At 37.3% G+C, this 72,089-nt stretch overlaps 2 protein-coding genes and 1 pseudogene across 2 annotated transcripts; 1 reads left to right on the plus strand and 2 right to left on the minus strand.

Annotated features, from left to right (window-relative positions):
• The first annotated feature begins 35,031 nt into the window (after window positions 1–35,031).
• Window positions 35,032–38,324, plus strand: LOC104223902 (receptor-like protein 7; annotated as a pseudogene).
• LOC138873811 (uncharacterized) lies at window positions 38,295–39,356 on the minus strand. Its single transcript, XM_070152289.1, has 2 exons — window positions 38,880–39,356; window positions 38,295–38,345 (listed from the first exon to the last, which is right to left on the minus strand). The coding sequence occupies exons 1-2, from the start codon at window positions 39,354–39,356 to the stop codon at window positions 38,295–38,297; spliced, it is 528 nt and encodes a 175-aa protein (XP_070008390.1).
• A 993-nt stretch (window positions 39,357–40,349) lies between these two features.
• On the minus strand, window positions 40,350–41,471 carry LOC138873812 (uncharacterized). Its single transcript, XM_070152290.1, has one exon. The coding sequence runs from the start codon at window positions 41,469–41,471 to the stop codon at window positions 40,350–40,352; it is 1,122 nt and encodes a 373-aa protein (XP_070008391.1).
• Window positions 41,472–72,089: the final 30,618 nt, after the last annotated feature.

Below are 72,089 nucleotides of genomic sequence, written 5' to 3' on the forward strand. Positions count from 1 at the left end.
TGTCCACGTTCTATATCCTGGAGACCATACAAAATATTCCGGAAATTCCTTATACAATAATTGCGTAGCTATAGCATGTTCATCAGTTGCATTCATAGCAAAAAATTCAGTTAACATTGTTTTTCTAATCATCGGATTATTTAGAATTCTATTAACAGTTTCACTACTTTTAAAAGAAACAAATTGTTGCCCTTCTAAATGTAATTAAAGATGATAAATAGTCGGAGCCATTTCACTAATAGAAAAACCAAATAACCGCCATGCCGCTTCAGGGGGTGTTACCCATCTAGCAGATCGATATTCTTTTATTTCATCTATTTCTTTATTGTTATGTATAGAAAAAATAATTTTATCATGTCCTTTGCAAATGTATTTGTAAATATATTTTACAACTTTAATATCAGAACAAACTTCAATATTCATATGACAATCAAACTTATGAAGTAAGTAAGGGTTGTATGGGACAACCTATGAATTGTCCAAATATTGTTCCCTTATATGTATAAGTTCGCCTGTATTTCGTCTTCTATAAATTGGATACGAATTCTTTCCTTTTGATGTTTGCTCAGCAAAATCTTTTGGATAATCAAATTTACAAAACCCTCTTTTTCCCATACATGAATTTGTGGGATTTAAATCACCACACGGACCGTGCATCATATGCTGAAGCACGCGTGAATAAAGGTGCTCATTGGTGTTATGATCAGGCAACTCAGCGCAAACAAACTTATCATAAGATTCAGGTGTTAATAATTTGTATTCATCACTAAGTATGATAAGAAAATGAGCATGCGGAAGACCACGTTTTTGAAATTCTATAGTATACATAAAAGCAACAACTTTTCCAAAGATTTTTCTTTTCAAGATATCTGCTTTTAATTCTTCTACTTTTGCTCTGAATACCCGTGATACTAAATCAGGTATATTTTGAGTTTCATCTGTTGGTAACACGTGTTGTTTTATTTCTGGCCAAGACGGATTGCATGTCATAGTTAAAAAGATATCAAGTTTTCCAAAACGTTGCACTAATACAATGGCATCCATATATCATCGACGCATATCTCTTGGCCCTCCTATAAAAGTAACAGGGAGGAATGTTTTCTTGCCAATCTTGGAAGCTTCCGTTTCACCAAGTCTTAAAAAATCAATAAGTCTTTGTAGCACATCTATCCGAAACAAATCTTGATTAAAAAAATAAAAATCTAATCTTTGTGTTTTTAGCTTTATGAACACATCTACTATGAATTGTTGAAATAATCTTCCACAATGTAAGACTTCATTTTTTCATCCTCTCTTATCTGGAATTTGTAACAATAATACTCACGGCAAGAAACTGTCTCTCTTTTTCGTTTTCCTTTTTCCATAGTCTGAGCTTCCATATCAAGAAATCTATCAATGGAACACAATTCTTTACACTCGGTAATTCTTCATGTTTACAATAACGTTGATCTCTTCGTGCGATTTTTTTAATACCACAATGTCATCTGTTTTGACCGTATGGAAATAATAACGGGTATCGTAATGGGTCATAACATCCATAATAATACTTTACTGACTGAGTCTTGTCACTATGTGTGTATATACGAATATGAGGTGTAGAAATAGTATCGGTAGTTCTATCATGTACCCATATTCCAGCCACCTCTGTTGTAGTTGGTAGATTATATACACGTTGATCTGACTTTGGTTCACATTTAAGCGCGATATAATAATCAGATAGTTTCGGAACGTTTAGCAAAGATTTAAAAAAAATGGAATATGGATTAATTGAGAGCACATGCATAAGTTTCTTTACAATTGATTCGTCGATATTACTGGAACAAGCCATTCTATTAGCTAGTTCATTTTCGTTATCGTAAAAGTATAACTGCATATTCTTTCTTTTTTTATCAGAAGGAAGTAAATCAGGTATAAAGTGATACATTTGTCCCCGAACTCGAAACGTATATATACCATGATATCTCCTCACCAAATCTTTATCATTGATTACACCAAGTAAAGTAAAGGCAAACATATTATTGTATATTCTAATGTAGGTTCGAAAGTGCTTAGCTTCTTCAGTGTTGCCTTTATACAAATCTGATAATTTATTAGGCAGCTCATATGAAACTAACTTAACTGACCCGCTGCCACAACAAAATCCAGAAGGTTCATATTGAAACCTTTTTGCATTGCAAAATTTACAGTTCGGAACATGTTTTAATTGCATAATCCGCATCTTGGTCATTATTTTTCTTATGGATTACATTGGTCAAGGTATGACCTGTATGTTATAAGTATTGTTAAAAAAAAGACGTGGAAAATATTCTACTAATGAATAGTGTTACTTTAGCGTAAAAGAAATACTAACCTTTACTTGTGGTAGTAGGGAACACATTTTGTTGTCCCTTAGATGTACACGATGTTGATCCTGGGGCACACATTGTCCCAATTTAGATGTACACCTAAGTCGTGACGTACTAACAAAGATGTTCATAGTGTTCTAGCTTTACCTCTTTCAAATACAGAAAACGCATGAGCGACATTTTTTCCTTTATCAAAAGAACTTGAGGAAGTATTAACAGCATGGATGCTGCCAACTGCGACAAATATGAAAGACATTTTATATTTAATATATTCAAGCAAATGCTCGTAAAATAATTACTTAGTAAAATATGAATATTCATATGTCTGCTGCTACATTAACATAACGTAAATAAAAAGTAATAATTCAGTCTAACCTTCGTCGTCAGCAGAAGAAGTCTCTCTTATGATAAGAGCACTATGTTTTCGAATCATAGGGTGATGTTGATACATTACTCTTTTATTTGGATCAACTGCCGATTTTATGGAACTATTCTTTTTTTGCCGCTCAAGTTCTTTGGTGCGGCGTTGTAGTAACATTGCCACTTTTTTATCAGGCAATATTTGCCCATAGATATCACGTCTTCTGACATTCTTGTCAGAGTTTATATGATCTGCATATGGATGCTTGTTTCTTTGGCCGGAAGATATTTTTTTCACAATTTTATTACCACAGGATGACTGCATTTATAGCATTCAAATCAGAAAAGGCATCAGTGGACCCTAAGTAACAAATTTTGTTGTTCATTGGTAAATAATAGAAAGATAACAATCCGTTGGGGTCCAATCTTTTAAAAACCAATTCTTTTAAAGAAAGTAGATAGCAGCAAAATAATAAAAAAAAAACTGAAGAGAACTTAAAATTCACATAAGAAATCCAACATAAACAAATTAATAAAAACAGAGAACAAATCAGAACCCAACCTCAGTTTGTTTTCACCTTTGAATATTAAGACTAAACTGAAGAAAAGATTGCTAATCAAGCCAAAACCCCAAAGATCTAATCTTTTTGCAGAAGAACAAAAAGTAGAACAGAAAAGCATAAATAAAAGAAAAAACCTGCTCTAAGTTGATCGTTTGAAGATATGATCTATTTGCAACTTCTTCTCTTATGCTACTGAGGAAATAGGAAGCAAAGTAAATAAAAAGAATAGTCGGTACAATGATGGAGTGAGTTTCACCTGAAGTGTTGATATTGACAAAAAACAAAACCATCGAGAGAAATCGAGAAGCAAAGGAGAAGATACAGAAGTCAATAGAAGTATTGATATTATCAGAAGTACTGATACTCATAGAGCAGAATAAAAGGCAGATGAAATTCCATGAAAAGCAATGAGAAATATCTGTAGGTGGATTGTTATATCACAGCTAGCCTACTTAGCAAAGTTTAGCGTACTTACGTACTTGTATACGAAAAGGCAAGAGGTAGTAAAATGCTTTTAATTGACATTCCTTGGTAACAAAAGATTATGCAAATTAATATACTTATGCTTATAGTCATTCAACAAACAAAGATAACTTGGTGTTGCACTCTCTTAACTTTCTTTGTGCAACTCTGCATTCTAAATATAACTATTTCTTACAAAGACATAAAAAGAAAACCTACCTGCTGTAGACTATACTTTGAAAATAACATAAATAGCGCTTGCACTATACTAAGATGGTGTTGTGTTTAATCATGTTGAGAATGTATTTTCGCCCAAATAAAGCTTCATTATTCAAAACTTAGATATAAAGGTTTGCCCGAGGCAGTGCATTACCACTAAAGATGGAAATATTGTACCAAAAATTAGAGATTCAAACACACTATTTCGATGCAAATACCAGAAAATCTTCAACACACAGAATCTTTAGAACGTAACTAACACCCCCCCCTCCTGCCACAAAGAATAATAAAAACAATTTCTACAAACCAATTTCCAGAAAAAAGTTCCGTAAAAATTCTTAATTCCACACCAATTTCACAATAAATTCCCGTAAAAAAAACCCTAAAATTCAAAGTAAGCACAGTTGTAAATTTCTCCCCTTTCTTCTCTAACGAAGCGGCAAAAACCCATTCATTCAGAGCTTCGACAACTATGTAAATTCGAAATAGGGAAAGTCAAACAGATTTTTTCTAAGAGCGGAGATGAAGCCTCGTAGTACACAGATCAAGAAATTAGCAAAATAAAAAAAAAACTGAAGAGAACTTAGAATTCACATAAGAAATCCAAAATAAACAAATTAATAAAAACAGAGAACAAATCATAACCCAACCTCAGTTTATTTTGCACCTTTCTGAAACGAATCTTAAAACTAAACTGAAGAAAAGATTGCTAATCAATCCAAAACCCTAAAGATCTGATCTTTTTGCGGAAGGATAAAAAGTAGAACAGAGAAGCATAAATAAAATGGAAAAACCTACTCTTTGTGGTATGCGTGAATCGAAAAGGGCTGATTGCTCAAATTGCGTTGAATTATTAGGTGAGATATGCTAGATCTTTCCTTTGTTCGTTATTTCTGTTTTGGCAGTGATGCTTCTACCAAGTTCTGAATTGAGTTTTTAGCTTTAAGAAATTGGGACTCCACGTGTTGGCCAACGGCAGAAAAGGTCAGCAATAAGGTTGAGCTGTAAATTACTGAATTTACGAAAATACCCCAAGACAAATTAGAAAATTTAAAGAAACAGACACGTTAACGGAGAGGTGCTTGTGTTCCCTCTTCTAATAAGTAGGGAAATCTCACCTATCAACCGGAAAACGCCGAAATTTCAATTTCGCCAATTCTAGCCTAAACCTTCCACAGACTTCCAAAATGCATTCTGATCACGCTCCTAAGTCCCAAATCACCCAACAGAGCTAACCAAATCATAAAAATTCTGATCTAAGATCATATACAAACAAGTCAAATCTTGGTCAAACCTTTCAAATTTCAAGTTTCAACTGAGAACTGTTCTTCCAAATTCATTCCGATTACCCTGAAAACCAAAACCAACGATTTACATAAGTCATAATCCCTCACATGGGGCAAGTCATGCCCGAGAACTGACGAACAAAGTGTAAAAACTTAAAATGACCGGTCGGGTCATTACATCCTCCCCCACTTAAACATACGTTTGTCCTTGAACATGCCCAGAGTTGTTCTAAAAGCTAACCAGTCGCTGAATAACCTTACCATATTTATACCCGAGGGTGATCCCACGTCACCCTATCTCATATAGGTCTGATAACACATTGTAACTGAAATTTCATAACCCAATCTAGCCCATAAACCATAGAACCAGATTTCCACTTCTAAAATCATCTACAATATCAGAATCTCACATCTATACTCTAAATGAACCCGAACTAGTTGTAATACCCCATACCTGCAACCTCAGGTGCAATTACATGATATACCACATAACTCAAACGCTTGTAGCGATAACTTCTATACATAGCAGCTGCACACAACAACCAAATACCGGTAGAAAACCTCTTATCAACTAAAGTCTCATCCCAACACTTTCATATACTGCCAATGATAACTAAAACACGCAGTAAGCCATAACCATTTCCCAGATCAAGCATTCATGAAGCCACTTCTCCTTTGGCAAATACCATAGCAAATTTCTGAGTCGAACCTCGATATTATCCTTCCCGCATGCTGAAATCGAATCCGTTCGTATTCATTAGTGATCCCAACGATCTCACCTAATCCAACACACTACGCTGGTGATATGACGCATCAATACAGGCTAAGGTCACAACTTGTGCAATACGCGCACCAATAAGCAATAGTCCAAACATACTCATATCATGAAAATGACTCAAATGAAAGAGTTGTACCTCAAGCTAACCAGTACCACCACAACACAAGGCTGAGAACCCGTCTCACATCATAGGAACAGAACACACAAATCTAACCCGCAAGGTCATACCCCCACATAACTTCACTACGATGCGCGATCCTATCCAAACACTGCTCCACATGAAACACCTCAAGTCACTATGCTCGAAATTGACAACCATGCGCAATTTGATGTCTGGAACCAAAGCAAATCATCATACCCACGGTGAAGCAAATAACATATACCACACAAACCCGAAAGGACATAACCAATACGCCATTCACCGAGCAACACCCAATTACTCTTCCCACTCGACTTCCACTATGAAACCCCAATAGAACCGCACCATATGTGCCTATAACCAACAAATCATAACACCTCGCAACACATAAAGATACTCATAGATCTCCCTAGATTACTAATAAGCTCAATAACAATCGAATCCACACATCCCTCAACAATACAATTCGGAGCCAACCAAGCCGACTCAAGTTAGAACACGCATCCACATTGGCCTGCCAATGAACTCCTTATCAAGGAAATCCTGAAGCTTCTCCTTCAACTCCTTTAACTCTGCCGGTGCCATATGATACGGTGCCCGGCATCAAATCAATACCGAAATCAACAACTTCGCCTGGCGACATGCCCGGCCACAAGAAACACATCCGAAAAGTTCCTCACCACCGGAACTGAATCAATGGTAGAAGCCTTTGCACTGTCATCTATCACGAAAGCCCAAATAAGAAAGACAATCCTTCCCAACCGTCCGCTGGGTTTTCGAAATATAAAACCACTCCACTAGGACATAATCGATCGAACCTCGCCACTCAACCTGTGGCATTTCCGGCATATCTAACAGCACCACCTTAGTGCAATAGTCCAGAATAACACAGCATGGAGACAACTAGTCTGCACCCAATATCACATCCAAAATCTGACCTACCAAGCAACAAAAGATCCACTCGGGTCTATAAACCCCGATAGCCACTATACCATGCTGATACACACGACCCACTACCACAACATAGCCTGAATATGAGAACTTCCTGTCTCCAAATCCATATGGCACATGAATCACCATATCCGATCCCAATTCCGCCGCCCAAATACATACCACACCTCTAATACCCAATCATTCCACGAGAGATAATCTAAAATTCCTCTATGCAACCAAGCAAACTCGAATATCAGCAGTCGATCTAACGATAAAGTGCCCCAATACTACCGAAGTACCATCAACTTAATCACATAGTCGTTTTCTGAAGCATATACCCTCGTCAAATCACCCCAATTAGCAATACCATTTCTTTAAACATCTGAAGATCATTTCCCTAATCATCTGAAGCTATTTCTCTAATTATCTAAAGCTGCCTGCTGCCTAAGAGTTTTATGACCATCCTTTTAGAACTGAACCGTAGCCTTACACACGCAATCTCAATCTTCCACAACATACCGCATATACCATACCATCCTAGGATAACATGAGGACTTCATATCCCTTCCGAACCACAAGCAATTATGTACTCAACCAACCAAGACTTTCCATCAAACCCATCTGGAAGAAAATCACTATACATCCCACGCTTCTCATGCCAGTAGAAAATATACACCTCCAAACCGCGGTGGAAATCATCAAGAACTCTCCGGCTCCCTTTTGCACAAAACCAAATTTGACATGACTGAATCCTTCTAACTCAACCAAGCTACGCAGGCCACTAACACCTAAGAGCATTGCCGGGAAACACCTGTAAGAACTCATTACCTCGTAAGAATCCAAAGAACTAACCATATCCTTACCATGATGATCCGGCCTACTATCAAGCTATCTCATCTATCCAAGTTTCCTTCTGATTTACCTTCAACTTGATACTATTCCTTGCTGTAACACCACAATTCCTCAACCCAAACTCATCGCACGAGACCCAAGCATAAGACCACACCGACTAAGGCTCATAAGTCGCCGGACACTCTCTTAACGCCTCAAAGTACCACATTCGAAATACTTTACTCTGAAGAAACTTCCCGTGAATCTAAATCTGTTACCATCACCTTCCTGATACTGATATAAAGAAGCCCATAATTGATATAGAAATACCACAAATCTTGACACCCTCCAAATGCAAACCTCAGCTTCTAGCCAATTACACAACTTGAAAATCTCCAACTATTACATGTAGAATCTTGAACCCATTAGAACCATTCTCGAGAGTCATCCCCTCTACTCAAACTGCAATCAAACTGATCAAATGAACCGAGAAACCGATGCCTCACTAGCACTCCGACACCGCAGAATGTAACCTCATCCCAATACAACCAAGCAACTTCCTGCTCCATGCACCGAGCATCCTTCACCAACAATAACTCAAGACATTCCGTGATTCTCATGCACATATGAAGCATAATATAACCTTTGTCAAAATTTTCCTTTACTCAAGCCATCCTCGGTTTCAATCTCCGTAAGCCATAACTGACTCACCAGCATGCCTCAAACTGGAATCGAGATAGCACCTAGCCGTGCAATCGCCTAACCAATAGCAGACTCCCCCACTTGGCTCGAAGTCGTAGACCAAAACACACACAATAACTCGTAACGCATATACTCTATTGCTGCCATAATACCATAGTGAGATTAAACTCAAATCCCTTATAAGCTTGGGAAAACACAGATCATCAGGTACTTTAAATCTTCTGTAAATCTCGCATTCACTCTCGCAATAATTAAATCCACTCTCTTAAGCGACCCAATTTAAATTACAGCACATATCTTTCACTTGCAAATGAGATCTTCTAACAGACAACATAAAGATCGCACAAACTTCCAAACACTCTGCAGGAGATAGCCCACCTGCTTCGCCTCGACCTAACCTTTCCGCATACCTTCCACCGTCATAAACTATACGCAGTCACTTAGTCTTCCTGATTCTGAACTCATACCGCAACATAAAATTTACTTCACTCCCAACTGGGAAACATGAAAAGATTCTTCACACGCCCATAACTCGGGGCTATACCTCGAATCAAGATGGAATTCAAGCACCTAATAGTTCTTCTATCCTCCAACAAACCCTTCTCGTCGCTTCCAAATCATATAGATACATCTCGCAGTACTAACATACTTATCACATAGTCATCCAACCATCGCTTCCACTAATAGGGACACTACCGAACATATAAGTTCAAAAACACTTGCTCACATAATCAGCACCTCGGTGCTCAAGCTATAGACAAAAATCCGGCCTCAAGTCTTCCAGACTGGCCCAACATCAATACACAGAGATTGCATCTCGCCCCTCAATCAGGGAATCACAAACCATTGATGCACATCTGATACTGATCACTCATGCGCGCATACGAACGCGTGGAAGGAATTCAAAGAGTTACATTTCAAGCTGAATCAAGGATGCACGATAAGAATTCAAGAATGTGAAGTTTTTCCTAAAGGTTCTGCAGCCTCTCGAGGATAAATACAGACGTCTCCGTACCGATCCGTGAGACTCTACTAAACCTGCTCATGACTCGTGAGACCTATGTAACCTAGGCTCTAATACCAACTTGTCACGACCCCAAATTGAACCCGATCGTGATGGCGTCTCTCGTGAAGACAAGGCCAGCCGACACAATTCCCAAATTTAGTTTTAATAATTTAATAAATCAATTTAAGTCATTTATATGTGTAAATCCCCAACAAGTACAGATTTAGCGAAAATAAAACAAATGCGGAAATGAATACAACCCGACATCGGGGTGTCACAAGTCACGAGCATCTACTAGGGTCTAAATACAACTGAAAAGTCTGAAATGTACTAAATACAGACTAATGATATAAAGAGGTAGGAAAGCAGTGCTGTGAACGCCGGCAGCTACCTTGCTAAACTCCGATGACTCTGCCTCCGATCAACCAATACCCACTACCGGGTTCAGAGATACCTGAATCTGCACACAAGGTGCATGGAGTAAAGTGAGTACTCCAACTCAGTGAGTAATAATCATAACTAAAGTTTGAATAGTAATAAATCATGAAAAGTGCATCAACATGATGTATAGAAGCAGTACAAAACCAGTAAGAAAGCAATGAAGCTATGAAATCTCTTAAAACATCTTAGCTCAGTTTAAACTTCTTTGAAAAATGACTTTTTCAATAGTTACTCAAAAGTGCAGGTAAGCACAGAAAATCCGCTCCTCGGGAACAAATACACAATTAAACAGGCAGATGACATGCAAATAAGAAAGATAAGCACATAAGGTTCGCCCCTCGGGCACAGTGTCCACAAATCCGCCCCTCGGGCAAAATTTCAAAACAATACCAGCCCCTCGGGCAATCACATAGAACAATACCAGCCCCTCGGGCTATATCTCACATCACAATGGGTACCCATGCTCACTGGGGTGTACAAACTCCGGGAGGGGCCCCTTACGGCTCAAGCGCAATGTCAAGCCATCTCATGGCATCATAAACAGGCTCTCGGCCTCATATCAATATCAAGCCATCTCGTGGCGCAATCTCAGGCCCTCGGCCTCATTATCATAATCAGTATCTCACTGTTGCAGCGTGCAGCCCGACCCAAAAGTATCCTCACAATATAGGCCCTCGGCCTTACTCAGTCAAAATCACATAAGCCACTCGGGTAACAGTAAAACATGATGCTCAGCCTAAAAATATTATTTAAAATATTATTTCAAGTGCTAAAGCAAAGTAAACATGGTTGAGTTTTGAAAACAGTGGAAAATAATATGACTGAGTTCAAGTATAAAGTCAAAATAGTGAGAAAATATCAATAAAAATCCCCGAAGGGTTCAAATAGTTGGCACGAATCCCAAATATGGCATTCAACTCAAATAATGATGATAGCAAATAGATTTCAGTCAAATACGCGGTAAAATCATCAATCAGGACGGACCAAGCCACAATCCCCAATAGTTTATGACCCCACACTCGTCATCAAGCGTGTGTCTCACCTCAATATAGCTCTATGATGTGAAAATTCGGGGTTTCAAACTCTCAAAACATTATTTACAATCATTACTCATCTCGATCCGGTCCAAACTCTAGCCCATGATGCCTCGCCCGCACGAATCGACCTCCAGATGCTCCAAATCTAGCCACAATCAGTACATAATCATTAAAATATTCTAAGGGAACGAAGCCCACTCGAAAATATACAATTTAACATCAAAATCCCGAAATTTCTCAAACTCGGCCCCCGGGCCCACATCTCGGAATCCGATAAAATTAACATAAATGGAATCCTCATCCTCTCACGAGTTCATACATATCAAGAACATCAAAATCGGTCCTCAAATGGCCCCTCATCCCCACTCAAAGGTCCCTTAATCTCAAGCCCTAATTACCCATTTTTGCTACTGATTTTTCATGGATTTCAAGCTTACAATGTTAAAATTCATCACAGAAATAAGTTTAGGGTCCAAAAATCTTACCTCCATGAAATCCTCTTGAATTTCCTCTTCAATTAGCTCTCTCAAGCTTTCTCCCGGATGAAATATGGTGAAAACCCTCTCAAAATCGCGAAGGGTGAAATATATACATTCTGACCCAGTCATTTCCGCATATGTGGTCAATCTACCGCATCTACGGTTCCGCTTTTGTGGTCAATGAACCGCTTCTGCGGTTTTCATTAAAGCAATCCAAAATCGCATATGCGATGAAATAGCCACACCTGCACCTTCGGTGATGCGGTCCCACAACTGCTTTTGGGGTTCCTGCAACCTCACCAACTTTCACTTCTGCGACCAGTTCTCCGCATATGCGGCATCGCACCTGCGGTCCCCAATCCGCAGTTGCGTAAATACCAGAAGTAGAAAATCTGCAGCTTCTTCAAAAATTCCAAAAATCTCCGTCAACCATCAGAAATCACCCCGAGGCCCCCAGGACCTCAACCAAAAGCACAAACATAACCCATAACCTTATTCAAACTTATACCAAACTTCGAAACACCTCAAACAACATCGAATCAACCAAAACACATCGGATTCAAGCCTAAGATTCCAAAATCTTTCAAATTCCGCTTTTGATATAAAAAAAAAACCAACCAAACCACGTCCGCATGACCTGAAATTTTGCACACATCCCAAATGACATAACGGTACTACTGCAACTTCCAAAATTCCATTCCGACCTCTATATAAAAATCTCACCTATCAACCGGAAAACGCCGAAATCTCAATTTCGCTAATTCAAGCCTAAACCTTTCGCGGACTTCCAAAATGCATTCTGATCACGCTCCTAAGTCCCAAATCACCCAACGGAGCTAACCAAATCATAAAAATTCCGATTCGAGATCATATACAAACAAGTCAAATCTTGGTCAAACCTTTCAAATTTCAAGCTTCAACTTAGAACTGTTCTTCCAAATTCATTCTGATTACCCTGAAAACCAAAACCAACAATTTACATAAGTCATAATCCCTCACATGGGACAAGTCATGCCCGAGAACTGACGAACAAAGTGCAAATGCTCAAAACGGCCGGTCGGGTCGTTGCAACCCGAGGCCTCCGGGACCTCAACAAAATGTATCAATAAGTCCTAAAAATTGATACAAACTTAGTCGAGCCTTCAAATCAGATCAAACAACGCTAAAATCACAAATCGTGCATTGATTCAGACCTTATGAACTTTTGAACTTCTAACTTGTACATTCGATGTTGAAACCTATCAAATCACGTCCAATTGACCTCAAATTTTGCGCACAAGTCACAAATGACATAAGGACCTAGTCCAACTCCCGAAACCCCAATTCGAGCCCGGTAACCATAAAGTCCACTCTCGATCAAACTTCTAAATTTTCAACTTTTGTCATTTCAAGCCTAATTCAACTACAGACCTCTAAATCACTGTTTGGACACGCTCCTAAGTCCAAAATTACCCAACGGAGCTAGCGGAACCATCAAAACTCCATTTCGAAGTCGTTTACATATAAGTCAATATCCTATCAACCATTTCAATTTAAGATTCCAACCTTGAGACTAAGTGTCTCAACTCATTCTGAAACCTCTCCGGAACTGAACCAACTACCTCGACAAGTCACATAGCATCTATAAAGCATAAAATGAGCAGTAAATGGGGAAACGAGGCTACAACTCTCAAAACGACTGGCCGGATCGTTACATTCTCTTATTTACAGCTTTATTTAGGGAGACAAGATCCCCAAATCAAGCTTTTCTTGAATCAGAATAAAATCGACATTGAAGGCTACATAACAGTTGGCTATACATATAGAGATTCTTTGTAACGACTGCTCATTGAATGTTTTCTTTCCCAACCGACGTCTTCCTTTCAAATATTTGTTCTCGATTTTAATGCCTTCGAAATTTACTCAGCACCGGTCACATGCTTGTATCCGGTGCCAACTATTTGCTGATTCACATCTTACATGTCTTCAGTTCCACGTGTCATCTCGTCATTCGTCTAACTGTCGCTAACCAATTTCCAGTTTTCTCATTTTATAGTTTATATATATTACTTGGATCTTTCGTCGAATGTGATTATTTCCAGGATGATCATTTCGAATAGTTTGGATCGCTGAAACTTAACGGAATAAAACTTACAGGCAAGTGGTGACAAAATTTAGATGTTATAAGCCTCTCGCTCTGTGGTTAGTGGTTACAATCTATAAGGCTGTATACAATTTCAGATAAAAAGTACGGAAAAGTATCCATCGTCGCATAAGCACGCCTTAATCTACCATTAATGATGTAATAAGTGTTATTATCAATTTCATTCTAGGAGTAAAATAATAGTTTATTCCCTACGAGTGTCATCACCCTTTCAATCTTTCAAATTATGTTTATTAAGGAAACAACTTAGTGAATAAAATATCTCAATTCCAACCGTAACATTACGAATTTTTATATTATCGGCCATGTGAAATGGAAGTTTAATTTTTTTTTTCTTCTTTAGTACAATTAATTGGCATCTCGTACTCACTAGCTTGATTAATCAAGATCGGCATTGCATCGGGCTATTTAAGGGGAAATATTCTTTACCAATAAAATCTTCATTTCTGGGATTCGAATAGGAGACTTATTATTAAAAATGGAGGGACTCCATCAATAGTGAATGCATAATATTTTGTACATAGTGACGGCATTAAGAAGAAAATATATAAACAAATTATTTTAACGTCATTTTTTATTTTCAAAAAAAAAAAACAAATCATGTTAATAAAACTTAATTCGAGTATGTTGGTACGACTCGCCTAAACGAATTTTCATTTTGTGAACATATTTATATTTAATGGCTAGCTTAAATTAGACTTTTCCGCATGCCAACAAATATTAGCACTTGCATAATTCAAAATAGCATGTGCCTATTTATGTGGCTAGCTTGAATTCATCTTCTTTGCACTACTATATCCAATTTATTTTGCCTTTATTTGAGTTATTCTTTTTATTTCTTGTTCCAAGCTACAGAGATAACGTGTTTCATATCTTTTCCTCTTATTTGAAAGTATATATCCTCGTACAAAATAGGTGACTTAGCTATGATTAATTCTTGTCCTAACTTCATCATGTTTATCAATTTCTGTGCGTAGATGCCAGGAAGGGAAGAACCATCTATAATTAATTCTTGACGTGTAACTCGTGACACTAATTATTGTGTATGGTAATCACTAATCAGTCCTTTCTAACTTTGTTCTCTCTTTTTTTAATGTCTATAATAATATAATTATGATTTCACGAAAATATTAGGTTTATATGGTTGCTTCTATTCCACCCATAAAATTAAATAATATAGAATAAGGAAAGCAATATATCAATTTTTTTCAATATAATCCCTTTTTTATTTATTGATTGAATTTGGAAAAAAAATATATGATATTGCATAAGCAAAAATATCCATTATATATAACGAGAATGACAGTGATGTATACATTGTATAAGCAATACATACATTATACATTTGTATAATATATATATATATATATATATATATATATACTTTTTATATATTATAAAATAATTTATATTTTTTATACATCGTAGAATAGTCTATACACTTTGGGTACACAAAAGCGCTCGTGATACTGATAAGTTGGTATTTTACCAACTTATTTCTTCTTAATACTTAGGCTTTTGTATGATTTTGATGAGAAATTAAGGCATTTTCTGAGGTTTATTAGCATATATCAGGTATCATATGATTTGGAGAAGATATGGAAGAAAACAAGTTAAAAGGTGCTAAAAAGGGAAAAATGGAGCTGATTGACAGAAATGCCGGCCGGAATTTGAGAACGGTCCATCCCACCATAATGAATTTCTCCTACCGCTACCTACTAGTGGATCGATTTAGGGAAGGAAATAAATGCCGATGTTGCAATTCTTCCCATCCCGATAAAGCGAGTCACCCGTGATTCAATAGTTCCATTTTCTGTTGATGCAGGCCGATTGGGATCCCAGCAGTCAAACCACAGTGTTCGTTCCTCACCCTCCTTCCAATCAAATCTATTCTAAGGTTCTCGAAAACCGAGGAAATATCCTACCCAATTCCGATATTGGGTAGGATTCACCAGCCGTTAGACATAGATTACCCTATGCGATCGCAAGAATCTGTACGCGATCGCAGAAGTCAATGATGGCAAAGTTATGCGAACGCGTGTGAATCAGTTTGAACGCAAAGAAGAAAGGCTGGTTAGCGGCTGGTCAACTAATCTATGCGAACATGGGACACTGTACGCGATCACGTACCTTAGAGAAGTTATTCTCTGCGAACGCAGGGGTACTTACGCGAACGCATAGCACATTTTCTGGGCAGTTCTGGGCAGAAATGGAATTTTGCGTTTTTGATCCCCAAACTATTTAATACACGACCTAGCCTATTGGGAACATATCTTTGGCATATATTTTGGCTTATTTTCTGTCTTAGGACTAGAGAGAACATGGTTGGAAGCTAGGGTTTGCACACACACTTTGGTCTTGAAGATTTGAAGCTTTTGATTGAGAATTTCTTACCCATTTATGTTCATTTCTTCATTTCCTTGCTTTGTATTGTATATCTAAGAGTGTAGTATTTTATTCAACACTTGAATCTTGTTTATGGAAATAGTCATATTTAAAGTGTGAACTAAATACCTTGTTGCTTATGTATTGAATGATTTTTTATCTTTTATGAAGTGAGTTATTGTTTCTTTAATTATTCTTGTTCTTTAATATTTTTCAAAGGGATTAGCTAACCCTAGGACTCGCCCATTAACTCCGAATTAATTTGGAAAAGGATTATTTAGGGTTGGGAAAGATTAATTAATAAGAACTTGAGGTTTTAACCCTCATTTTATAGATTCTACCTAGGGATAGGATTGAGCTACTTGTATCCATATCCGGGTGTGCTTAATCTCTTAATTATCTTAGGGATACTTCAATTAGGAAGTCTTGTTAGTCTTTGGAAGAAGCTAATATAGAATTATTACACGTGGCTAATTAACATAAACTCGCTCATATTTGTAAAATCGTGAAATACATTGGATCGTTACTTGAGTGTAATTCCCGATGCATCCATACTTGTAGACATTGATCATTTTACTTGCTTTCTAGGTTAGTTTACATTTCCGCATTTAGGTATAAATCATTTCTCAAATCTATTCTTAGTGTTTGGCATTGCATAACAAGTGATAATTCTCTTACATTCCTAATCGCCTACATATTGTTCTTTGTGGGATTCGACTCCGACTCATAGTTGGGTAAATTTTATTGCATGCGACCGTATCCATTTACTTTTTTGTAGTAGATTTGGACATCATCAAAATTGATGCTGTTGCCGGGGAACAATTTGGCGTAATTTAGGTTGTTTGAGAAATAAGTGTAAATGCTTTGGTCCAAACTTGTGAATATTTGTGTAATTATTGTTATTACCTTGGTCTATTTTTCTTGTTTATTTTCTTAAGTTTTGAAAAATGGCATCATATAATGAAAATGGGTCCGATTGTAGTTGTTCATACTTTGATGACCCATGTCCTTATTGTGTAAGACCACACTCATGGCAAAATTATTTAAATTCTCCTGGGGGTGGATTGTGCGCACAATCTCAAACCCATGAATGGAGTATTTGTGATAAGTGTGATTGTCAAAATGGTCATTGGGAGTATTGTGCTTATTTGTCCTTCCCTTCCCCATGCTCCCGCTATGATGATTCTACTTTTTGTGATGAAAATGATAGGGCTATGAAAGTGGAAGAAGTTGGGCACGGTCACAATAGAGAGCTCAAGATCATGTTAGAATACCTAGTTGAAGGATGAAACAAAGAACAAAGTGCCTTGGAGGAGCTTTTGGATAATAGTCTCCAAAATGACTTGGCACTTGAAAGGTTGCACTCACAAATGGGAGAAATGCTTGAAGCTTTAGAGGTCCAAAAAGACTCGGAAGTTAATGATAGCCAAAAATCTTCCTTGGAGGTTGAAACCGAAAATCCTTTCTTGGCACTTGATCAAAACCAAGAAGAACTTCAAATGCTCAAAATGAGAAAATAATGCTCATGTTGGATGCCATTCTTGAAAATGAGAAGAAGCAAAACTTGGCACTCGAGACTTGAAACAAGGTTTGACTCACAATGATAAACATATCCGCACTTTGGAAGATCAAATAAAAATATTGGTTGAAGCTCACTATGCCCACCAACTTGAGAGTGTGGAAAGAAGTCAAGAAGAGTCCGACTACGAGGAAGAAAGTGAGCTATACTTTGAGGAATCAAGAATTGAACATCCGCCAACCAACTCCATGAGTGTTAATGATGCTAATAAAAATATGGAATTAGAGTCAGCCGGTGTAAATGAAATATGGTTGAGATTGACTCTAGTTCGGGGGGGAAAGAGGATGTCAAAATCGGGGAAGAATTGAAATTTGAAGGTTTGATATCACATTCCAAGCACTTTCCAACATTGAAATTGTGTGGTGACATGGGAATTGAACTACACGAGTCAATGAGGGATTGCGAGGAGCAAATACAAAGACCATACATTTTACAATTTGAGGGAAAAAGAAGGCAAAATGACATTCCTCACATGAAAGCGAAGAAGTGAAAAATAAAGAAATTAAGGCTTGGCTTGATCATCTACTTACCACCCCCGGCCGCCCATAGTCACAAGCTTGATTCCAAATTAGGTTCCCAGTTCATATCGTCCAAGTGGCGAGAAAAGTGGTAAAGTGATTTGTGTCGTGCCACGACGTTAAATACGGCGCTTGGTGGGAGGCAACCCATCGTTTTCAAAATTTGTAGTCGTTTTTGAAATTTTCTTTTTTAGAATAACTTAGTATATTATTTTTGACTAATCTGCCAAGTTTTAAAACTTTTCGAGTTGATTTGAGCAGGTCGGGTTGACCGGGCAGCCAAAAGCAGTAGCTGGTGAAAATTGCAGAACAGAAAATTGTTGCACTATGCGATCGCACAAAGGCCACGCATTCGCACAACATTAGGGTTCCGCTAACTCTATGCGGTCGCGTAACAAGTCAGGCAATCGCGGAAAATTGGGAGTTGTTGCTCTATGCGATCGCATCATCTTATTTGTGATCGCGGGGTCCAGGTAAGTCACATGAATTTTAAACACTAGATATGAATATAGCCAACACTTCTGCCCAAACAATAGAAACCAAGCTTTCTCACTCCCCTGGCCCTCAAAATCATCTCAAAGCTTTACTCTCTTCAATTCCATATCAATAATCAAGGTTTAATCTTAGAGGTACTTTGAGCATAAAATGGCCTCGGAAAATGTTGAAATTGCACAAAATCCTGCTCCCCAAGCTGTGGAAGAAGAATATTTTGACCAGGCCAGATTCATAGCTGCTGAATGTGAAAGAAATTATGACAAACTCATGTCAAAGAGCATTGTCAAAGAAAGGGGCATCCGTTTGGACAAACTTGAGGCTAAGATGCCGGATTTTTTCTGAAGATTGACTGATAGTGGATGGATGTATTTTACTCCTGAGCTAATTAAAACGAACTATACAGTAGTTCGTGAGTTTTATGCCAATGCCTTGAAGACAGATTTCCAAGGGGAAATATTCACCTTTGTTAGGGGCAAGCGTGTCAACTTTGGCCCCGAGGTAATAAATGCACACTACATGCTTCCCAATGTTGACAATGAGGTATACAGATCTAGAGCAAGAGAGAGAGGAAGCCAATGGTTGGTGGAGAAGCTTCATGGGGATAACACCGAATTGGGAAAGATTGCACAAAGGGGTTGATTTTTATGAATTCACAACTGAAGCCAAAATGTGGCTGTCTATTATTTGTGCCAAAATCATATCGGTTAGACATGAGACTGAGGTGACACCTGAGAAGGCAGTGATGATTGTTGCTATTATGGATGACTTTCCAGTGAACGTGCGCCAGCATATAGTGGGTGAAATTGAGGAAGCATGCAACGTGAGGTCTAAAAGTCTATTCTTTCCCTCATTGATCACTCAGTTATGCTATGATGTTGGGGTGCTAAAGGACCCGCATGATTCTGAGAAGGACCCAGACACGGCTATTTATCCATTTCTTAGAAAATGGCCAACTGGCGGGAAGAAGAAGAGAAGAGTTGATGTACTATCCCCTTCATTTGGGCAGTTCACTAAGGTTGCCAATGGGTCTGGTGGTTCTTCCACAGCTGTAGCAGGACCACATGACCCCATTGCTCCATTACCCTATGGATATCCCACTATGCGCCACATTTTCAGTCAAATCTATGGCGTAGATGCTCACATTCGACAACTTGTAGCTGGCCTTCCTTCTGGTCTATCTGGGGAGAGCACTTCGACTGGTAAGAATCCATCTTTGGATGATATAGTTCAGGAACAAAAAGCAATCAAAAACAAGTTAGAAGACATGAGCCAAAGACAAGGAAAGGTTGAGAGGCGACAATTGAAGTTCAAGAAGCATGAGAAGAAGAAAAGAAAATTTCTGTCCAAAATGATGCACAAGCTGAGTTCATTCTATTGCTCACATGAATCAAAAGACGATAATGATGAGGATTTGGAGCTCAAATTTTCCACCACCTCCAACTTCGAGTGATGCAGTTTCAGGGAGCACCTCCATCATTTTATCTTGTGTTGTTTAGTTGCATTGAGGACAGTGCATCATTTTTTGTTGGGGATGACTCATTTACATGTGATGATGTAATTAGAGCATGATTGGAGCATGATTATATTTTTTTGTGATAACTTGCGTAGATTGGTTGACTTTGTAATTTATTAGTGATAATTTGAAGTTTAATTCTAGCATATTAGCATTAGTTCTTATATGATTATTTTTTTGTTATTTATTTCTTCTTTTGCTACTTTTATTTACTTATAGTAGTATTAATAAAAATCATTGATTTTTCTTTATTCCGCGGTTCTTTTCCAAGGAAATAATTTGTATCGAACCGGGTAACTTTTTCCTATGATGGATGGCGTGACAACTTTCTTAAGGGATTAGTCTTGTTTAAGTAAATATTTTTTTTAGTTAGTTTAGTAGCTACTAGTGAATAAAGTGGTTATTGGGTGTAATCTTTTGTCCATAAATCAATGTGTGGCTTGTTTGGTACCAACATAATTTAAACTTTGGCATATGAACTTTTTATCTTTAAAATGAAAAATAATTGAAGTGATAATTCTTATGTGACTTTTAGGTTCTATTTTTGGCTCTTTGATTCATTAAATAGTCTTTTAGGCTATAGGTGATTTTCTTTGGGTTCATTGGTTTTAATGGGGTTTTAGATTTATATGTCACTCGAGTTTGTATGTGCCATGTGTGGTGAGATTTGTTGTGAATTCTTTTGCATCATTTGTACTCCAGAACTTGCCCGGAATGTGCTTCAAGGCGAAATCTTAGGCTAACTTGGTTTGAAAAATGATATTAGGCCTTCCTTGGACCATCATTGTGCCTTAAATTTTCTACCCTTGCATATTTTCCCTAATCAACCTCTTTTGAGTCTTTAAACTTTTTCTTTGACAACTATGTTACAAGCTTTAACCCTTGATTATTTATTGATCTAGCTTTTGGCACCTTACCTCCCTAAGTAGTTTTAAAGTGTAAATATAGGCTAAAAGCCTAAGTTTGGGGGTGAAGGTTGGAAAAGTTGTGATGTGGAAGTTGCTTAAAAGGTGAAAGGTAAATAAAAAAAAGTGGAACCTTCCTTGATTTTGAAAAAGAAAAGTAAAAAAAAGAAAAGAAAAAAGAAAAAAAATGGTGCATAAAGGGAAGATTAGGTATGGAATAAAAAGTGAAGAAAGGATGGTAAATATTTTTGAAGGAAGTGTGTTTTAATTGTTGCAAAGTGTAGTGCTTAGGGAGGTTTTGAGTCACTCTTATCCAAATTGTGTCTTACCTTAACCAAAAACCTACGTTACAATCCTTTAAGTCCTACTTGATTTTGAACCAAGTGTGTCTATATTAGTGGAGAAATACATGAAGGGCAAGCCTATGACACTACTTTTGTGCATTTGAATATCTTTGAGAGAGTGAGAGTTAATTCTTTCCATTTGATATCCCATGTGTGTTTAAATTGCAATTTATAAGTTGGGATTCTCTCTCAAGTGTGAGGGCACATGAAAATTTTGAGTTGTGAACTTAATCCAATCTCCAATTGGGAGGAATAAACAAAAGAAAATTGTTCGTGATAATGAGGCAAATTTTGAAGCTTTAGTGTCATGACTTGGTTGCCACTTTGATTAATGTAGTGCTTGAGCACTTGAATTGAAATAAAATTTGTGAGAAGTTGGTGATTCATATGCTTTGGATTAATTATTGGTACCAACCAAAGTCATTAGATTGCGTTTAATTTGTACATTTTTTACTTGAAATGATGCTTGGTATGCCATTGAGCTTAATTGATGATTTTATTGAAGGATGTTCTTAGTTTTTTAATTGCTTGAGGACAAGCAATAGTTTAAGTTTGGGGGTTTGATAAGATGGTATTTATTTCAGGTATCATATGATTTGGAGAAGATATGGAAGAAAACAAGTTAAAAGGTGTTAAAAAAGAAAAATGGACCACTGCCAGTGATTACCCTATGCGATCCCAAGAATCTGTACGCGATTGCAGAAGTCAATGATGGCAAAGCTACGCGAACGCGTGTGAATCTGTGTGAACGCGAAGAAGAAAGCCTGGTCAGCGGTTGATCAACTAATCTATTCAAACGCGGGACACTGAACGCGATCGCGTACCTTGGAGAAGTTATTCTCCGCGAACGCAGGTGTACTTACGCGAACGCATAGCACATTTTCTGGGCAGTTCTGGGCAGAAATGGAATTTTACATTTTTGATCCCCAAATCATTTAATACACGACCTAGCCTATTGGGAACATATCTTTGGCATATCTTTTGGCTTATTTTAAGTAATAGGAATAGAGAGAACAAGGTTGGAAGTCAGGGTTTGCACACACACTTTGGTCTTGAAGATTTGAAGCTTTTCGTTAAGAATTTCTTACCCGTTTATGTTCATTTCTTCATTTTCTTGCTTTGTATTGTATATCTAAGTGTATAGTATTTTATTCAACACTTGAATCTTGTTTATGGAAATAATCATATTTAAAGTGTGGACTAAATACCATATTGTGCTTATGTATTGAATGATTTTTTATCTTTTATGAAGTGAGTTATTGTTTCTTTAATTATTCTTGTTCTTTAATATTTCCAAAAGGATTAGTTAACCCTAGGACTCGCCTATTAACTCCGAATTAATTTTGGGAAAGATTATTTGGGGTTGGGAAAGATTAATTAACAAGAACTTGAGGTTTTAACCCTCATTTTATAGATTCTACCTAGGGATAGGATTGAACTACTTGTAGCCATATCCGGGTGTGCTTAATCTCATAATTGTCTTAGGGATAATTCAATTAGGAAGTCTTGTCAGTCTTTGGAAGAAGATAATATAGAATTATTACCCATGGCTAATTAACATAAACTCGCTCATATTTGTAAAATCGTAAAATACATTGGATCGTTACTTGAGTGTAATTCCCGATGCATCCATATTTATAGACATTGATCATTTTACTTGCTTTCTAGGTTAGTTTATATTTCCGCATTTAGGTATAAATCTTTTCTCAAATCTATTCTTAGTGTTTGGCATTGCATAACAAGTGATAATTCTGTTACATTCCTAATCGCCTACATATTGTTCTCTGTGGGATTCGACCCCGACTCATAGTTGGATAAATTATATTGCATGCGACCGTGTCCATTTACTTTTTAGTAATGGATTTGGACGTCATCAGATACATTAATAATACATTATGGATACATGCAAGATGTATGATATACTTTATATATAAATTTTATGCAATGTATATAGTATGTGTACAATTTTGATACATCGTAGAGTAATATATACACATTTTTATACATTGTAGAATAGGTTGTACACTTTGAACATATAAAAGCGCTCATGATACATTAAGGATACATTGTAAAATGCACGATACACTTTATATATATAAATTTTATACATCGTAGAACAATCTACACGCTTTGGATACACAAAAGTGCTCGAGATACATTAGTGATACATTATAGATACGCTCAAGATGTACGATATACTTTATATACAAAATATATATAATGTATATAGTATATATACAATTTTGATTAATTGTATATATATATATATATTGTAAAATAGACTGTATACTTTGGATATATAAAAGTGCTTAGGATACATTAATGATACATTAGGGATACATTGTAAAATGCATGATTTACTTACATATAAATTTTGTAAAATGCATAATCATGTATATACAATGTTTTACACTATATAACAGTGTGTGTGTGTGTGTATATATATATATATATATATATATATATATATAATAGTGTGTATATAACTGTTATACACTATATATATAATTTTTTATTGAAATTACACTTGCATCTTATAACCACAATTAAAAGAGTAGATAATGACAGTACACTAGGGGTTTGAGTGCAAGACTAATGAATGTCCTCTACTATGTACATATTAGCTCTTTTTATCCTGCAAATAGATAATTATTGCACTTACAAATTGACTTTGGAACTTCAGTCTCATCTTTAGCAAGAGTCATGCATTCTGTTATTCTTCTTTTGAGTAATTGGGCTACAACTCAATCTCATCTTTAGCAAGTATCTAATATGCTTCAAATTATTTTTTAAACTAATTTAATTTTTAATTTTACAATACTAATTATTTATTTATATGATGGTGGATAATGGAATTGGGATTCTTGGATTAGACACAAATTATTATAAGTCGTTTTCTTGAATTTTCACGTACACGTAAACCAATTTCAAGTCTTTGCCCAGTGCTTACTTTATCTTTTTGGAGTAATTAAGAAAAAGATTATTGTCTAGAATAAAAGGATTGACAAGACCCTTTCCAATTGTAGCAAATTTCAATGTGTCTAATTGAAAATTTAAATTAACGAAAAGAAGGAAAAACATAATTATTTGTTTCAAGAGGTTTCACAGTTGACAACATACGAAAAGCCCCTTGATATATATTATGCTACCCTATATATATTAAATTGCATCATTAGTTTCCGAAAGTAAGGATGTACTATACTAAAGATGATTTGCCAACATAGAAACGTAAATATAATGGGCTGTTGGCGGACCAAAAGAAGAAAAATTTGTGAATTATGAATAATGGCTATAACTTGTCAATTAATTGGGTATAAAAGCCATTTCGGATTAATGAAAAATACATAGGCTAATAAAAATTTTAGGAGGCCATAGAGCGTCACTTTCTCAATATTGTTTTTGGGAAACTTATATAAATGTCCCAAATAAATCTCAACTTACCAACCTCTAGCCATTAATCATAGACTTACCAAAACTAGCCAATAAAAATTGAAAACCCAAATAATAGGGTTGTTTCTCCCAAAGAATCACATGCAAAAATCACCTTCCATATTTTTAAGAGTGATTAGCAACATTAGATACAAGACAGAAAGAAAATTTTATGGATGAGGTAGCAAATAACGCGATGAAAAACAAAAAGTATATAAAATATTCCAAAATTCTAAACAAAAAAGGAACTTTTTCAATGGGTATAGTTGAAATTCATTGAAAATATATAGACAAGTCAATATACAAAATTTGAGGAAGATTGGAGGTGATTTGGACTGATTTTGTATCAAAATTCATAATTAAATCGAGTTCAAAAAAGTCTTATGCGACACATGTATCAAACATGTATCTCACACACAGGTATACATGAATATACATATGATACACAATAGATACAAATATGATACATATGTGATACACAAATGATACACAATGTGATACGCATATCATTTTTTTCATGTTAAGTTTTTACCGAATTTCAATTCAAACCACCTCAAAACTTCACCAAATCATCCCAAAACTGAGATTCAAGCTCCTTAAATTGTGCCCAATCTATTCTAATAACACCACTCAAAACAAAGCAAAAATATGATATATTTTTGCTACAAATAGCTAATTTGGCTTAGTAATATTTTATCAATTGGCCAATTTTTGTAATGAGCTACCTATAAATGGACATAGTTGATAATTTCCATATATTTTTGACTAAAGGCTCGGTATATTTGAGCTAGGCCTACTTTGGGCTAGATTTAGCCCCCAGAAACTGGGGGAAGTGCATGGTTAGCCACTAATAACACATGTATTTATTTTTAAGCCACTGTTTAAAATGTCTTTAGTTTTTAGCCACTGCTTTAATAAATTTTAACTACCCGGATGAAAATACCCTTCTGCTCATGTCCTTAACTTTTGAACTTGGAACTCTAAGTTCAGGACTTTAGGACTACATGTCCTTAACTTTTGAACTTGGAACTCTAAGTTCAGGACTACATGTCCTTAACTTTTGAACATGTCCTTAACTTTTGAACTTGGAACTCTAAGTTCATGACTACAGGAGTACATGTCCTTAACTTTTGAACATGTCCTTAACTTTTGAACTTGGAACTCTAAGTTCAGGACTTCAGGACTACATGTCCTTAACTTTTGAACTTGGAACTCTAAGTTCAGGACTTCTGGACTACATGTTCTTAACTTTTGAACATGGAACTCTAAGTTCAGGACTTCAAGACTACATGTCCTTAACTTTTGAACTTAACTTCAGGACTTCAGGATTACATGTCATTAATTTTTGAACTTGTAACTGTAAGTTCAGGACCAAGTGTCCTTAACTTTTGAGTTTGTTAGTCTAAGTTCAGGACTTATTGTCCTTAACTTTTGGGCTTCTTAGCCTAAGTTCAGGGCCTATTGTCCTTAACTTTTGAGTTTGTTAGTCTAAGTTCAGGACTTCAGAACCTATTGTCCTTAACTTTTGAACTTGTAACTGTAAGTTCATGACCTATTGTCCTTAAATTTTGAGCTTGTTAGTCTAAGTTCAGGACCAAGTGTCCTTAACTTTTGAAATTCCGATAACCTCCCTACTTCGACGACCCTCCTCCATTTTTTCAGACAGCTTGTAGCTCCCATTCTCTCTTCTTCACACTCACCTTTTTAAGCTACATACCTATTTTTCCTCAATCTTTATCCTAACAAGAAAAGTCCTAAAGATCAAACATAACAATAGCAAGTTTTCTTCTTGAGAAAGTAAAACAGTAGCAACGTTTTCTTTGGAGGAATCTCATTTGGAGGCCAAATTTGTCTTACTCGAATAACAGCCATGACAATGAAGACGATAGCAAGCCCAAAAGTAAGGAAAATTCCGCCGATCATAAAAACTTAGAAAGGGTAACACTGTCTTTTCATATTAATTTTAATAGATTAGTGGCTACTATTGCTAAGCATTAAAAATGCTGGATAAAAAATAAATACCACTTTAAAAAGTGACAATTCCACACAAATTTTACCCAGAAACTAGGACGGTTGAGCCCGGCATGAGCAGCCCGCTACTGGAGCGGTATCGAGACCTGGCGGGCTACCCGACTCATTGACACCCTCTGATAAATTATATAAGCTCGGATTTTGGAGTTGGATGATAAAAAACAAGATATCATGAAATGTTTTTCTTCCGCTTGTATCATGATTGAGAACATATAAGATGTTTTTTTATGTTTTTCCCTAAATATCACTCGGTTCACCTTTCCCTATGATTATGATTAGTTTAATGAAGTTTCTACCAACATTAATCTAATCTTATGGGCTTATTAGGATTAGAAGAAACGTTTCGCAACCGTATCTGATACATTTACGTTGATATTCGAATGCAGAGGCGAATGCAACCGTTTGATAACGGGTTCACCCGAAATCAATATTTTTATTGAGGAGCATATATTACATGTGAAAATTTACTAAAATTTCGATAAATATTAGATATGATTACAGAGACAAAACTAGGATTTCAACTTTATGAGTTCTAAATTTTAGAACGACATTTTGAGTGGTAGTAGGTTGGTACTAATTTTAATATTTACACATATTTCATAAATTTTTAACACAAATACACTATTTTAGCAAAAACTACAGAGTTATCGGCTGAACCCATAGCCAAGTGTAACGACCCGGCCTGTCGTTTTATGAATTTCAACCCCGTTTTTCCCATTTTGCTTCTTTATGTCTTATTCATCTGTATTATGTGGTATCGGGTCGGTTGGTTCGGGTTCGGAGTGGTTTTGGAGAGGTATGAGACACTTAGTCTCTTTTGAATAAGCTTAAGTTGGAAAAGTCAATCGGATGTTGACTTATGTGTGAAAGGTCTCGGATGTGAATTCTGATGGTTCGGATAGCTCCGTTAGGTGATTTTGGGCTTAGGGTCATGTTCAGAATGTGGTTTGGAGGTCCGTGGTTGATTTAGGTGCGAATTGGCGAAATTGAAAATTTGGCGTTCTTCGGTCGGCGTGGAAATCTTGATATCGGGGTCGGAATGGAATTCCAAAAATTGGAGTAGATCCATAGTGTCATTTGTGACGTGTGTGCAAAATTTCAGGTCATTCGGAGTTGATTTGGTAGGTTTCGGCGTCGTTTGTGGAATTTGAAAGTTTATAAATTCTTATGCTTGAATCCGAGGTTGATTTGGTGTTTTGATGTTGTTTGGAGTGGTTCGAAGGTTCGACTAAGTTTGAATGATGTTATGGGATGAATTTGCATGTTTGGTTGAGGTCCCGAGGGCCTCGGGTGAGTTTTGGGTGGTTAACGGACCAATTCTTGGTTTTGAGAGTTGCAGATTTTGCCGGTTTCTGTTGCAGAAGGTTTGTTCTTCGCGTTAGCGAAGAAGAGTTTGGTCTAGGGGAGAAAATGTTCTTCGCGTTTGTGAGTCAGGGGACGTGTTCACGAGTCAGGGGACTCGTTCGCGTAGGTTTGGATTCCAGTGAATCGCAAACGCGTGAGAAGAGTCGCGTTCACGTAGGGAAATTGGAGCGGCTCGGACCCCAGGAGTTTGTGCATCGCGTTCGCGTAGGTAGGTTTGTGTTTGCGAAGGCTTGGGCAAGTGAAGCTTCGCATTCGCATAAAGGAATTCGCGTTCACGAAAGAGGAATAATTGGGCAGTGATTTTTGTGCTTCGTGAACGCGAGGCTTTGACCGTGTTCGCGAAGAATGAAGCACCTAGGCAGAATCTTTAAGTTCCAAAAATAAGGGTTTAGTTCATATTTTAAAAAACTAATCAGAGAGCTCGGGAGAAGGTGAATTTAGAGGGGATTTTCAGAGGATTGATTGGAGTAAGTGTTCTTCACTCAAATTTGGTTAAATCTCATGCTTATGTCTTAATTTTTATCATTTAATTTGGGAATTTAAGGTGAAAATTGGGGGAAAATGGAAGAAAATTTGGAGAGTTGAATTGGGGATTTGAGGGGCCATTTGAGGTCCGATTTTGATGTTCTTGGTATGTATAGACTCGTGAGAGGATGATGATTCTTGTGATGTGATTTTTATCAAATTCCGAGACGTGGACCTGGGGGCCGGGTTTGAGCAAATTCGGGATTTTTGGTCTAAATTGATAATTTTCGTATGGGTTTCATTCCTTTAGCGTATATTGATGATAATATACTGATTTTGCTTAGAGTCGGAGCATTTGGAGGCCGAATCGAGAGGCAAGGCATCGCGAGCTAGAGTTTTGGTTTGGTTTGAGGTAAGTAACGCTTCCAAACTTGGTTCTGAGGGTTCAAAACCCTGAACTATGTGTTCTATAATTACTATCGAGGTGACGCAAATGCCAAGTGACAAGCGAGTGGGCGTGCACTGTGAGAATTGCGGTCTGGATCATTCCACGGTACCACTTAGTAGCTCTTTCTTGTTGATGTTCGTGTTTCTATCATGTGATTAAGTAAATGTGTTGTAAAAACATGCTAGATATCCTGTTAGGGCTTCACGTCGATACTGTTGAGACCCGAGTGATCGTTTCTTGCTGTCATCTCATTGCATTCATTGATATTCTGTACTTAGTCTTGCTCATGCATATCATATCATGTCTCAGTTATTATTATTTGGCACATCATATCATTGTTTTGGGCTAGTTTCATGACATTATGAGCCCGTGTGTGTGAGACTGGAGAGTGATGACTGAGTGAGGTCGAAAGCCTGATTGTGAGTGATAGTTATGGGATCGGCTTGCACGCCGCAACGGATTATTGATATATGCCTTCGTTGGCTTGTGATAGCGCTTGGGCTGTAGGAGCCCCTCTGGAGTCTGTAATACACCCCCAGTGAGCGCAGTTGATTATATTCAGGGATGGATCCTCCCTTGGTATGAAGATGGATCTTTTCCATGAGGCTGGTTGGCCTGTTCCTCGATACTGGAGATCGATGGTCTGTGATGTGTATATATTCCGGATGGATCTTCATTGGGCCTTGTGAGCCATATACAGTACCGAGTGGTTGTGAGGTTGTTATCACTGTTATTATCTGGAGATAGATCTTCTCCACAGGTTGGAATGGCCTTCCTCAGTACTGTGTGACTGTTGTCAAAGATGTATATATTTCGGGATGGATCTTCCCTGGGCCGTATGAGGCATATACAGTACTAAGTGGACGAGCATTTGAGATTGTGGGCACATGAGGCACTCAACATGGTGCATTGCATACAATATGTGCATTGACATGTAGATGTAGCAGAGTTATACTTCGTTACCTTGTTCTTACTTGCTCTGTTTTACTGTTCGAGCTGTTTATTTATCTGAAAGCATGCCTACATTTCTGTACATTATTTCTGTTACCTTTGATGAGGTTGAGTTCGTCACTACCTATCAGTCCAAAGGTTGGAATTGTCACTTACTGAGTTGGTGTGCTCACGTTACCCACTGCACCTCGTGTGCAGATTCAGGCACTTCGGATCCAGTGGCAGTGGTTGATCGAGGCTTCTTACGTAGAAGATTATTGAGGTATCTACACGACGTTCGCAGGACTTGGCTCTCCACCTTATTTTCCAGTTGTATTTCGGTTGTTCCCTTAGATATTATAATAGACTATGTATTTTCCTTAGATACTCATGCACTCAATGACACCCCAGTTTTGGGCTGGATTGTATCTGTTCTTGGAAATTTCTTATGTTTCAAATAATTCTTTAACTGCCAAAAGCTTCCGTAAATATTTTCAAACTTATTATTATCGTGTTTATTGTTGAGTTGAGGCTGACCTAGTTTATCGATAGGCGCCATCACGACGGGTAGGGTTTTAGGGTCGTGACACCAGGCTTCTAGCTCCGCCCCTGAATATAAACCTATAATTATTTCAAGGTACAATGAATTTAGTGCTAAAACCTTATAGGTCGAACCTATCAAGTTTAAATCATGAATTTGCCTCTCATGATAAGGGAATGAATGTGCCGTATCATTAATCACTTGTTCAAGATCACCTTATAGCCTAATAAAACTATAAGTTCTTCCTGGACTCTCAAGAAGATTGCACGGAAGACTAAGAACTCGTTTGGATTGACATATTCTAAGTGACTTTTAAGTATAAGCCATAAGATAGGAATTTTAACTTTTAGCTTTTGACTTATTTTTTTATTTTAGCTTAAAAATAAGTGTTTAAAACACTTTTTATTTTATCTAAACACAAAAAAATGACTTAAAAGTTATTTTCGCGGGCTCTAAGATTACATCAGGAAGGCTAAATGCTGAATAGTAGGGAACTGTTAGAGGAAGTGCACGGTTAGCAACTAATAACACATGTATTTACTTTTAAGCCACTTTTTAAAATATCTTAGTCTTTAGCTACTGCTTTAATAAATATTACCTGCCCGGACGAAAACACCCTTCTGCTCATAAAGTTCAGGACCAAGTGTCCTTAACTTTTGAACTTGTAACTCTAAGTTCAGGACTTCAGGACTACATGTCCTTAACTTTTGAACTTGGAGCTCGAAGTTCAGGACCACCTGTCCTTAATTTCTATACTTGTAACTCTAAGTTAAGGTTGTCCTTAACTTTTGAACTTGTAAGTCTAAGTTCAGAACCTATTGTCCTTAACTTTTGAGCTTGTTAGTCTAAGTTCAGGACCAAGTGTCCTTAACTTTTAAACATGTAACTGTAAGTTCAAGACCAAGTGTCCTTAACTTTTGAACTTGTTAGTCTAAGTTCAGGACCTATTATCTTTAACTTTTGAGCTTGTTAGTCTAAGTTCAGGACCTATTGTCTTCTTAGCCTAAGTTCAGGACTTATTGTCCTTAACTTTTGAGCTTGTTAGTCTAAGTTCAGGACTTCAGGACCTATTGTCCTTAACTTTTGAACTTGTAATTGTAAGTTCATAACCTATTGTCCTTAACTTTTAAGCTTGTTAGTCTAAGTTCAGGACCAAGTGTCCTTAACTTTTGAACTTGGAACTCGAAGTTCAGGACCAAGACTTAACTTTTGAACTTGTAACTGTACGTTATGGAAGGATCCATAACGTAGTAGAAAACCAAAAATACATCACATAAATCACAAATGGAAATACATCTACCACCATAATTGCATACGATTAAAGATCACGACTAGTTTAATTAGTAACAAAACTAGCACGTTAATCTTTGAACAATCATAGTGCTTGTTCAAGAATTTCTCAAATTAAGTTTTTATATATAACATAGAGTAACATTGTTAGCATGGCCTAGTACAAAAACAATGGCGGCGGAGTCCACGATAGTCGCCACCGGAAAATCCTTCTGTCTCACAGACGGCGGCACAATTCTTCTCCCTAACACATGAAAGAGATAGAAGAAAGGGTAACACAGTTTTTTTCATATTAATTTTAATAGACTAGTGACTACTATTGCTAAGCATTAAAAATGTTGGATAAAAAGTAAATACCACTTTAAAAAGTGGCTACCCCATACAATTTTTACGGAACTGTTCATGTCTAGTCAAAGTGACATTAGGGCATCTCCAACCCTCCCCCATTTCTCCATAATGGGGGTATTTTTTGCCATAATGCAGCTTCAATGCTCCCCCATTTTTGCCCCCAAAATGGGGGATGAATAGTGTTACTCCAAATATGGAGTGGCACTATATATCTCCTCCATTACTATTCATGTTTATTTTATTATTATTTTTATTATTTAACTCTTTTAATTTATCTCTTTATATATACCTAATTATGTTTATGTAATATCTTTATAATATTAATTTTACATCTTAACTTTGGCGTATAATTTTGGTAAATTAATTTTTGTGCATTTGTTATTTTTATGTAAAATTGTAAGTTAATTTTATTATAAGTTATAATTGTACAAAAAATATATAATCATCTCAAAAAATAAATAGTGCAAATATAAAATATTAGATGTTGCTAAAATTAAAAGGTGCGAATATAAAATATTAGATGTTGCTAAAATTAAAAGGCGCGAATATAAAACATTAGATATTGCTAGAATTGAAGAGTGAAAATTAAAAATACATTAAATGAAAATACATGAAAATTAAAAATACATAAAAATTGAAACTACGGTAAATAGCATAATAACTGAGTATGGAGGTATGTCGTTTCCAGAGACACCAAAATTATTATAGCTTCGTTAATATATATAATCTATAATATTTGCTTACAAATTATATTATTTAAAAATTTATGGTATAAAATAATTTTATATTAAATTATATGTGAAGAATATGTAAAAAAAATTAAAAAGGTAGATTTTCTTTAATAGAAATAAAAAATAAAATTTAAATAAAAAATAATAATATAATAATGAAAAGATGGAAGAACATAAAATAAAATATATTTTTTTTGGAGTAAAAAATAAAGTAATGGTCGGAGTAACTTTACGTTGAAGATGGCCTTGAGATTTCATAAATGCATCAAGGACCTACCAAAAGACTAAAGAGGGACACAAGGGAGACTTCCACAAGAATGCGTGGAAGTCTCGTAAGTAACATTAAAAATAACATTAAAATCTAGAATGCGTGGAGACGGACTAGAGACTACAAAGGAGAAAGAAAAGTATAAGCTAGAGAACATTGCTCCCCTTCCCCTCCTCTTCCCAAAAAAGAAGGGAACATAGGGAGGAAAAAAGAAGATTAACTTCACAGTTTGTTTTGGTTTCATCATTAATTTGTTTTAATAATTAATTTGCATTAATTATATTTTTATAATTATCAGCTATTACCCAATTTGACCTCATGCAGCTCACAGTTTGTTCTTCAAAAGACACCTCGTAAGTCATAAGGCAAGACTTTTCAAATTTTTATAAGTTTATTTAACTCTTCTCACAAAAATAAATTAAAATCTTCATATTCAATAAGCTTTTACTCTTGACTTTCCTCTATAACTGATACTAGCATGCATAAAAAGGACAAATCAACTTATCTTGGACTTGGAAAGAGAGTAGGGAGGAATCAACTTATCTTAGTCCAAATGGTGATGATATCTTTACATTTACCATGAAAGGTGAAGAAACCACTCGATATAAGTTGCTTATTCCTTTGGTTCCTTAGTAATTTACCAAGAGAATGAAAAAAGAGAAATAGCATTGGTAAATGAAAATGCATACATCTCATAATCCAATGGCAAAATAGCATAGAAACCCCTTAACATAAATTCAAACAAATGCAAGAAGTCATGGGGTGTGTTTGGTATAACGGAAAATGTTTTCCGTAAAAAATGTTTTTAAAGAAAATGTTTTCTTGGAAAACAAGTAGTAATCTTATTCATTTTTCGGTGTTTGGTACGCAAATTAAGGAAAATGACTTCTCAAGAGTATTCATAAATAATTTAGATACAATAAACATGACGCCATAAACTTTCAAACCAACAACCTTCTGAACCCACAAATTTCATAAACTTTCGAACCGCTAAACTTTTAAAACCGCGGAATTTCGAACCTGTAAACTTTATAATTTCTAAACCCGTAAACTTCCAAACACATAAACCTCCGAACTCATAATTTTGGAACTTGTAAAATTTTGAACCTTTAAACCGATAAATAAAAAAAGTAAAACTGATTTAAATATATTTTCCTGGAGGGGGGGGGGGAGGCAGTAAAACCAAAAAAATAGAAATTTAAATTACAAAAAAAAAAAAAAAAATTGCGGGAAGGGAGGAGGGGGGCATGAGGGAGGGATTTGGGGTAGGTGGTGCAGAAAAACAGAAATTTAAAATTGCAAAAAAAAAAATTAAGGTAAATTTTTTTTTTTTTGTGGTAGGGGGTGGGGGGTGGTAACGGAAAAACTGAAATTTAAAAAAAAAATCCTTCGGAGAGGGGGTGGGGTGGGTTGGTGAGGTGGGGAAGGTTGAGAAGGAGTTTTGAAAAATGTTTTCCCTTCTTTTGATAAGGAAAACATTTTCCTCCAATTGTAAAAAAATGAGTTCATAAGGAAAATGTTTTCCAAAATATTTAAGTCAACCAAACATGAGAAAATTAGAAATTCGTACCAAACACACCGTGGTTTGATCAACTTTTTCCACAGTTGATCAAAGTCTTCCACTGAATGAACCAAAAAGGCCAACATCAAACAAGTAGAAAGAATAATTTGCAATCTGTACGAACGCCATAATGCACACAAACGCGTAATTTCTTATTTTCCTTTTGACCATTTCTCTGCTTCTGTTCAATCATCTTCTCCTTTTTAATTTCATTCTCCTACACTTCAGTCATATACCTATACAAGTTGCATGAAAATGAGAACTCTACACTTTCTATGGTTTTTCTTGATACCCTTTTGGCAAATCTTATCAGGTAATGAGATTTTCTTGGTTTCCTCTCAATGTCTTGATGATCAAAAATCATTGTTGCTGCAGTTGAAGGGCAGCCTACAATATGACTCTAGTGGGTCAAATAAATTGGCATATTGGAACAAGAACACAAGTGACTGTTGCAAATGGGATGGGGTGACATGTGATAGCTCTGGTCATGTGATTAACTTGGAATTGGATAATGAGGCAATTTCTGGTGGAATTGAGAATTCAAGTGCTCTTTTCAGTCTTCAGTATCTTGAGAAGCTAAATTTGGCTTACAACAGGTTCAATGTTGGAATACCAGTTGGTATAGACAACTTAACGAACTTGAAGTACCTGAATTTATCGAATGCCGGTTTTGTTGGCCAAATTCCTATGATGTTATCAAGATTAACAAGGCTAGTTACTCTTGATCTCTCAACTCTTTTCCCTGGAATTCAACCTCTAAAACTAGAGAATCCCAATTTGAAACAATTCATTGAGAATTCAACAGAGCTTAGGGAGCTTTACCTTGATGGTGTTGATCTTTCAGCTCAGAAGAGTGAGTGGTGTCAATCTTTGTCTTCATATTTGCTGAACTTGACAGTCTTGAGCTTGCGTACTTGTCGAATTTCAGGCCCCATTGATGAATCACTTTCCAAGCTTCGATTTCTTTCTACCATCCATCTTGACCAGAATAATCTCTCTACCACATTTCCTGAATATTTTGCCAATTTCACAAACTTGTCTACATTGACCCTTGGTACTTGTAATCTGCAGGGAACATTTCCTGAGAAGATCTTTCAGGTACAAGATCTAGAGATTTTGGAGTTGTCAAATAATTTGTTGCTTAGTGGAAATATTCGAAAATTTCCTCGAAACGGATCTTTGAGGACGATATCACTAAGCTACACCAACGTTTCTAGTTCATTACCAGAATCCATTTCAAACCTTCATAACTTGTCCAGGTTAGAGCTCTCAAATTGCAGTTTCAGTGGATCAATACCTTCCACAATAGCAAACCTTACCAATCTTGTTTATTTAGATTTCTCCTCGAACAATTTCACTGGTTCTATCCCATATTTCCAACGGTCCAAGAAACTCTGCTACTTAGACCTTTCTCATAATGGTCTAACTGGTTTCGTGTCTTCAGCTCATTTTGAAGGACTCTCAGAGCTTGTCTACATAAATCTAGGGAACAACTTGCTCAACGGGATCCTTCCTGCATATATCTTTGAGCTCCCCACCTTGCAGCAGCTTTTTCTTAACGGCAATCAATTTGTTGGCCAAGTAAAAGAATTCCGCAATGCGTCCTCCTCTCTCCTGGATACTATTGATTTGAGCAACAACCATCTGAATGGATCAATTCCCAAGTCCATATTTGGAGCTGAGAGGCTTAAGGTCCTCTCACTTTCTTCCAACTTGTTTAGTGGAAGAATGTCACTTGACCTGATTGGGAGGCTCGGTAACCTTAGAAGACTTGAGCTTTCTTACAATAACTTGACCATTGATACTAGTAGCAGCAATTTGTCCTCGTTCACTTTTCCCGAGTAAAGCATATTGAATCTAGCTTCTTGTCGGTTGCAAAAGTTTCCTGATCTTAAAAATTTGCGAAGTTTGGGACAGTTAGACCTTTCAGACAACCAAATTCAGGGGCCAATACCAAATTGGATTTGGGAAATTGGTGATGGAGCACTGGCTTACCTGAATCTTTCCTGCAATCAACTGGAGTACTTGGAACAGCCTTACAATGTTTCTAGTTATCTTGTAGTCCTTGACTTGCACTCCAACCGGCTAAAGGGCGACCTACCAATTCCACCTTCCTTTGCTATGTATGTGGACTACTCGAGAAATAATTTCAGCAGCTCCATCCCACTCTATATTGGAAATTCACTTTCTCTTGATTTTTTCTCACTAGGAAATAATAGGCTCACTGGAATAATTCCTGAATCCATATGCAATGCCAGCTACCTTCAAGTTCTTGATTTCTCCAACAATGCCTTGAGTGGCACAATACCACCATGTCTACTGGAACATATTACAAATCTTGGAGTGCTGAATCTAGGGAACAATAAACTCCATGGTGTTATACCAGATGCATTTCCAACTGGTAGCTCTCTGCAAACTTTAGACCTGAGTGAGAATAAGTTACAAGGGAGGCTGCCAAAGTCTCTGGTCAATTGTGACTTGTTGGAGGTCCTGAATGTCGGAAATAACAGACTTGTTGATAGTTTCCCCTCCATATTGATGAACTCATCCAGTCTTAGAGTCCTAGTCTTGCGCTCCAATGGATTTTATGGAGATTTTCAGTGTGATGCAACCAGTAATAGCTGGCATAATCTCCAGATCATAGATATAGCTTCCAACAAATTCACTGGTGAATTGGGTGCAGAATGCTTATCTAATTGGAAAGGAATGATGGCTGCAGATGATTACATTGAGTCAGGACACAATCACATCCAGTATAGGTTCCTCCAACTAAGTAACTTATACTATCAGGACACAGTAACAATAACCAACAAAGGGATGGAGATGAAGCTTGTGAAAATTCTCAGAGTCTACACATCTATTGATTTCTCTTCGAATAGATTTCAAGGGGTGATCCCAGATATGGACGGGAACCTCAGCGCGCTTTATGTTCTCAACCTGTCACACAATTCCCTTGAGGGACCAATTCCAAAATCAATCGGGAAGCTACAAATGCTTGGATCACTAGACCTGTCATCAAACCAGATATCTGGAGAAATCCCTGTAGAGCTTGAAAATCTCACGTTCCTATCAGTTCTGAACTTGTCATTCAACAAATTGTTTGGAAGAATCCCCTCGGGTAATCAATTTCAAACATTCTCAGCAATTTCCTTTAAAGGAAACAGAGGCCTATGCGGATTCCCTCTCAACAACAGTTGCGAAAGCAATGGTCCAGATTTGACACCACCACCAACTTCTCAAGATGACTCAGATTTTGACTGGAAGTTCATTTTTGCAGCTGTTGGATACTTAGTAGGGGCAGCAAATACTATTGCACTTCTGTGGTTTTACGAGCCGGTGAAGATATGGTTTGACATACGTATGGAGAAATGCTTGCTTTGGTTTTCAACAATGTAATCCTTAAACCAATAAATGAGGAGTTTATTTAACTGTGTTGCTGCTTAAGCCTTGCTTTGATTGCTTTGTTGTAAATAAACTGCAGAATAAGCAAAGGCAAGATCTAGAGAAAGTCAATTGAACTCCTAAACGTGTTTATAATTTCCCTTGATAAATATATACAATTTCTAGTGCAGCAGTTTCTAATGTTTGATAACTTCAAGGGAAATAATTTATTCTACACTACTGCTTCCACTGAAATCTAGCACTATATATAGTCTCTTAGCAACAATAACAACAACATACCCAGTAAAATCTCATTAGTGGGGTCTGGGGAGAGTAGAGTGTACGCAGACCTTACCCCTACTCCGAAAAGGGTAGAGAGGCTGTTTCCGGGAGACTCTCGGCTCAACAGGAGAGACAATAATATCAGAAAAGAAACAAAAGAAAAGGCACGTAACAACAAAAGATGCCAGAAAGAAAATAACAGCAACGAATAAGTGAAAGGACAATAACACAAAACTATGCAAAACAACAATGTGAACACAACATAGACCGCTAACAAACCTAAACAAAACTCTATCAGACTACCTGGTACAAAGAGGGAAAAACTCTCGACTACCCCCTAACCTACCACCCTAATGCTCGACCTCCATATGTTCTTATCAAGAGCCATGTCCTCGAAAATCTGAAGCTGCGTCATGTCCTGTCTGATCACCTCGCCCCAATACTTCTTAGGCCGCTCTCTGCCACTTCTCGTACCTGCCAAAGTCAACCGCTCACACCTCCTAACCGGTGCATCTAGGCTTCTTCTCCGCACGTGTCCGAACCATCTAAGTCGCGCTTCCCGCAAGTTGTCATCCACGGGAGTCACGCCCACCCTCTTCCGAATATCTTCATTCCTAATCTTATCCAGCCTAGTGTGCCCACACATCCATCTTAACATCCTCATTTCTGCTACTTTCATCTTTTGGATATGTGAATTCTTGACTGGCCAACACTCAGCTCCATACAACATGGCTGGTCTAATCACCGCTCTATAGAACATACCTTTGAGTTTCGGTGGCACATTCTTATCATACAGGACTCCAGACGCTAACCTCCATTTCATCTACCCCACCCCAATACGGTGCGTAATATCCCCGTCGATCTCCCCATCTCCCTGGATAATTGACCCTAGGTACTTAAAACTTTCTCTCTTGAGGATGACCTGTGAGTCAAGCCTGACTTCCACATCCGCTTCCCCCATCACGTCGTTGAACTTACATTCTACATATTTCGTCTTAGTCCTACTCAACTTGAAACCTTTAGACTCCACGGCCTGCCTCCATACCTCCAGTCTCTCATTAACGGCGCCTCGCGTATCATCAATCAGAACTATACCATCAGCGAACAACATACACCATGGCACCTCTCCTTGGATATGGTTTGTCAGTGCATACATCGCCAGAGCAAATAAGAACGGCTGAGCGCAAATCTTAGGTGTAACCCCATAACCACCGGAAAAGGTTCTGAGTCACCTCCCACAGTCCTAACTCGAGTCATAGCTCCATCATACATATCCTTTATCGCCCTAATGTAATCCATCGGCTCACCTTTCACCTCCAGACACCTCCAAAGGACGTCTCTAGTGACCTTGTCATACGCCTTCTCTAGGTCAATAAACACCATATGCAAATCCCTCTTCCTATCCCTGTATAGTTCCACTAACCTCCTGATAAGGTGGATAGCTTCCATAGTATAACGACCCGGCATGAACCCGAACTGATTTTCCGATATAGACATTACCCTCTTTATCCTCCCTTTTACCACCATCTCCCAAACTTTCATGGTATGACTTAGTAACTTGATACCCCTATAGTTGTTAGAATTCTGGTTATCTCCTTTGTTCTTGTACACCGGAACCATTGTACTCTACCACCACTCATCAGTCATCCTCTTTATCCTGAAGATAACATTAAACAACCTAGTCAGCCACTCCAAGCCTGCTCTACCAGCATATCTCCAAAACTCTACTGGAATCTTGTCTGGTCCGGTCTCTTTGCCCCGACTCATCTTACCCATCGCACCCACGACCTCTTCAACCTTAATGCGCCTACAATACCTAAAGACTCGGTGACTCTTGGAGTGCCCCAATTACCCCCAACACGATGTTTCCATCCCCCTCTTCATTCAAAAGATTATGAAAGTACGACTGCCATCTTTGCCTAATCTGGGCATCTTCCATCAATACTCGAACGTCCTCGTCTTTGATACACCTCACTTGATCCAGGCCGCGAGCCTTCTTCTCTGTCGCTTTGGCCAACCGAAATAACTTCTTGTCCCCACCTTTGCCCCCAAGTTCCTCATAAAGCCGACCAAAAATAGCAGTCTTAGCCTCTGTGACCGCTAATTTTCCCTCCTTCCTAGCCTCCTTATATCTTTCTCTGTTCACTCTCCTCTGATCCTCGTTGGTGCTCTCTGCTAACTTAATGTAAGCTACTTTCTTGGCTTCCACTTTACCTTGGACCACGTCATTCCACCACCAGTAGCCTCGGTGTGTGCCAGAGTAACCTTTCGAAACTCCCAACACCTCTCTTGTTGCCTCCCTTATACAGTCCGTTGTCGCCGTCCACATAGCGCTAGCGTCCCCACCACTCTTCCAGGCACCCATATTCGTCAGCTGCCCCTCCAACTTCTGCGCATTATCCTTAGACAAAGCTCCCCACCTGATCCTCGACTGATCCCGTACAAACCTCTTCTTCCTCTTCATCAAGATACCAACGTCCATTACCAGGAGCCTATGTTGAGTTGCGAGGTTCTCACTCGGGATCACCTTGAAATCCTCGAACAACCCCCTATCACACCTCCTGAGGAGGATATAGTCAAACTGAGTCTTAACCACCATACTCCGGAAAGTAACCAAATGTTCCTCCCTCTTCGGAAACATAGAGTTCACGATCACCAACTCAAAAGCTCTAGCGAAATCTAACAGTGAGGTACCACCCCCGTTCTTATCACCAAAGCCGAAGCCACCGTGCACCTCACCATAGCCACCAACAGATGACCCAATATGACCATTGAAATCCCCTCCTATGAATAGCTTCTCCGTAGGCGGAATACCTCGCACCATCTCATCCAGCGCCTCCCACAAGCACCTTTTAACCTCCTCGTCCAATCCCGTTTGCGACGCGTAAGCGCTAATGACATTCAGAGTGCTCCCTCCAACTACTACCTTAATCGTCATCAATCTGTCATTCACCCATCTAACCTCTACCACCGACTCTCTAAGCTCCCTATCCACCAAAATGCCCACTCCGTCCTTGCCCTTCACAACTCCGGAGAACCACAATTTATACCCATCTACATTCCTCGCCTTCGATCTTACCCACCTAGTCTCCTGCACACACGCTATATTGACCTCCTCTTCTGGAGAATCTTCGCTAGCTCTATAAACTTACCCGTCAACGTCCCTATATTCCACGATCCAATTCTCAACCTACAGGCTACCTTGTTCCCTTTACCCCCTTTGGGCCCCGTCCCATCCCCTGACCCTTGCCCTATCCCCCACCCCTCCCCACCACCCGAACTTCCCGAGGACATGACCCTACTCTGCCATTACAAACCATAGTATCTATACCTACGAAGGTCTAAAAATAAAAAGGAGAAAAAAAACGCCACACAGAACAACAAAGGGTGCAAATAGTAACTACAAGCCCACTAGATTGACTAGACTAGTACGAAATACTACGGCAACAAAGTAATTAACACATGAGACAGAGAAACAGGAGCCGGGAGGTACCAATTCCCGCGAATAGAACCTGGAACTCTCGACTTGGTATACTCCCAATGTTGTGGAACCCGGCGTATAGCTGCTACTCTACTGCTTGTGCGCGTGCACCTCCCAAAAGTGATACCTGCAAAACACACAAACACGGAACCAAGAGAATAGGGGGAGAAAAAAAACTAGAAATGAAAACCAATATCTTCTTCAAATTACCCTTAAAAGCTAAAAATCCCTTTTATATCTTTCTGAGATCACTTTTAAAAGAAGAGAAAAAACACCCGAAAATGAAAACCAGTATATTTTTTGAAAAATAATCCTTAAAAGCAGAGAAAAATACCAAGAAGGAAATCAATATATAGTCTCTTAGCTTTTGTATTAATGGCTAAGTTTAGGAATAAATTCTCAGATAGAAGCACGGGAAAGTCTCCATCATCGTATGAGCACACCTTACCAATAAAGTATGCAATCAGTATTATCACTCTAAGATAAAACAATAATTTCAATCCCCAAAGTGTCATTGATCACACCCTTCACAATATTTTAGGAGACAATTCAGTGGAAAAGACAACAATTTGATTTATAAAGTCCAAACTATGTGAAAAAAAGACCATAGAAAGACTGTTGAATCTACCAAAAGACTAAAGAGGAGGGAGACTTGCACAAGCGTGACATCAGACAATAGAAAAATAAAAGCAAAATCAACCACCATCCTAAGCAGTAAAAAGGAAAACACTAGGAAAATATTTTTCTTCATTTTGACTCCAGGATGAATTTGCAGTTGTTTAGATCTTTATAATTGTGGTGTTTGAGTTCTTACAATCTGCTGCTGTCAAGAAAAAATATTTCATTGTGATGAGCACGCGAGGTCATAATGGCGGCATTATTGATGATGTTATGGGGTATTTCAGGGTCTTCCTTTGATGTTGCTTATGTGTTGGAACAGGGTTGATATTTTAAATATATCCTTATTTTTCTTAAATGATTTCACCTTGTGTTTTTATGAGTTGGTGGTGGATTTGCCATGTGATGTTTGGCTAAAAATCTGTATTTTTGCATGTAATTTATCTTGCATTATGCCTTGATCTTATTAATTTTTGTATCAATATTTGTGACTCGAGCTTAATAATGGTATTTTTATGTGTAGGAGTCAATTGAAGTGATTTGGGGAGTTTGCATGCAAATTGGCGTCAAAAAGGGAAGAATTTGGAGGAAGTATAAGTTTGGTGCCCAGGTTGGCGCTAGGCACCAACCAAAACGCCGTTGAGAGCATGCTAAAATCTATCCAGTAGGGCTGTGCATATATCGGGTATAACCGATAAACCGAACCGATAAAATGCTATTGGGTTATCGGTTTCGGGTTATTGGGTAAATAGTTCGATAAAGGTTTAATATTATTTGACTAATGGGTTATCGGTTCGAGGCTCGGTTTGCCCGATTTTATTAACGGTTTAACAGATAGCCTAATAAGCTTTATCAAAATTATAATTTTACCCACTAAGTATATAAAACCACCTTATGACTTCATTCTCTCAATTCTCTCGGTAGTTACTCTTCATCTTCTGACCTTAATCCTTAGAGTAAGTTTTAAATTTTTCTGAATTTCTCATTTTAATTTTAAACTTTAGAGAATTAATTGTTCAGATTTTTAGTTTTTCTATTTGTTTCTTTTGTTGCACTGATTCTTTAGTATTTACAAGATTAGGATTTTATTATTTTCCTATGAATTATGCCCGCCCGTCGTGAGATAGTTAGTAAGATTAGATTGTTGAATGTCTTATCTCTTACTCCTATTAACTTATAACTTTGAAAATTGAGATCATTTATTGGAATTTTCAAATGCAAAGAAATTTTTATTTTCTAAGTTGAAATTTAATCCCTCTTCTCTTAAGAGCAAAAATTCAATTCCTTTCTCTTAATAGTATGGTCACGATTTCTATAATAAATTTTTGGATAGTTTTTATTCTTATCGGGTAAACCGATAAGAATTGATAACCGACTAACCGATACCCAATACCTGATACCCGATAACCGATATCTTATCGGTTTAGTATATTTATAAACTGATAATCGATATGAAGAACCGATAATATTCACAACCGAATCGAACCGAACCGAACAATGACCACCCCTATTGTCCAGGTTTGTGCTAGGCACCAACCAAAATGTCAAAGATAGAAGACCAAAAAGTTTGTTGTCCTGGTTGACGTCAGGCGCCAAGCGAGACGCCAAAAAGCGGATTTTGTTCTAATTCGACTTGGACTTGGGTATTTCAACCCTAAACGTCCCCAACATGTATAAAAAGGATTATAAATCTATTTTTGAGGAGGAAGAACATATTTTGGACGAAGGAACGAACATATTTTAGACCAAGGGAGAGCACAAAGCCGCCGTGGAGGCCGGAATTCATCAAATTCAATCAAATTTAGTAATCTTTATGTTTCTTTGGATAAATTGTTGTTTTGCTACCATGTCTATGTGGAGTTAAACTTCACGTTCTAGGGTTGTGGTTGTCATGAATATTGAAGTTTATTAGTTACATTACCGTTAATTCAAGTTATCATCTTTGGTTGTTTCTCTAATTCTGTGCATAATTGCTTAATTGTTTGGCCATCATTTGAGTTCTATTTACTATCTATGTTATGCTTGGGAAAGTCGTGTTTAGGTTAGAGTAGAATTAGAGAGAGCTTATTTCTGAAGTCGTGGCTCGGGGAAAGATTTCACGGTTAGAATAGGAATATACCTAACAGTCTTGCTTAGTTGAATACCGTATTATATTCGTTCATGATAGATTCAAATACCATAGGAATATATGATTGATATATTGTGGATAGATGGATAATATTATGGAAACATGTTATTTATATAAACGATCTGGTCAACTAGCAACCATAGATGATTCGGATTAACAGGTGTAATTACGAACTCAATAGGATTGATAAACCGACCACAACCCTGAAACATATATCTCCCTTGATTACGTGTTTAAATTTCCCAATAGCAGTTTAGTAGAAAAATAACATTTTTGATTATCTTGAACAGTAAATTGATTTTAGTTTGCTTAGTTAACGATTAATCTAAGTCTCTGTGGTTCGACATCCGACTTTTGAGTCACTTTATTACTTGACGGCCACGTATACTTGCATGTACTTGGGGAACCAACACCATGCTATCACATGCCACACTCTTAGTTGATATTTGTTCGGTTATGACTTCCATCATCTGTGTTATGTTGATATCTTACACATGTTATCTGACTAGGGAGTATCTTGACTTGAACCTCGTCACTGCTCCATCGAGGATAGTTTTGATACTTACTAGGTACCGACTGTGGTGTACTCATACTACGCTTCTGCCCATTCTTTGTGCAGATCTAGATACCTTAGATTATGCCGGTTATTAGAGAGTTAAGCAGAACTGTTGGAGACTTCAAGGTATACCTGTCATTCAGTTCGCAGGTCTCGAAGTTACCCTCTTATTTCATTTTTTTTACTGTTTATGTATCCCAAACAGTGATGTATTTTGAGACTTCTTATGTATTTCATATAGAGCTTATGACTCAGTATTATCGGGTTTTGAGATGATGACTGTTGTATCTCCATTTTGGTTGGTGTTATGACATTTCTCAATTTCTATCAATAATTTTAAGTTGTTATATTCTGATTGATGTCGTTATGTGATAGGCTTATCTCATCTTAGGAACTAGGTGCTATCACGACCCTTATGATGAGATTTTAGGTTATGACAGCTGCACTCACGTCGGCAGGCCTTGAAGTCACCTTTCTATTAGATCGTCTATTGTTTATTTGTATTAAATAGTGTTATTCATCATTTAAGATGTTGTATTTAGTAAATCCTTAGAAGCTCATATACTCGGTGACACCAGTTCTATATTAGACTAATATTAGTAGCTTTTGCAACCTGCCCGAGGTAAGGAAGTAAAGCAACCAATAGCGCGCTTTTTTACCCAATATGCCTTTTACCGGGTAAGTAAAAAGTTTTGGTTTGACTCGTTATGTATTTTTGAGCTTTACCCTTATATTGATATCATGTTGTTTTATGCCTAGTTTTGTTCTTTTATTTCTGTTAAGTGTTGGCTTGATTAACAAGTAGTTTTAGGCGCCATCACGGCCCCTTGATTGAGAATTTGGGTCGTGACAGCTTGCATTTGGAGGATATATTGTATCCCCTCTTTTTCGGCACTGAAGTTCTAATGTTGCTGTGCTTTCTTGTATGCTTAAGGATAGCTATTCTTTCTTCTAATCATTAGCATTCATTCAATCTGCATTCTCGTTAAATGCTTTCTCTGAGGCCATACAATCTCCTTCTCTACTCAAAACTGCTATTGTGTCAATATTTGCTGAATTATTAATAATCCTTTTTACATAAGTTTGATCTAGCCAACTCCCAAAAGTCAAGAAAGTGACCACACCAGTATGGAGTTTATTGAATTGCATAAAACAATAACGTATATTAAGAAAATAAAATATAAATACTTACTTATGTGCAAGACAAATAAATATAAATACTTACGTATGTGCAAGACAAAATAAATAGATAAAGAGGAAAATACATTTCAGATTCCACACAGATTTAATAAATCCTAAATGAGAAGGCGTAATACACAAATTTTAAAATTAAGAAGAAAAAAAGAAAGAAAGAAAGAGAAACCTGGAGCGGATAAAGACCGACTTTGAGATCGAGAGCGATGCGTTCACTATTTTCGGCTTGGCTTATAGCCTGTTTGGTCAAGCGGGAGAAATCAGCTTATTTTGATAAGTGTTTTTTTGAAAAATGCTTTTGAAAAAAATACTTTTGGAGAGAAGCGGTTTATGTTTGGCTAATCACTCTGAAAAATACTTTTGAGCAATAATTTGTATTTGGCCGAGCTTTTAAAAAAGTGCTTTTAAGTATCAAATTACGAATAAGGATATAAATAGATTTACTTAATAGTTAATATTATAAGCAAATAAATAATCTCAAAAATTTGTTATTACAAGCAATAATTTTAAAAAAATTATTTTATTTAAGTAAAATATAAAAATAAAATTAAAAGTACTTAATTCTTTTAATATAAGTTAAATATATTAAAAATCATTCAACAAAAATAAAAGCATGCGCCCCTAAAATAACTATATATTAGAAAGTTATCCTAAAAATAAAAAGAAATATTTATACATTAATATCCTAAGTATTAGGTTTAACGATTATTTTGGTATATAGTATATTTTGTTAAGGGTATTTTTGGTAAGAAGAAAAGTCAAAATTGTTTCTACTTCTGCTTTTGGGAAGAAACTACTTTTTCTGCTTCTCAAAAACTGCTTCTGTTTGCCATCTGGATCATCCCTAGACATAGGTAAACAGAAAAATTAATCGAAAATCTTCAATAATACACCAAGAAATTTTAGCAACAAAATCTTATTCGGAGAGAAGACCAGGAATGAGAAATTAATTTCTCCATCCGTTTCAAATTAGATGATGTACTTTTCTTTTTGGTCTGTTCCAAAATAAATTACACATTTCTAAATTTGAAAACAATTCAACTTTAAACTCTTTATTTTACCGATTTTACCCTTAATGAGAAGTTTTTATAACCACAAAAATCTCATGACCCAACAAAGCTTTTACCCCTTAAGCTTTAAGACCACAAGTTTTAAAAGTCTTTTTTTTTTCTTAAATTACGTATCGAGTCAAACTACTTCATCTAAATTGAAACAGATGGAGTATAAGTGTTATTGCAAAAAGAGAAAAATAACCATAAATCAAATTGAAAAATATAATCCGAGCAAAACCCAAATAATTGAAGCATTTCTTAAGATGGTGAAAAGATTCGAATCTCGTCGCTATTATTCACGCAAAGGCAAACGAAATCAGAAATGGTTTACGGTGAGAGTGCAATTAAAGACTAGATGAAATTGAAGAACAATTCAAGAAGTAAGATACAAAGAGAAAGCAAATGTGGTATGCTATGTGGCCTTCCAATTGCACATTGAAAGACACATAAAACTAAATAGGTGAAAGGTATAATATGCCCTTAGTTTGAAATATATTGCCGTGAAGCACACAAATCAAAACTTGTGGCTCTTCTATTATAGAGCAAATTATGTTATATACCTATTCTATCCAAAAATATTACCCGGCTTTACTCATTCTAGAAATAATTACAGTACATACCTATGCAATCAAAAATAATAACCCAGTCATCTATCTTCCTATTTTTGTTTTCTTTGCAGCTAACTTTTCTCCTCCCTTTTTCTTTCATCCCCTATCCTTTTTTCCTCTCTTTCTCTTTCTGACGTTGCCAGTATCCCTATATTTTCTAAGTAGATGTATGATCTATTGATAATAAGCGAAATCTAGGTGATTTAGCTATTCTTTATGCTTCTGCTTGATGATATTCCAATGATATATTGTGATTAATTGATGAATTATGGGCTTTAATAGTGAATTGTATATATTTCAGGTAAAGAAGCTTATATTACGTAAATCAAATATGATTGGAACCATTTTGGAGCAATAAAAACCCCTCGGAACTAATTATGGTGGAAGAACAAGAAAAGAATCAAGAGCATGGGACAACTGGACTAGCGCAGCCAGATGCGGGGCCGCGCTAGTCCAGATTTCGGAAAAGTTTGTTTAAGGGGTAAAATTGGAATTCCTTCTTAATCCCACTCAATTTACATAAAGCAAAAACTCCATTATTGGATTCATCAGATTTGGAGGAGGAAGAAATAATTTTAGAGAGAGAAAGTGAAGAGAAGACTCAATCTTGAAGTGAAGAAAAGAAGGGGATTACAATCTTGAAACAAGAACTTAAAGAGTTTTTCTAAACTTTCTTCTTGTATTTACTTATATTACGTTTAAGACTTTTATTGTTGATATTTGTTTAATTATGAGTAGCTAAAAAACCCAAGTATTCTGGGGTTATGGGTGTTAGATGATTATGTTGTTTGAAGCTTAAATTGATGATCTTGAATTTATCATTATGAGTTGTTTATTTAATTCTGCTGTTAATTATTTTACTGCATAGCTAACAGTAAAATACTATTTACGAATCTTGAGTTAAACTTGAAAAAGGAAATTCTTGATTACATATAGAATCAAATAGAGCAAGATCCGGATCCTGAGCATCGGGTAAAAGATTCGCAATTAAGATAGAAATATACTTAATTGCCTTGCTTGGTTGAGAAATAGGATTTGTAAATGCATTTGAGTTAATATTAATACCATAGAAATATAGGTATTAATTTAACTTGAATAGGCGCATAAGAAATTGACAGATTCTTATGGGTATTATTAACCCTATAATCAATAACCTAGATAATTCAATAAATTATCTTTAAGCTAAAAGCGTAGCATGATCTCTAGCAAGCCCATGACCCCGGAATATCTCTCTTATTAATTGTTAAAAGAAAAATTGTATAAGTGGTGTAGTAACTTTGTGTAGTATTATTGTTAAATTACCAGTCAAGTTTTAAGTTGGTTATTTATGTATTTTGTAATGAATAAGCTTAAATCGATAATTTTTTGAGTTTGCATCAGTTGATAAGTTAATCACAAGTCCTCGTGGGAACGATACTTTACTTGTTACTATATTACTTGTCGATCGCTTACACTTGCGTGAGTGTTTAGGTCGCAACAAGTTTTTGGCGCCGTTGCCGGGGACTTGGAAATTAGCTACTTGACTGAGTTAAGCTTTTATGAGCTATTGGTTTAAGCATTAATTTTCAGTTCACTTTGTTTGTGTCACGCAGGCTCTTCTCTTAAATGCGGAGGAGTAGAAGCACAAGCAATCTCTTCTCTCTTGATCCTGAAATTGAAAGGACACTTCATAAGGCAAGGAAAGAGTTGGAAGCTAGATACAAAACAGAAAGAGCGTTGGACATCTTAGTTCAACCACAGCCAACAGTGATGGCAGGTAATGGAGGGCGTCCGGTGATAGAAGCTGCAAGGCCAAATCTTGCTAATATGACTCAGGCTATTGTGAAGCCTGATATCACTGGTCACTTTGAGCTTAAACAGTACATGGTGCAGCTGATTCAGTCCACCGGGCAATATGTAGGTCTATCTCATGAAGACCCGCAAAGGCACATTCAGAATTTTTTGGAAATCACTGATACTTACAATTATCCAAATGTTTCCAAGGACTATATCAGGCTGACCTTGTTTCCGTTTTCATTGCTGGGGGAAGCTAAAGAATGGTTGCAGAAGGATCCTGCTAATTCAATCCATACTTGGGATAATTTAGCAAAAAAATTCTTAATCAAGTTTTTCCCCACTAAAAAGATAAAGTCTTTGCGGAGTCAGATTCTTGGGTTTCAACAACGGGATGGTGAAACTCTTCGCCAAGCTTGGGAAAGATACAAGAAATTACTTCGAGACTGCCCACATCATTGTCAAACTGATGAGGTATTGGGCCATACTTTTGTTGATGGATTAGATAAGACTTCAAAAATGAATCTTGATTCAGCTTGTAGAGGTAGTTGCATGGCGAGGCCATATAGTGAAATACAACTTTCGCTAAACAACTTCACTGTCAATGATCATAATTGGCAAGGTGAGGGAGAACCAAGGAGAGCAATGAAACAAAAAGCAGCAGGGGTACTTGAACTTGATGACTTTTCCGCCATGAGAGCAGATATAGCAAAATTGGCGAATCAAATGAATAGAATGACAATGAACCAAATACAACAAATGCAACATGTTCAACAAATGTCGATTTGTTGTGAAATGTGTGGTGATAATCACACAAGTGACATGTGCCCAACGAATCCTGAATCTATTTATTATGTGGGGCAACAAAGCAGAGGTCCGATGAACCAACAGGCACAATATGGGAACACTTACAATGCAAATTGGAGGAATCATCCTAATTTCTCTTGGGGTGGAAATCAATCAAATCAGAATCAATATAGACCCCAAGGAAATTTTAATCAACCACAAAGGCCACCCCAGCAGGTAGAAGAAAATACAAATGATTTGTTGAAGAAATTGGTGCATGACAACCAACAACTCAGAACTGATTTTAGAAATCTTGAAAGACAATTGGGACAACTAGCTGCAAATCAAAATACTATGCCTGATGGTGCTCTTCCAAGTGATACAGAGAAAAATCCGAAAGTTAGTGCAATTACACTTAGAACTAGAAGGGAATTAGAAGAAGTTCCAAAGAAGAGAAAAGACAAGCCTGTACTTGAGGGTGAATTGATTCCCAAAGCAACACAGGAAGTAAAGAAAGATGATACAATTCCAGCACCTGTGAATGTTCCAAGGCCACCACCACCTTTTCCACAAAGATTGCAGAAAAAGAATGATGATCGCATGTTCAACAAATTTCTCTCTATGTTGAGTCAGATTCAATTGAATATTCTGTTGGTAGATGCGATTCGTGATATTCCAAAATATGCCAAATACATAAAAGACATTGTGGCTAACAAGAGGAGACTGACTGAATTTGAAACAGTTGCACTTACTGAAGAGTGCACTTCAAGGGTCCAAAATAAGCTTCCTCAAAAGCTTAAGGACCCTGGCAGCTTTACTATCCCTGTGAGAATAGGCAATGTTGATGTAGGCCATGCACTTTGTGATTTGGGAGCAAGTATAAATTTGATGCCATTGTCTTTGTACAAACAATTGGGTTTGGGGGCTCCAAAACCCACCACTGTGATGTTGCAACTAGCAGACAGGTCCATAGCTTACCCGGAAGGGGTGATTGAAGATGTGCTACTGAAAATTGGGAAATTTATTTTCCCGACTGATTTCATTATCTTGGATTTTCAGGCCGATAAAAAAGTTCCTATTATATTGGGAAGACCTCTCTTGGCTACAGGTGATGCTATAATTAAAGTAAGAGAAGGAAAAATGATCATGAGAGTTGACAACGAAGAAGCTGTTTTTAATGTATATAAAGCAATTCAACTTCCTCGCCATTATGAAGAATTGTCTATGATATCTGTCATGGAGATTGATGAACAACTTATTACCCCAAGTGTATATTTGAAGGATTCTTTAGAAAAAACAATTGTGTTGTTTGAGAGTTTGGAGATTATTGATGAGGTTAAGGAGATGAAACATACTTTGAATGCAACATGTGAATATATAAAAGGTTTAAACCCATTTGAACCTTTGAACAGGCCAGATGGTCCTCCTCTGAAGCCCTCAGTTGAAGAAGCTCCCAAATTGGAATTAAAGCCTTTACCTTCTCACCTTCATTATGCTTATTTGGGTAGTTCTGAAACGTTATCTGTTATTATTTCTGCTGACTTGTCTGAATTGCAGGAAGAGAAATTGTTAAGAGTACTACGTGAGCATAAAAGAGCAATTGGGTGGACAATGTCTGACATAAGAGGTATTAGTCCAGCTTTTTGCATGCATAAAATTCTCATGGAGGAAGGGCACAAGCCAAGCATAGAACAACAACGCCGCCTAAATCCGAACATGAAAGAGGTGGTAAGAAAAGAAGTGATTAAATGGCTTGATGCAGGTATTGTATTTCCAATATCTGATAGCAAATGGGTAAGTCCAGTCCAATGTGTTCCAAAGAAAGGAGGAATGACCGTAGTGACAAATGAAAACAATGATCTGATTCCTATTAGAACTGTTACTGGGTGGAGGATTTGCATAGATTATAGAAAATTGAATAATGCCACCCGAAAAGACCATTTTCCCCTTCCCTTTATTGACCAAATGCTTGATAGATTAGCCGGGCAAGAATACTACTATTTTTTGGATGGCTACTCGGGATATAATCAGATTGTTATAGCCCCAGAAGACCAAGAGAAGACCACATTTACATGTCCCTATGGGACATATGCATTTAAAAGAATGCCATTTGGTCTTTGCAATGCACCTGCGACTTTTCAAAGGTGTATGATGGCTATTTTCACTGATATGGTTGAAAGATTTGTGGAAGTATTTATGGATGATTTTTCTGTATTTGGATGTTCTTTTGATGAATGTTTAATGAATCTTGATAAAGTCCTTGCTAGGTGTGAAGAAACAAATTTGGTACTAAATTGGGAAAAATGTCATTTTATGGTACGAGAAGGCATAGTCCTAGGGCATAAAGTGTCCAAGAATGGATTGCAGGTGGATAAAGCAAAGGTGGAAGCAATTGAAAAATTACCTCCACCGACATCAGTTAGAGTCATTTGCAGTTTCTTAGGCCATGAGGGGTTTTACCGTCGTTTCATTAAAGATTTTTCAAAAATTTCATCTCCTTTGTGCAGGCTTCTTAAGAAAGATACATCCTTCAAGTTTGATGATGCTTGTCTGAAAGCATTTGATGAGCTGAAACAAAGATTAGTTACTGCACCGATTATCATTACTCCAGATTGGAAACTTCCATTTGAATTGATGTGTGATGCAAGTGATATAGCCATTGGAGCTGTTTTGGGGCAGCGGAAAGAGAAAATATTTTATTCCATTCACTATGCGAGTAGAACTCTTAATCCAGCTCAAATGAATTACACTATTACTGAAAAAGAGTTGCTCGCAGTAGTATGGGCATTTGATAAGTTTAGGTCCTATCTAGTGGAGACCAAAGTCATAGTTTACACAGATCACTCAGTTATAAGGTATTTATTTGCAAAGAAAGATGTCAAGCCAAGGTTAATTATATGGGTTCTTCTTTTGCAGGAATTTGATTTGGAGATTCGAGATCGAAAGGGAACAGAGAATCAGGTTGCTGATCATTTATCCAGGCTGGAAAATAAAGGCCATGTCACTGAAGGAGAATCAATCAACGAAACATTCCCTGACGAACATTTGCTAGCCATCACTTCGGATGAAACCCCGTGGTATGCTGATTATGTGAATTTCATTGCAAGTGGGGTGACTCCACCAGAATTCATAGCTGACCATAGAAGAAGGTTCTTACATGATGTGAGATTCTACATGTGGGACGAGCCTTTTCTATACAAGCAATGCGCAGATCAATTGGTAAGAAGGTGTGTCCCTGAGGAGGAGATGAATGCAATATTGCATGACTGTCATTCTTCTCTTTATGGAGGTCATCATGGTGGAGACAGAACTGCACAAAAGGTTTTGCAATCAGGTTTTTACTGGCCAAAATTATTTAAAGATGCACATGCTTTTGTTAAAAATTGTGACAGGTGCCAAAGAACCGGAACGATCACGAAGAAGCACGAGATGCCTTTACAAAATATTTTGGCAGTAGAGCTCTTTGATGTCTGGGGAATAGATTTCATGGGACCATTTCCATATTCTAATGGGCACATATATATTTTGGTTACAGTAGATTATGTGTCTAAGTGGGTTGAGGCCATTGCTCTTCCTACTAATGATGCGAAGGTAGTGGTAAGTTTTGTGAAGAAGCATATTTTTACACGCTTTGGAACTCCAAGGGTGTTGATAAGTGATGGAGGAACACACTTTTGCAACAAATTGTTAAAAAATATTCTAGCAAAATATGGTGTAAGACACAAGGTTGCTACTGCATATCACCCTCAAACGAGTGGTCAAGTTGAAGTGTCAAACAGGAAGGTAAAACAGATTTTGGAGAAAACTGCGAGCGCAAATAGGAAAGATTGGTCCAGTAAGTTAGAAGATGCATTGTGGGCTTACCGAACTGCATACAAGACTCCAATAGGTACTTTTCCATACAGGTTGGTTTATGGAAAAACATGTCATTTGCCTGTTGAGATAGAACATAAAGCTTATTGGGCAATCAAAAAGCTAAATATGAATATGGACTTAGCTGGAGAAAAAAGGCTGCTACAACTCAATGAACTTGATGAGTTTCGGTTGCATGCTTATGAAAATGCCAAGTTATATAAAGAAAAGACCAAGAAGTGGCACGACAAACACATACAACATCGTGAGTTTGAGCCGGGTCAAGAAGTTCTCTTGTTCAATTCAAGACTAAAGCTTTTTCCTGGAAAGCTTAAGTCCCGTTGGGCAGGCCCTTTTGTTGTAGTAAGTGTAACTCCTCATGGAACAGTTGAATTGCGAAACATGAGTTCAACAGGCACGTTCTTGGTAAATGGTCAACGAATTAAACACTATTGGGGTGGTGACATTCAACGTCACAAAGCCTTAGTAGATTTAATTGATGTATAATGCAATATGGCGTCGTGCCGCGACGTAAAATAAGGCGCTGGTTGGGAGGCAACCCAACGATTGTGGTATTTGTGAATATACAATTTTTTTTGTTATTTTTATGTACTAATAAATGCAGGTGAACAAGGGCGGATACTAAGGTAAGAATTTAAAAAAAAAAATCGGAAATCGCCCAGGTGCGCGGCCGCGCGTTTGACCGCGCTAAGTTGAGGTGCTCTCTGTCTTGGCCGCGCATCTGACTAGCGCGGCCGCGCATATGACCGCTCTAGTGCAGAATTTTTTTATTATTTTTTCGTTTTTTTATTTCTTTCTTTTTCTTTTTGTTTTTGTTTTACTTTGTTAATTACAATGCATACAATATGTTTGTGGAAAAGCCCAAATGAATAAGCAAATGTAGTTTGTGACCAATGATGAGTGTGAAGTCTAAGTAACCCCATTGAGTCGCAAATTTTGGATTGGGCTGTGTTATATGTTATTGTTCTGCATGTACCATGACTAACTCCAGGAAAAGATGTACCACAAGTGCTTCATTGAGCAACCAGGCAGGCAGAGCTAGGTCAACAGGGGCAGCAATTGCACGCCCATTTGATAATACAAAGTTTATTTCGGCCAAGGCTCAGGACCGATTTGTAGAAAAAGCTGAAAAGAAGCCAATTCCTGAAAGAGGTGTTGACATGAGAAAACTTCAGCGGTTATGCCCTCGTATGCACGATGAGTTGCTGAGAAGGGGCTTGCACACATTCGTCAACGAACCCGGTGAGGCAAATCTCATGGTTGTAAGAGAATTTTATGCCAATGCTCCAGAGCATACCAATAGAATAGTTACAGTGCGCCGAAGAGAAGTGAATGCTTCACTCGAGGCGATTCGTACTGCTTACCAGCTTCCTGCACCTCCAGAGGAGTATAATGACTTCTATAACTATAGTAAGAACCCCACATACGAAATTTGGGCAAGATTCTTTGAGACCATTTTGGCACCTGGCAAAGAAGTTTCCTGGATGACTTATGGGCAGAAATTTCATTCTAATGCACTCACATTTGAAGCAAAGTGATGGTTGCATCTCATATGTGCCCGATTGATCCCATCACACAATAAAACGGAGGTCAATGACCCCCGAGCTTGTCTTGTCTGGTGTTTTGTTAATGGTCACGACTTTGACGTAGCTAAAGTCATGTATGATGAGATGTTCACCCGCAGCAAAATCAAGAGGTATGGGTTCTTTTTCCCTTCACTAGTTACTCAACTATGCAGGGCTGCTAGTGTGCCAGAATATCAACCTGCTGATGGGTTGGTTGGAAAGGAAAGCAAGTTTCGAGTTGATAAAGTGACAACGGGGAAAGAACCGGAGGTAGTAGAGGTGGTAGAATCAAGCAGCTCTGATGATGATGACGACGATGAGGAGGAAAATGAGGCAATGAATGTTGAAAGTGAGGTGCAGCCAGAAACACCCCGTGCATCAGCTGCAAGACTGTCAAGATCAGCATCACAAGCAGCACCAGCAGCAACACTATATATCACAAGCAGCTTCATCTTCCCGATCTACCAGATTGCCTCGTCAAAACACATTGGAAAAAGAGGTGGAGGATCTTCACATCACTATTGTAAACGTGTGATTTTTGACCCTCTCCGAGAATTTTCACATTTTTAGCGTGAATATTTAAATTGGGTCTAATATAGCTATTTTGACTATTTTACTTTATTTCGTCGCAAAAGAAAAATTACAAAAATATATATATAAATTTTAGTTTATATATTTCTCATAAACTTGAAAAAAAAATACAAAAATTGTACCTTATTTTGTACTTTCGAAAATTACCAAAAAAATATAGTTCTATTAATGTTTTGTAGTCATTTTAATTTTGAAAAAAATACAAAAATATTACTTTATATTTTATCTTTATATAAAAAACCGAAAATTACAAAAATAGTTTTATTAATGTTTTATAGCTATTTTAATCTTGAAAAAATATTAAAAAATAGTTTTGTTTTAAATGTCAGTCTTATTTTGGTAGCTATTTTACTTACATAGGATTAATTGAACAACGTCGTGTTCTTATTCTCGGGTCCGGGCAAAAGAATAATATGTGAGTTTAAATTACCCGTTCTTAGGCCTAATTTTCAGACTTGACCCATAATAATCCAAACCCACCGCGCATGGGGGACACATGTCTTGGACCCCTACACATGTGGGGTCCATGTCCCTTGATACATGGACAAAGCATGGCATAGGGGGGATTTTGAAATGGGAAAGGCTGAAAATTTTTGGAAAAAGGGAGGGGGACAACACGTGAAAATGGGAAGGAATTTAAAAAGCAAAGAAATTTGAAAAGGGGGGGGGGACACGCATGTTCACTTCTTCTTGATAAAAAAAGAACTCAACAAGGGCAGAAGGGGGGAGAGGAAACGGACTTGGAAAATTTGGAACACTTGGACTGGATTTTGAAAAACATTTTCGGCTTCATCTTCTTCTTCCTAAAGGGAAAAGAACCCTAGAAAAACCCTAAAAAATTATCATCTTCTTCGGCTAAAACCAGAAAAAAACCCTACCCATAAACCACCAGCTCCCTGCCACCCGTATCCCGTCATCACCCTCGTCCCCAGCTGCTCGTCGCAGCTGCTTCTGCCTCATGCTTCACCCGTCACTGCCCGTCGACCCTACGTCCAAACGTCACCCACTCTCTCACGTCCAAACGCCATAACCATCGCCACCACCAAACAACACATCCAGCGACGCCAAGCTACCAGCCTCCCCATCGTTTTCTTCCTCCGTGAAACCACTATTGCTGCCCGCTACCAGCTCCAGCCATCGCCACCACCAAACGACCCATCCAGCGACGCCATAGCTACCAGCCTCCCCATCGCCTTCTTCCTCCGTGAAACCAGCATTGCTGCCCGCTACCAGCTCCAGCTATCGACCATTGCCCAAACGACCCCTTTTTGCTGCATCTTCTCGAACCAACCTGCTGCGTTGAGAAAATCCAGCAGCAGCCAACATCTCGGGCGTTGACAGTTTTGGTCCGAGCTTTCTATTTCCATCGAGGTCGTCTTTGGTTCGTCGAGGTCCGGTACGTCGAGGTTGTTGTCCGAGGTTTTGTCGCGGTTCCAACGCATCAGACGTTAATCACAAGTAGGTCACCTCTGCCCATGTCCTTCATATTTGTTGTTGGTGACATGTATATGTGATGTTTGAAATACAATCTTAGTTCATGCGGATAGTGCGCGAATCGAGCGAGACATATATACATGATGTTTGTGAATTGCTATTTTTGTTAATTAACTCTGTATGGTACTGAAGTTTGGCCGTGAACGTCTTTTCCTTTGTTTCGCTACTTTAAGTAGTTATTTGGCATTTTGTTTCTTTACGTTTAGATTGTTGTTATCCAAATATTTATCATAATAGGGGTTTGTACACATTCTGAAAGGTGTTAATTATTTTAGTTTGTCTTAATAGTTGTTTATACATGTAGTAGTAATGTTAAAATTATAGTAGTAATTTTAATTCCGCGGAAAAATACTCGTTTCATCAAATAAGTTCAATCTACAACCCATGACCTCGCAAAGTAGCAAAAATGTAGTTATTTTAGCCTTATCCTTTTTTTAAAAAAATAAAATAAAATGAGACGAGCCTCGCCAAATAAAATACACAGATTGCGGAGCCCTCACAAAAATATATGTATTAAATACTTAGATTCCGGGACGGGCCGTTTAGCAAATTTCACGGCCCTACCCAAAATAATGATACGCTAGTCGCTTTAGGCGCGTATTTAATAATGTTATCTCCTTAAACTCGGGTGCACATTTATGTGACCCGAATCCAAATCTCAACGGAATCGAAATGTGTCTCTAATCACGGGTACATTGATTGTGGCGTGGTCTGAGATGCATTTCCATGACGTTGCAAATTCCTTTTAATAATGAATGAGACGAGCCTCGACAAACAAAAAATGCACAAGCTGCGGGGCCCTCTAAATGTATATATATTAAAATACTTAGAATTCGGGACATGCCGTTTAGCGAATTTTACGGCCTTCCCCAAAATAACAATACGCTAGTTGCTTTAGGCGCGCCTTTAATAATTTATTTTCCTTAACTCGGGTGCACATTTATGTGACCCAAATCCAAATCTCAACCGAGTCGAGATATGTCAAAAACCACGGGCGCATTGATGTAACGTGGTTCGAGTTTTCACGACGTTGCAATTCTTGTATAAAATAATAATAAGAATAATGATAAAAGCGGTTAAAAGTTAAATTTTGCACATAGGTTCAACATGTATTAAATCAGATAATCAAGCCAAATATGACAGTTGAGCGACCGTGCTAGAACCACGGAACTCGGGAATGCCTAACACCTTCTCCCGGGTTAACAGAATTCCTTATCCGGATTTCTGGTGCGCAGACTGTAATATGGAGTCATTCTTTTCCTCGATTCGGGATTAAATTGGTGACTTGGGACACCCTAAATCTCCCAAGTGGCGACTCTGAAATAAATAAATAAATCCCCTTTCGATTGTCCTTTAATTGGAAAAAACTCCTACGTCCCTCGCGGTGACGGAAAAAGGAAGTGTGACAGCTCTGGCGACTCTGCTGGGGAAGGAACCCAGAACCACTGGTTCAGGGTTAGAAATTCGAGCTTATATAAATTGTTATATTTGGTTTTATCTGATTTTTACATGTTTGAGCCTAATGTGCTAAATGCTGCTTTTACTGCTTTGATATTATTTGAACTGTACATATAAACTGTGCCGAAACCTTCTCTTCTTACCTCCGGGGATGTGCTTACTGGTTAAGACTCCCTATTCTGTTAGTGTCATACCCTAAATAAAAGAGGCTCGGAAAGTTTCTAAGTCGGCTGGCCTTTTGGTTCCCGAAAAGGAGCTCCTTCCTCAACTCGAGTTGTCCGCTCGGGTACACTGTCTAGAACACATACCCAGGTTTTGAACCTAGAATAACTCAGCTTCATGCCGGATCCCTAGTAGGAACGTTTATTTGCATCATGTACATTTGACTTAGGGGACTCAACACAGGGGTTGGGTCCGTCTAGGACAAGCAACCTGAAAATAATAGACCATCTTAAGGCATCCTATGTCCTACATGTTGTATTTATTCAAGGGTTCATTCGGGCAGACCAATGATAGTTGAGGACAAATGGCACTCCTTATCATGCTGATCACGTTAAATAAGAAAGTTGCACGATTGTTTAGATAAGCATGATATTATGTTAATTAAGCACATGGGGAACATTTGTGGAATTCAAGAAGCCTTGGTATTCCATATGTCCCCCACACTTCATTTTTGGGAAAAACACATGGAGAACATTTGTGGAATCCAAGAAGTCTTGGAATCCCCTATGTCCCCCGTGCTTCATTTTTGGGAAAAGCACATGGGGACAATCCAAAAAGCCTTGGAATTCCCTATGTCCCCCACGCTTCATTTTTGGGAAAAGCACATGGGGAACATTTGTGGAATCCAAGAAGTCTTGGAATTCCCTATGTCCCCACATGCCATATTTTTGAAAATAATAACAAAAATAATAATAAATAAAAAAGGAACATTGAAAATTCAAAAAAAAAAAAGATTTTATACGTTGTCATCATTTTCCACAAATTAGAAAATCGTGAAAAAAGGGGAGAAAATAATACTGTAGGGATATAACTACTTATTTTAGAAAAAAACCAATGTCCAAGTAGCGTCGAAACTCTGTCGAAATTTTGAAAAAAAAGAAAAGAAGGAATGTTTTGTGTTTTACGTTAGTTTGTTTGTTTGTTATGAATGAAAAATAATAGTTTGTTTGTTTGTTGTGAAAAAAAAAATAGAAAATGGAAAAGGGTCTTCTCAAAAATAGTTTATTTGCCCGAACTACGCGGGTTTGATTCTCACCGGATGTGAGATACGTAGGCAACCCTCATCGGGTCCAACCCCACCTTTTGCTAAAATAGCCAAAAACAAATAAATAATAATAAAAAGAAAAAAAACATGTCAAAATTTTAATTCTGTCATAAAGAAGTCGGGTGACGCTGTTTTGACAAAACATAGCCGAATGTTCCCGAAAGGGACGCCGGAAGGCTGACTTTGCATAAACAACCACCTTTGGGTCATTTTTTAAGATTTGGTCCAGTTGACCCGCACAGCCTTAAAAATCTTCTTCCCTGAGACGTTGAAAGGCCGTGTTTGCAATATTGAGTTTGCTAATTTGAAAAACGATAAAAAGAGTCATGAATAAGTCGGGTGATGCTGTTTTGTCAAAAATTGCCGAATGTTCCCGAAAGGGACGTCGGAAGGCTGACTTTGCATAAACAGCCACCTTTTGGGTCATTTTTTTTTGGATTTTGGTCCAGTTGACCCACACAGCCTTATAAATCTTCGTCCCCGAGGCGCTGAAGGGCCGTGTTTGCAACACCACGTTTTCATCGTAATTTGAAAAAAAAAAGTCAGCATCCAGGTGAATACCGTTTGGGCTTTTGGTCAAAATAAGTTGAGCCAGCTTCGGCAGCGTCTTAAGCCGTTCTTGCCGAAATAGCCTTAGAGTATCTTTCAATTGTCGAAAGGTTATTTTCGTAAAAGAATGGACAAGTTTGTAAAGTGTCATAAAATAATCCTCTCCGGCCTCAAAATTCATGAGAAATTGGGAAGGGGCCACGTTGACAAAAATAACCGTTTGGTTGCATTTGTCAAACGGAGAAAGGAAGCTAGCCTTTTGTTTTTGAGTTTATAAATCTCTTGATTAGAATATATGGGTTGTTTGATTTTCGAGTTTGTAGGTCATCTTTAAATCTTTGAAACCCAGTTTGTTTTATTATGAAAATTGATAAGAAAAAATGTTTATTATTGTTTATCTTTTATTGGTCCGAACTACTCAAGGTCTGATTCATGCGGGGTCATGATACGTAGGCAATCTCCATAAGATTCGACCACAACAAAGAAAAATGAAAAAGAGAAAAATGAAAAAAAAAAGAGAAAAATGAAAAAAGAGAGAAAAGAAAAAAAAATCGAAAAAAAAGAAAGAAAAAAAAAAGAAAAAAAAAAGAAAAAAAAGAAAAGTTGTTGTTAATAATGGGGACCGACTGAATCCATTTTAACCTATTTCGTTTTGAATCACAAAGAAAGAAGGTGGTTGGTTTGTGGTAAGCCGGACAATGACACCCAGAACATCGCGCAGAATCCTTTACTCGCACATCATGATGCACACTTTGCGGGGATCGGGCCTGATAGCAGAAGCACTCAAATCCTATTGGGGACTTGTTGACTAAGGTTGATGATATTGAAGTTAGTAACGGTCTGGACAATACTGATGCGAAGCTCAGTGGCTAAGATGCCAATTTTGATAAAGTGGGAGGACGCTCCATTCCTTGGTTAGCAAGAGAGAAGCTTGTGGTGGCTTATTTTGTTGTCATTTCTGTTTGTTCGGATTATTAGGATTGTAATTCGGATATTGTTTTGTGTCAATATCTTTCCGCTTATCTTTCCGTTTTGTCATAGCGGTTTGTTTAAGTTTTGTCCAGTTTGTTTTTTGGGTTTTGTTCTGGTTTGTTTTGTTTTGTTATTCAAACCATTTCACCGGTAGTCTAATGCAAAATCCGGTCTTTTACTATTTCCAGTCATCTTTTGTTTAGTCCTTTTATCATTTTTGTTCAATGCCGATTCTAGTGACATGACATGCGCACACAGTTCGGGCCTAATCTTAAAAGTTAATCATAAAACCCTGGAGAGGTGATCAGAACATTTAAAGAAAATGAGGACGGTTTGAGATTATTTGGATCCCGAGTCATGTGGAACTGGGGCAAGTAAAACACAAAGAAAACCGTTAAAAGCAAGATTCACCTTTCATGATAACGAGAGTAAGAGTGTCGCCCAACGGTGCTTTAGAAATGACAAAGGAAAAATAAAATGTGTGAATATAATTGTCAAGTCCAGCACAATCGGAAGAGGCTACAAATCTTTGTTTAAATGTGTTGTTTGCACTGGGCATGTCTTGAAGACTGGAATGACGAAGGCATTTTGTTCTGCTACCTAAACACTTTATCCTTCGTTACCCCTTTTGAGCCTTATTTATTTTCTTTCATACCCCTCGTTCGGAATCAGTAGCAACGACTACAAAACGCAAGCGTGGCAGGGAAACAAAAGAAAAAAAAAACCAAAAAAAAAAAGCAAAAGAGAAAAGGAAAAGGAAAAGAAAAATAAAAATAAAAGAAAGATAAGAAATGAGTCACAAGAAAAAGGAATCAGTGGGAACTACGTTTGACCTGATTCCTCAAAGAGGATACGTAGGCGCTTGACGGCTCGGTCATAGTTTTGAAAAATGAAAAAAAAAATTAATTAAAATATCCCCAAGCAAGAAACTGGGGCAAAGGTTGCGTTTGTTGTAAATAAATCTAGTTCCGAAGGTTGTAACTTTGAACCCAAAATTGATGAATTTTTTGAGCCTTTAATATCCGTTCTTTCTAGCCCTATCCAAAAACCCACATTACGGTCCAAAGAAAGACCTTCTGATCAGTCTTCAAAAGATGCCAAGTCAGACAAATGAGAGTCTTACCGGTGAACATAACATTCTGTTCCACAACAGAAAGGACTCTAATCCCCAGCAGAAAGAGTCATACCGGAAACACTCCAAATCCCCAGCTGGAAAGTGATACAAATGAGAGAGTCTTATCGGTGAAAACCTTCACAGGCACCATAAGGCGATGAAAGCTGAGAGAAAAACCAAAATGAGAGAGGCTTGATAGTGAAAACCCTTCGGGCACTACAAGTCGAATAAGATTGGGAATCAGATGGGGAATCGCCAATTGAAGGTCTTGAAAGATGATTGACGGCAGAGGATAGGCCACATGTGCATGTCATGACCATTAGAGTCGGTATCTGCGTTTGATAGATTTTTATTTATAGTTTCTTTTGTTAAAGAGTCATCTTTTTCCTTCGTCTTTTATTCTGTTTCCTTTTATCTTTCTCCTTTCATAGAAAAATTCCCTAGTAGAGTCTGTTTGGTCAGAACCAGTGGGAAATGACTTCAAAATAGGCCATCAGCTTTCCAATTATGCAAGACGGGATCTGACTAGTACACCCAAGTGGTATAAGTCAGGAAGGAACATGCACAAAACCCGTGTCAAGAAGGGTATCCCCATCAAGATGAGATTGATAAAAAGGATGGGTCAGTGTCAGCAATTAATATCATCCCCAACAAGTTGTGGAGCACAGAGTAAGGAAGGAGAAAGGGAAAACTATCCCAGTAGGAGTATCACAACCAACCATTGCGTTTTAAACTAACAAATTTTGTTTGATTTGAAACAGGTAAAGGAAATAGCATTGACGACAGAAATGCATGCCATAAGGGAGACTGTCAAACTGGGGCAGAAAATTTTCCTTCCATTTAGAAAATTTATTGGAAGTCAGGTACCCATTTGGGGAAAAATAAAGATAACACCAGTCTCAAGGGAAGTGGTCTTAGAACCAGTGTTGCCCCCAACATAATAAGTTTCAATGGAGGAAGTTGTTCCCCAACAAAGGTATGAAACTTGAGCTCAGAAAAAAGCAAGAGGCCAGCATCATTCCCAACAGCCTTCCGAAGAGGGAAGCACTAGTTCTGAAGGAATCAGAATCCCCCAGCAGTGTTATCCTCGACAGCGTTATCCCCAGCTGATAACATTTTACCCCCCCCCCAACAGGTAAGTAAATAATTCCCCAACGGAATAATCCCCAGCAGTTTCGAGGGAAGACAACACAGGTAAGTAAATAATTCAGGAAGAAGGAAATGGTTCACGCATAGGAGACGCACTTCCTAAGTGAAGATTTCATTAATAGGAGACGCACTTCCTAGTTTGAAATCATTAAAGTTTTACCCATGGGAGACGCACCTCCTAACTTCGTTTACCCATAGGAGAGGCATTTCCTCCTAAGTTTAGTTTTACCCATAGGAGAGGCATTTCCTCCTAAGTTTAGTTTTACCCATAGGAGAGGCATTTCCTCCTAAGTTGTTGTTGAAGTCAGGAGCCCGCCTGAAGAGAGGAAAGGCGTTTTATCTTTTAAAGTTGTTTAAATCTCGCCAACCGAAAGAAAGGAATGGCATTACGTTCTCAAAGTTGCTGAAGTCAGGAGCTTGCCTGAAGAGACCTAGTCTGATGAATTTTCTCCTAGGATCAAAATCTTAGTCTGATGAATCTTTCTCCTAAGATAATAAAAGCGAAACCTAGTCTGATGAACTTTCTCCTAGGATCAAAATCGTAGTCTGATGAATTTTTCTCCTAAGATAGAACCTGGTCTGATGAACCTTCTCCTAGGATCAAAATCTTAGTCTGATGAATCTTTCTCCTAAGATACCAAAAAAAGAGACCTAGTCTGATGAATTTTCTCCTAGGATACAATCTTAGTCTGATGAATCTTTCTCCTAAGATAACAAAAAAAAGACCTAGTTTGATGAATTTTCTCCTAGGATAGAAATCTTAGTCTGATGAATCTTTCTCCTAAGATAACAAAAAAAAAGACCTAGTCTGATGAACCTTCTCCTAGGATCAAAATCTTAGTCTGATGAATCTTTCTCCTAAGATAATAAAAGCGAAACCTAGTCTGATGAACTTTCTCCTAGGATCGAAGTCTTAGTCGGATGAATATTTCTCCTAAGATAGAAGACCTAGACTGATGAATTTTCTCCTAGGATAGAAATCTTAGTCTGATGAATCTTTCTCCTAAGATAACAAAAAAAAAGACCTAGTCTGATGAACCTTCTCCTAGGATCAAAATCTTAGTCTGATGAATCTTTCTCCTAAGATAATAAAAACGAAACCTAGTCTGATGAACTTTCTCCTAGGATCGAAGTCTTAGTCGGATGAATCTTTCTCCTAAGATAGAAAACCTAGTCTGACGAATTTTCTCCTAGGATAATTTGAAAAAAGAAAGAAAGAGAAAAACGTTTGAATTTGAAAAAAAAGGGAGTCATTTTTAGTTTTCTTAAGATTATCAATGTTTAGTTTTCCTAAAGCCAGGCGTCCACCTGTATAACGAGAGGAATACATTTCAGTCTTTAAATTTCATGTCAGGCGCCCACCTGTATAACAAGAGGAATACATTCCAGCCTTTAAATTTCATGCCAGGCGCCCACCTGTATAACGAGAGGAATACATTTCAGTCTTTAAATTTCATGTCAGTCACCTACCTGTATAACAAGAGGAATACATTTCAGTCTTTAAATTTCATGCCAGGCGCCCACCTGTATAACGAGAGGAATACATTTCAGTCTTTAAATTTCATGTCAGGCGCCCACCTGTATAACGAGAGGAATACATTTCAGTCTTTAAATTTCATGTCAGGCGCCCACCTGTATAACGAGAGGAATACATTTCAGTCTTTAAATTTCATGCCAGGCGCCCACCTGTATAACGAGAGGAATACATTTCAGTCTTTAAATTTCATGCCAGGCGCCCACCTATATAACGAGAGGAATACATTTCAGTCTTTAAATTTCATGCCAGGCGCCCACCTGTATAACGAGAGGAATACATTTCAGTCTTTAAATTTCATGCCAGGCGCCCACCTGTATAACGAGAGGAATACATTTCAGTCTTTAAATTTCATGCCAGGTGCCCACCTGTATAACGAGAGGAATACATTTCAGTCTTTAAATTTCATGTCAGGCGCCTACCTGTATAACGAGAGGAATACATTTCAGTCTTTAAATTTCATGCCAGGCGCCCACCTGTATAACGAGAGGAATACATTTCAGTCTTTAAATTTCATGTCAGGCGCCCACCTGTATAACGAGAGGAATACATTTCAGTCTTTAAATTTCATGCCAGGCGCCCACCTGTATAACGAGAGGAATACATTTCAGTCTTTAAATTTCATGTCAGGCGCCCACCTGTATAACGAGAGGAATACATTTCAGTCTTTAAATTTCATGCCAGGCGCCCACCTGTATAACGAGAGGAATACATTTCAGTCTTTAAATTTCATGTCAGGCGCCCACCTGTATAACGAGAGGAATACATTTTAGTCTTTAAATTTCATGTCAGGCGCCCACCTACATAACGAGCGGAATACATTTCAGTCTTTACATGTCAGGCGCCCACCTACATAACGAGAGGAATACATTTCAGTCTTTACATTTCATGTTTCAGGCGCCCACCTGTATAACAAGAGGAATACTTTTTAGTCTTATACTGCAGATGTTGAAATTAGTAACCTCACCAGAAGGTAGAAGGTTACAACAGAAATCCCCAGCATTCAATCCAAGTTAGAAATAGCAGAAGCTCGCCTCAAGAAATGCGAGTCAACAGTCTGAGATGATCAACAGAAGCTAGTCAACAAAAAAAAAGAAAAAAAGAAAAGAAAAAGGAAAAAATGAATCCAAAGTACGGAAGTGGAGAACAGATGTGGTCTGCTCAAGAACTAGCACCTACAACTACCAAGTATCAAGGTTCAAATCCAAAGTCTGTATGAAGCACCATTCAAGACTCAAGATCAAGTTTCAGAAGACTTATAGATAGGAGTCCTTGTAACTACTGGCTGATAGGCTTAGTTAGTCTTTTTCATTTTCATTTTTGATGTAATGACAGGACCGCGGACCGGAACCAAGACGGAATGGCACCTCAATCGGGTCTTCACCTCGGTACACTCTACCATCTCTCTCATTTCCGAACTACACGTGGCCTGATTCCTTTATAACCAAGGATATGTAGGCAGCTCAGATACCAGGGCTCGGTCACATCCCCTTCCTTTCCTTAGTGTAGTCCCTCCAAATAATGGTCGGGTCAAAAACATGTCTAGTCGTTCTTTGTCGGAAAACTCTTCGTGTTTCCAGTCAAAGAGGGGCAGCTGTAGACACCTGATTTTTGACCCTCCCGCCCCGAAGGGTTGAATGCGCGAGGGAGTTTTTCCAATTTAAGTGACAATATTCGAAATGGGATTATTTATTTAATTCAGAGTCGCCACTTGGGAAAGGTTTGGCTTTTGGTGTCCCAAGTCACCGGTTTATCTTGAATCCCAAATCGAGGAAAATATTCGACTTTCCAAATGAAGTCTGCGAACCAGAAATTCTAAGTAAGGAATTCTGTTGACCCGAGGGAAGGTGTTAGGCACCCTCGAATCCCGTGGTTCTAGCACGGTCGCTTAAATTGTTATAATGGCTAGATATCTGATTTATTACATGTTATTACTTATGTGCTTTCATTAAGTTTAAAACCGCTTTTATTATTATTTATTTTTTATGGAATTGCAACATTGTAAAAATGCATTTCGAACCATGTCACAATCAATGCGCCCATGGTTGTTAATACATTCCGACTCCGTTGAGATTTGGATTTGGGTCACATAAATGCGCACCCGAATTTAAGAAGGTAAGATTATTAAAATGCACGCCTGAAGCAATTATCGTATTATTATTTCTGGGTAAGGCCGTGGAATTTTGCTAAACGGCTCATCCCGAAGTCTAAGTAATTTTAATTAAACATTTATCGAGGGCCCCGCAATTTGTGCGTTTTATTTGGCGAGGCTCATCTCATTTATTTTTATCAGGATAATCCTAAAGCGCCTACATTTTCTATTAAAATTGTCTCTACAAAAATGAAAGAGAAAAGGTCTAAATTTATTTACATGCTTGAGTTGTTATAGTTGAGTTTCGAATATGATTCGTAAATTCTGAAAAATGATACAAGCAAGGCAGTCCGTTGCCAATGCTGGAATTAACCAATATTATTTAACTAAACAATTTTCTTACAAGTTCCGAAATGGTCTATTCGTTTGATTTTTAACTTAGACGGAGTTACTACACCATTTATTTATTTACTTGGCAATCTAATTTTAATCCTAAAACAATTACATGCTGGAATTAACCAATATTATTTAACTAAACAATTTTCTTACAAGTTCCGAAATGGTCTATTCGTTTGATTTTTAACTTAGACGGAGTTACTACACCATTTATTTATTTTTAAGCAATATATAGATAGTTCATCCGTTAAGCTATCGTTGGATGTTCCACTATATATACATTAAATAGCTACATGATTCCGATTTTTGTAAGCTAAATAATTTATATATACAAATAAAATTAAGAATATAATTCAAAATAAATTTAGAACTTCAATTCTTCATTTTTCGTATTCATGCTTCCTGTTTCAGTTTACAATAATCAGCGTGTCAGTTGTGTACCTGATATTGGAAGCAAAAGAAAAGTGAGAGATCAGCAGAAATTCAGTAGCATACAACAACAGCAATCCCAGCAACTAGTAACAACCAGCGACGAGAAACTTAGTGACAGATTTTAAAATCAAGACAAAATCCAGAAACAACAACAACCAACGGACAGAAGAAAAGGGAAAACTTTTCAGATTTTTGAAAGACTAGTTAGTGTTTAATCCTTAATTTCTCAATCCGTATCTCAGAATATTTGGATTGTATATCAGGTGTATATTCTTCTTCTTTTGAATTTCCAGAATGTTTTTCTTTTTGTTTTTCTAAAGTCTTAGTATTTTTTTTCGGAATTTTCTCTCTTAAATTCTTTCTTCCTCTATTCTTTTTTTTCTCTCTATCTCTGTCTGTCTCTCCTCAAAATCTGATTTCAAGACTTCTCCTTATATCCCCTAACCCATAAATCTTTTAATCAATTAAAATCAACCCATTTTCTCTACCAAACCCATTATCTTCCCACTCATCCTCATTACATTAAATAAACATATCACACCACACCATTATATTTTGTCCCCCATGCCTAACATAAATAAATACAAGATTCCCCCACTAAATTTTGTCTTGTCCCCCCTTTATATTAAACAACTATATCACATCCTACCCCATTTCATTTTGTCCCCCATGCTTCATATAAACAATTACAAAATGTACAATTCCTAAACTACCCCTCCGACCTTACTGAAAATTACCAAACTACCCCTGAACTTACTACAAATTACCAAACTACCCATCAGCTATAACACATCAATTAATCAAACTTAACCAAAATATAGGCAATATGATTAATTTCTAACAATGTTCAAACAACAAATTTCATGAACATGATTTCTTCAACATTTCAATAACAAATCACATGAACATGATTTCAACCACAAATCATATGAACACAAATTGAACAACCAAGAACAACTAAAATTTGATTGAACAATATTTTTAGCAACAACAAACCTATTTTCGGATTTAAACAACAACAACAATCAAACAAGTATATTTAGATTTCTAAATTCAATAATATTGAACTTAAAATCAACCATAACAACATTACAACCAACAATTCCTATATCAAACTTAAACAAGATTATGAGACAAATTCAAGAGATAATCATAAATGATAAACAAAAAATCAAACTATACAAATTTCGGATTCAAGATCAACAAACATAATATGAACATGAATTAAATCTAAAAATAAAAACGACGGATTCAAATGATTAAAACCAACATACTTCCCTTATTACAACTAAATTCTTTTAGGCAAATGACAAAACAAAACCTAAGAAGAAACAATTATGAATTTAAACTTGAACTTAACAATATTAACAATTTCCGGAAAATACATAAAATACATTAAACAAATTGAAGAAACAATTAATTAAACTTCAATTTGTATCTAACTAATATTAAACTAACAAATATTCACTTAAACAATAATACAAACATGAAATAAACATGAAAACAACTAATTAAACTTCTATTTTGAAATCTGAAAATTAATTCAATCAAACACATGAACACACTAGAAAATTATTTCAACGATGAACAACGAACAAGACAAGAATTGAATCATTTAACGAGTTTGGATTCGGAAAATATCAAATAAAAATATGGACAAAAATAAAACTTAGAACAACTAACCGTAAATGACCAATGACGAACATCGAATGAACTCTAAATGAAACCAACGAAACTTTGACATAACGAAGAAGACGAAGCAAGAGTCGAAGCATGGAACGTGAAGCAGCAGTGCCGGCAGCAACAACGACGACCCAGCTCCGGCGAACCAGCAACGGTAGCAGCAGCACGATGGAGGAGACATAACCAGCTGCCACGACGAGGCAGGAGAAGCAGCGGCGCCGGTGGGGTTTGGACGATGAAGCAGCAGCTGCGCCGGTGGGGTTTGGACGATGAAGCAGCAGAAGTCGACGCGGAATCAGCTGCCATGGAAGCGAGCGGTCGATGAGGGCAATGGCGGACTGCTTGGTGGAGCTGGGTAGCCATGGATGTCGAGCTCAAGCTCGAGCTTGACGAAGGACGAAGAAGATGAAGTGACGACGCAGAGACAGCTGCGCGGACAGCAGCAGTTATGGTTCTTGGGGTCGTTTGGACATGACGAACTATTTGTTGATGGTGTTTGGACGAGAGGGAGTAGGGTCAAGGGCAGCCATGGTTGTGCTTTGGAGTTTTGAGGAAGAAGAAGGAGAATAAGGGGGGGCGGTAGTTTAGTGTTTAGGTTAGGGTTTTCTTGATTTTTTTGTTTTTGTTTTGTTTTATAAAATGTAAGACAAAGGGGTTTGGGTCTTTTGGGTTATGGACTGGGTCGACCCAGTTCGAAATGGACTGGTTCGTAGGGAAGATTGGGCCATTTTTTGGGCCTGTGGCTTGAAATTGAAGAAGAGGCCCAATTCCGACTTTCTTTATATTTTCGCTCTCTTTTCTTCTTTTATTTTTCTAAAACTAAATTATAAAAATACTTAAACTATTATTAAGAACTAAATTAAGTTATAAAAGCGCAAATTAACTCTCAATAACAATTAACGCACAATTAAGTATTAATTAAGCATAAAATTGTATATTTGGACATTAAATGCTAAAAATGCAAACGATGCCTATTTTTGTAATTTTTAATTTTTGTAAAACAAATTTAATTACTAACAATTGTAGAATTAAATCCTACATGCAAAATGCGACATATTTTTGTATTTTTTATTAATTTAGCAAATAAACACGCACAGACAAATACAAATAATTATTCAAAATATCACAAAATTGCACACCAAAGAAAAATCATTTTATTTTTGAATTTTTTGGGAGTAATTCTCATATAGG

The sequence above is a fragment of the Nicotiana sylvestris genome, chromosome 7 (genome assembly GCF_000393655.2).
Source record: "Nicotiana sylvestris chromosome 7, ASM39365v2, whole genome shotgun sequence".
Classification (NCBI taxonomy): Eukaryota; Viridiplantae; Streptophyta; class Magnoliopsida; order Solanales; family Solanaceae; genus Nicotiana; species Nicotiana sylvestris.

Excerpts from the sequence above, each read along its gene's own strand:
- LOC138873811 (XM_070152289.1), bottom strand. The coding sequence starts at position 39,356 with ATGAAATGGAGGTTAGCGTCTGGAGTCCTGTATGATAAGAATGTGCCA. Across the intron at positions 38,346-38,879 it reads GGAGGTCGAGCATTAGGGTG|TTTATTTACAACAAAGCAAT; the intron begins GTAGGTTAGGGG and ends CTTATTCTGCAG.
- LOC138873812 (XM_070152290.1), bottom strand. The coding sequence starts at position 41,471 with ATGACGATTAAGGTAGTAGTTGGAGGGAGCACTCTGAATGTCATTAGC.